The sequence below is a fragment of the Muscardinus avellanarius genome, assembly GCF_963383645.1.
Source record: "Muscardinus avellanarius genome assembly, chromosome: 3".
NCBI lineage: Eukaryota > Metazoa > Chordata > Mammalia > Rodentia > Gliridae > Muscardinus > Muscardinus avellanarius.
In genome coordinates, this window is record NC_137788.1 from 33,121,496 (window position 1) to 33,192,468 (window position 70,973).

Below are 70,973 nucleotides of genomic sequence, written 5' to 3' on the forward strand. Positions count from 1 at the left end.
ATTAAGCAACTGCTTGTGCCACACTGCTGGGAACCGGTACCCATTCAGACCCTGGGCTGAACATTCAGAAAGAAAGACCCTGGGCTGGCTCCCAGGTTGCTCTTCACCCCCACACCTGCAGGCCCCGGCCCCGCTGATGATGCCTATGATTTTTTTGTTTTCTTTTGTTTGCAAGGTACTCACTCATAGCTGGGATCCTCTGGGAGCTGAGCAACCAGCACACACTCAGCTATCTGCTCATCCCCTCTTGGTCTTCTTGGGAGACTGGCAATCTGCGTTTCTGCCCTTCCTCCCAGAGAGCAAGGGCTGCTCAGCAAAAGAGAAGGCTGGCCCCTCAGGTGCTCTGGAAGTGGTGGAGGAGCTGTGGGGGATCCCGAAAGGGTGGAGGAGTCACTGATGTACCTTGGGGTGTCACCATATCTCAGATTCCTTGCACAACATCCCAGTGACGGAGAATTCATTACCTCTGGGACAGTTCTGCCTGGACTTCCCCTGGTGCACATTTGACTCCTTCCTCTTTAAACCATCCCTGCCTTGGTACCTTTGGTCTCAGTTCAGACCTCCTACTTGGACCTGGCAGCAGCTCCCCCTCTGGTTCAGCCTGGACAACCACTCACCTCAGACGCTGCACTTTCTCTGCCTAGAAGCGTGGTAGGCTGTAGTCACTGGAGGACCCTGGGCTGAGCTGTGGGGTTGGCAGGCACAATTGAACTTTGGCTATGAGCTGCAGCAAAGAAAATCCTGGGGAGGAGCCCCTTCCGCTCCTCCCCAGGAAGAGCCTGCAGTGCCCCCTGCTGGCCAGGGGAGAATTTGCATGCAGGTTAAACTACTGGCCTTACTCCTTTCCACAAAGTGCCACCTGGTATCTGACCCCTGACAGCTCAGTTAGAGAATCACAGGGAGCAGGTAGGTCATCTTGCCCAGTGGTTCCCAGACATGGAAAGATGTAGATAGGGCAGCTGTGAAACACTGTGCATTTTGCCCTCTGGCAAAGGCCTCCGGGCTGAGGGGCATGTGGGGCTGAAATCCAGTCTGCATCCTATTAACCAAGCTGTGTAACCCTGCACCAGTGTGGGTCGGGCCAGAGCAAGGGCTGTCTTTGCATAATTCACCCAGACAAGTGTCGTCTTGTACTGTGCATACGCCCATACCTCTCAGCAGCCCTGGCCCAGAGAGCTTCCTCCAAAGGCAGTCTTATGAAACCAAACTTCTCTCTCCAAAGGAGAGTCTTCAGACCACCTAAAAGATGGGGAAACTGAGGTCCATGAAGGGGAGGGACTTAAAGTCATGCAGGTCATCCCAGGGCAGAGCTTAGATGCCAGATCCACCCTCTTCACGGCAGTATTCTTTGCACTACACTGAGCTAGTTTTTGTCCCAAAGGCTTTGAGGCACCCTGGCTTGGCTGACCCTCCCACGCTCAGTCCCACCAATTCCACCCTGAAATCCAGCTACTCCACGCGCTTCTACTGTCCCAGCCAGGACCATGGCACAGTGTTTGCCCAAAAGGAGGCACGGTGAGGGTGGCGGCCCAGTCTGTGTAATTCCCTACAAGTGCCTCACCCCAAGGGAGGAGGGCAGACATGCGAAGGGCAGAACGGCGCGAGGAACCAGATGGATTCACCAGGCAAGGCGTTGAAGGACCACGGGGAGCCTGTGGCAGGCAAGGAGGCTCGGCTACTGTGCAGGTGGAGTTGGCTTTGCAGGTGCAGCCCGCCGGGGCGTCTGTGCCACTCCATAAGGCACGTGGGCAGCCACGGTGCCCATCTCCTGAGCCCCGGCCACATGGAACATCTGGTCATCGAAGAAGATGTGCGGGCGGATCTTCTCGAGGAGGGGACCCTTGGGCGCTCCAGCTAAAAACAAAGCTTCATCTGTTTCCAGGCCCCAGCTGCGCAGGGTCTTCAGAGCCCGGGCCCCAGAACTGGCTGCACTGCGTGCCGTCACCAAGTAGGTGCGAATTGGGCACTCCAGCCGCAGGCCCTTGGAGTAGAACTTCTTCTGCAGCCTTCCCAGTGCCTCCAAAAAGCCCTTCAGGGGGCCCTGTGAGAGTATAAGGGAACACTGTGAGCTCACCCTCCCAAGCCTTTGCCCCTCTTCCTCCCTAAGTCACCAGCACCCTGCTGTTTGGGGTGGGAAAGTGTCTTGGGATCCCTAGATCTCTTGGGTAGCTCTGCAGTGCTGGCCCAGAACTCTGTGTGCAGCAGTGGGGCTGGAGGTCCCTACAGTCTAGGGTTGGTCTCATAGTGACTGGGCCTGCATCAGAATAACTGTACCAGAAACCGGGCGTAGTGGCGCACGCTTGTAATCCCAGTACCTGGGAGGCTGAGACAGGAGGATCGCAGGTTCACTGCCAGCCTCAGCTACTGGGTGAGGTCCTCCACAACTTAGTGAGATCCTGTTTCCAATAAGAAATAAAAAAAATGGGGCTGGGGGTGTAGCTCAAAGGTAAAATGCCTCTGGGTTCACATACACACAAAAGAACTGTATCAGGACCAGGGTTTCTCTGTAAATCCAGGCATGTCCTCATTGCTGGTGTCTGCCCTGAAGCTCTCTAGGTGTGTGTGTAGCCTTCCGTGCCCATCAGCCAATAATTTAAGATATTAAAATGAATAACTACGGCATGGGCATGGAACCCTCCAATCAGAATGGTCTCCAGTTGTAAACAGTCGGGACAAGCCAGGCATGGTGGTGCAGGCTTGTAATCCTAGTACTTGGGAGGCTGAGACAGGAGGATCGCAGGTTCACGGCCAGCCTCAGGAACTTAGTGAGGTCCTCTGCAACTCAGTGAGATCCTGTTTCAAAATTAAAAAAAAAAGAATAAAATAGGACTGGGGGTGTAGCTTGGAAGTAGAATGCCCTTGGATTCCATCCCCAGTACCATAAGTAAACAAACATACGGGACAGATGGGCTGATGTATGGCTGCTGGATACTAACCTGCTTGTGGGCACCCAGCTGGCTCAGAACGTTGGGCTCAAGCTCTTCAGCCTCAGAGAAAGGGTTTAATTTTCTACGGTGCCCAGAACAGTGAAGCTTAACCCAGTAAGTCTCAAGTTTTTAATTCTATATAGAACCGTGGGACATCATGGGTTAATGAGGATGTGTAGGTAAAGAAGTAGATAATGATAAAGACCGCTCATTTCTGCAGTAGTGGAAATAAAGTGGGCTTCTAGGCTTGGAGACCCCTCCGATGCCGGAGCAAGCAGTGGTCTCCTGGGCCTCTGCTGACCACTTAATGGAAGCCATCCTGCTCTGAGGGCCCAGGTTTTCATGGAAAGCCCAAACTGGGGCTCCTAGGAGGCTGGAGAGTCCCACAGCTTCAACCCCAAGGGGTTTCCACCAAGCTCTGGGGTGCGTTGGTGTCAGAGAGCCAAGGTCCCTGAGCCCCTACCCACCATGGCAGGAGGTGACCCCTGCCCTCGCCCCCAGCTGTATCTCCTGCACCAGTGGGGGTCCTCTCCCGCTCTTCGGTCCTCCAGGGAGGGAAACAGAAGCTCCTTCAGATAAGGGAGCTTACTCAGAGTGGTGCAGGATCTCCCAGAGCAAGGGAGGGGTCCAGAGAAAGGTTGGCGGCTTCAGAGAGAAGGGGTGTGGCCTTCAGAAGGGGTGGGGCTTACAGAGGGAAAGAGGGCTTCGGAGAAGACAGGACACCTCAGAAGCGGGTTGGGCTTCAGGGAGGGCGGATACCTCAGAAAGGGGACTGGAGCTGCTAAGAATGCCAAGGGTTCCAGAGGAGGATGGGAGCCAGGCGTGGTGACGCACGCTTGTTATCCCATCGTTTGGGAGGGTGAGACAGGAGGATTCCTGCTCATGGACAGCCTCAGCTACTTAGTGAGGCGCTGTGAAGCTCAGTGAGACCCTGTTTCAAAATAAAGAATAAAAAATAGAGGGTTGGGGTTGTAGCTTGGAGGTAGAATGCCCCTGGGTTCCATCCCACTCCCCCCAAAAAAAGAGGGGTTGGGGGCTTCAAGGAGGGTGTGCCGACTCATTGAGAGGGGCCAGGGCCCAGTGAGAAGAGTGAGGATTGAGGCGTGCGGAGAGACCTGGCTGGAATCTGGGCTGAGCCCGGTTTGATTCTGGCTGGGGATTCAGCCCCAGGGCATTAGGGGAGCCACCTGGTTCCTCCCAGGGCTGCCGGGGCTTGTGGAGCACCTGGGCCAGAGGTTTGTTCTCGTGGGCCTTCTCGTGCTCGAAGAATCTGTCCAGCCCGTGGGCCTTGACGATGCGCTCAGACTCATCGGAGAAGAGCACAGCATCCCCGTCGAAAGCCACGCGCAGCTGGCTCTGCGACACAGCCACGTCTCTGCTGGGGCTGAAGATGGTGGCCGCTGCGATCCCTAGCAGAGAGAGGCAAGCACTGTCTGCCTTCAGGCCAGGCAGGTGGGTCCCCTGGGCAGGACTATCCTGCCCCATCTGCTCCCCCCGGACTCAAGGCAAGGCTAGTGTTAAAGTATTTAAAAACCAGTATCGGGGCCAGGATGTAGCTCAGTAGCAAAGCGCCTGCTTTGCGGGTGTGGTGCTTTGGGTTCGATCCCTGGTTCCAAAAAGACAAAAAAAAAAAAAAAAAAAAAAAAAACTTTAAAAACCAGTAGCACACAGACACTTGCTACAGGAACAGACAGCAACCATAGCTTCAAAATAAGGCTCTGAGGGCCCTATGTGGGCAGGTGGGGAGAGTGGTAGGGCCTTGTTTTCAGAGTTGTTTGCATAATGAAATGTCCCCTTAAAAGCTCATGTGTTGCTGGACATGGTGGTACACACCTATAATCCTAGTGCTTGAGAGGCTGAGACAGGAGGATCACAGGTTTGAGGCCAGCCTCAGCAACTTAGCCAGACCATCAGCAACTTAGTGAGATCCTCTTTCCAAATAACCAAAAAGGCCGGGCATGGTGGCGCACGCTTGTAATCCCCACGCTTGGGAGGCTGAGACAGGAGGATCGCACGGGTTCAAAGCCAGCCTCAGCTACTTAGTGAGGCTTTTAGCAACTTAGTGAGACCCTGTTTCCAAATAAAATATAAAAAAGGTCTGGGAGTATAGCCCGGAGGTAGAAAGCCTCTGGGTTCCACCCCCAGTACCACCAAAAAAAAAAAAAAGGGATGGGGTGCAGCGAATGACCCTGTGCCCAGTCCCCAGTGTCAAGACTAAAGCTCAGGCGAAGGGCCCTGCAGCCTCAGTGTGCGGAGGCGGGGCCTTCGGAGATGACTGGATCCCAAAGGGCTGCGACCGCGTGGATGGGTCAATGCATTGATTGATTCATAGCTTAAAGGCTGTTGGGAGGTGATGGAAACGTGGGAGGTAAGGCCTAGTGGGTCACTGGGAGCAAGCCAGTGACTATCCCTGGGCCCGCCTCTCCCTCTCTCTCTTCCTCTCTCTCTCTCCCTCTTTCTTTCTCTCTTTCTTTCTCTCTCTCTTCTTCGCTGTGAAGTGAGCAGCTTGTTCTTCCACACCCTCTTCACCTGATGTCTGCCTCCACCTCAGGCCCAGAAACAAGTGACCAGGGACTGAAAGAAACCTCTGAAACCAACCATAAGCCAAAATAAATCTTTTTTTTTTTTTTTGGTACTGAGGATTAACCCGGGGGCATTCTATCTCAAGCTCTACCCACCAGCCCTATTTATTTATTTATTTATTTATTTATTTATTTATTTTTGGTGGTACTGGGGTTCCTGGAAGCCCTTCTACCTCCGGCTACACTCCCAGACCTACTTTTACATTTTTATTTGGGAACAGGGTCTCCTAAGCCAGCGCGCGTGGCTGGCCTCGAACCTGCCATCCTGCTGGCTCGCCTCCCAAGTACTGGGATTACAGGCGTGCACCCAGCTACATCTTTCCTCCTTTGTTTATCTCAGTGATAGAAATCCACCGCAGCTTATAAGACAATTAGAGAAATCTGTGCAGGTATCCCAGTTGCCATGGCAACCCCCAAGTTCTTTAGAGCTTCATTTAGAGTTGGCCCTCCCGCCTCTGGGACCTCTTTGCTGAACTTCCCGTGTTCTCTTTCCTCATTGTGACTCACCCTCATCAATGGCTTCTCGCACTTTCTCCGCATCAGCTGACAGGTAGAGGTTGGTGTGGTAGGCCTTGAGGTAGCAGATGGGGCTGTTCCCACCTGTCATGCAGAACCTCTCGATGAACAGGTCTGGGGAGGAGGCAGAGCACCCAGGTGAGGCCAGGGCCACCCCCCTCGCTGCCTAATGAGTGTGGGGGGTGCAGAGCGATCGCTGTGATTTGGGGCAGGCCTTCCCCTCTGAGCCCTTCCATCTTTCATCAATGAAATGGGAATGATTAGATCTCTGGAGTAATTGCCTGGCTCACAGTAAGCCACTCTCGTTTGGGAATCACAGTGCTACAGAAGGTGGGTCCTCCAGCCATGACTGGTGACCCTGCCCTCCTGGCATAGCTGATTGGGTAAGGGGCAGACAGCTGGCCCAACTGAGCCAGGCACTGTCTCTCCCAGCCTGGCTGTCAGGCAGCTCATCTCTTTGGCTGCTGTAGGTTGTAAAATATTTGCTGGTAGCCAAGTGTGTTGGTGCATGCTGGTAATCCCAGTACTTGGGAGGCAGAGACAGGAGGGTCACGGGTTTGATGACAGCTTCGTCAAGTAGTGGGACTCTCATCAACCGCGAGACTCTGTTTCAAAAATAAAAATAAAAAGCGGGCGTGGTGGTGCACACTTGTAATCCCAGCGCTTGGGAGGCTGAGACAGGAGAATCACACAGGTCTGAAGCCATCCTCAGCTACTTAGTAAGGCTCTCAGCAATTTAGTGACACCCTGTTTCCAAAGAAAGCCCCTGGGTTCCATCCCCAGTACCACACACACACAAAAAAATATTAAAAAATAAATAATAATAAAATAAATAATTAATAAATAATTAAAAAGGCCAGATGTGGTGGCACATGCTTGTAATCCCAACATTTGGGAGGCTGAGACAGGAGGAGATCGGTTCAAGGACAGCCTCAACTCCTACTTAGTGAGGCCCTATGCAGCTCAGGGAGATCCTGTTTCAAAATAAAGAATAAGCCGGGCGTGGTGGCACACGCTTGTAATCCCTGTGCTTGGGAGGCAGAGACAGGAGGATCACTCAGGTTCAAAGCCAGCTTTGCTGGCTAAAGAGACCCTGATTCCAAATAAAAATATAAAAAATAGGTGTCTGGGAGTGTAGCCCGGAGGTAGAAAGGTTCCCAGGAACCCCAGTACCACCAAAATAAAGAATAAACAATAGGGCTACAGGCCGGGCGTAGTGGCGCACGCTTGTAATCCCTGCGCTTGGGAGGCGGAGACAGGAGGATCGCGCAGGTTTGAAGCCAGCCATGCTGGCTTAAGAGACGCTGTTTCCAAATAAAAAGTATAAAATATAGGTCTGGGAGTGTAGCCCGGAGGTAGAAGGGCTTCCAAGAACCCCAGTACCACCAAAAAAAAAAAAAAAATAGGGCTAGAGGTGTAGCTTAGAGGTAAAATGCCCCTGGGTTCCATCCCAGTACCTCAAAAAATAAAATAAATAAACTGGGCATGGTGGCACACGCTTGTAATCTAGTACTTGGGAGGCTGAGACAGGAGGATCACAGGTTGGACACTAGCCTTGACAACTTAGCAAGACCCTGTTTCAACATAAAAAACAAAATTGGTCTCTGGAGTCAATCTCCAGTACCATAAATAAATACATAAATACATAAATAAGGGGCTGGGGTGTAGCTCATAGGTAGAATGTCCCTGGGTTCAATCTCCAGTAACACACACACACACACACACACACACACACACACACACTTGCTGGTTGATAAGTGGCTGCTGTTCTGAGTTACTGAGTTACCCGTCATGCCCAGCCCCTCACCCCTGTTCTCTACAACAGAAGGGGAGGGCAGGCCTGGCTCCGCAGGGTCCTTCAGGATCCAGCCCCAGCACTACACTTGGTGTGTTCTGGCCACCAGCATCACATTCATACAGGTGGTTAAATCTTTTTAGTATCACTCCTGCTCCCCAAAACTTGAAACTAGTATTTTAGGGTTCTAGGGGCATAGCTCAGTGGTAGAACACATGCTTAGCACATAAAAAGCCCTGGGTTCAATCCCCAGCACCCAAAACAAATAAATAAACAACAAAATATTAAACAAAGCCAACTTGGTTCTCTTGGTTCTTAAAACAAGGTCTTGCAAACCTATAAAGACAGGTTTATTTTTTTTCTGTCTGTCTCTCTTTCTCACCCTCCCTCCTTATCTCTCCCAAATTGGATTTCTCTGCTTCTCCTGGTTTTATTTATTTATTTGTTTGTTTGTTTATTTATTTTGGTGGGTCTGGGGATGGAACCCAGGGGAATTTGACCTCCAAGCTAAACCCCCTGCCCTAATTTTTTATTCTTTATTTTGAAACAGGGTCTCACTAAGTTGCAGAGGGCCTCACTAAGTAGCTGAGGCTGCCTGCGAACTGCAGATCCTCCGGTCTCAGCCTCCCAATGCTGGGATTACAAGTGTGCGCCACCACGCCCAGCTCTTTTCTTGGTTTTATATTCAGAAAAATAGAGAAATCCATTTTGGAGGGGGAGAGAGAGAGAGAGAGAGAGAGAGAGAGAGAGAGAGAGAGAGAGAGAGAGAGAGAGAGAGAGAGAGAGAGAGAAAGGGTTGGGGAGTAAACTTGTTAGAAAAGCGTAGTAAGAGCCTACATGGTCTGGAAAGAAGAAGAGCCCAGAGGAGATTTCCAGTGCTGTTGGCCCAATTTTACTTCCTGCCTTGTGGTTCTGCGCCCTGGATCCTACTATGAAATGTTTCTCTTCAGCTAAAACCAGTTCTGGAGGGACAAGTCCTGCCAGTCGCAGTCTGGATTAAGACAAAGAGCCCTTTCACTCCAACAACTGCCCTTGATTCTCCCAGCAGCGTTGTGAGGCCCGATAGCCCTGTCACAGGTAGGGAAACTGAGGCACACAGGCAGTAAGTGCCCTGCTCAGTCACGTAGGGAGTGGGGCCTGTGAGTGTGTGCTGGGGTTGGCTTATGACGACTTGGAAAAGCAGCCTGTTAAATATTCATAGATTTTGTGAATTGTGTTGTTCATTCATTGGTAGATTACAATCAGCCATGGTAGGAATATTTACCCCTAAAAATTAGCCACATTTCAAATCCAAGGGTTTTATTTTTTAATTATTATTTTTTTGGGGGGATACTGGAGGTTGAACCCAGGAGTGTTCTACCTCTGAGCTATACTTCCATCCCTATTTTATTTTTTTATTTTGAAACAGGGTCTCGATAAGTTGCTAAGGGCCTCACTAGGTTGCTGAGGCTGGCCTTGAAGATCCCAAGTACTGGGAATACAGGCACGTGCCACCACACCTGGCACACATTTATTATTATTATTATTATTATTATTATTATTATTAATTATTATTTGTGTGTGTGTGTGTTTGTGGTACTAGGGATTGAACCCAGGTACATTCTACTTCCAAGCTATACCCCCAGCCCGATTTTATATTCTTTATTTTGAAACAGAGTCTCACTAAGTTGGGGAAGGCCTCACTGAATTAGCTGAGATTGGCCACAAACCTGTGATCCTCCTGTCTCAGCCTCCCATGTACTGAGATTATAAGCATGCACCACCACACCTGGCTCACATATATTATATTATTATTAATTATTATTATTATTATTATTATTATCATCATCATCATCATCATTATTATTTTGGTGCTAGAGATTAAACTCAGGGACATTCTAGCTCCTAGCGACGGCTCCAGCCCTTTTTTAATTTTTTAATTTTAACAGGGTCTCACTGAGTTGCTAAGGCTGGTCTGGAACCTTGATCCTACTGTTTCACCCTCCCAAGAACTGGGTTTACAGGCGTGTGCCACCATGCCTGGCTCACATTTGTTTCTGTAAAGAGCGAGTTTTGGGGCATACCTCTTAGAGGCCAGCCAGTACACAAAGCCCCTGGAGCCCGCGGGCTGCTGCCAGCCAGCAGAAGTGGTGGGTGTCCCCTTGGGAACCCCTCCTGCTCACCATAGTGATTGATACTGTTGATGAGGCGGACTCCTACTTGTGCATGGTTGTTGGTCATGAGGACAATGTCGAAGACATCCTCACTGTCGGGGTACAGCTCCCGAAGCCGCCTGTTCACAGCCTCCAGGGCCTGGAAGGGAGAAGGCACCGTGGAGCTCAGACCCCAGGGACTGATACCTGGAGTTGGTGGCAAGGGGTTCAATGGAAGGGGCGAGAGGAGGTCAGGGGCCCGGCCAGGGACCAGATCGACGCCACGGACTAGCTCCTAGTGCCAGGCGTTACCATGGCTTCCTGGCTGTCAAGCACATGCTACCAAAGAGGTGAATGGAGGTTACCTGGTTACTTGTTACTGGGCTACATCAGTCCAGAGGAGAGGTGGCCTCTTCCCACAGTCTCTGTCCCCCGGCCTCGCCGTGCCTCTGTGGGGTTGCACTGCCCAGAGGGGGCGCCTTTTCCTTACTGGGACCCTGGGCTCTTCTCTGATCTCACCCTGTGGGCGGCGGCAGGAACCGCCCCTCACCTTCACGAAGGGGAAGGCTGGCCCCGGGCTGAAGGGCTCATTCTCATGCTCCAGCTGGTAGCGCACATAATCCTCCACGCCCTGCTCGGTGTAGATCCGCTGCTCCTCGTCCATGCGGAACAAGGCCCGGGAGGACACCGCAATGGTGACGGCATTCTGAGGCTTGGGCTGCAGAGGAGCAGGAGAGGCGTTGTCACTCGGACTCGCCCTGCGCCAGGCGCTCATATGCCAGCCCTTCTAGGAGCTGGGGACCCGGAGGAGACCCAGGCCCAGCTCAGCGACCCTGTCTATGCAGGACCCAGCTGGGGATGGAGGCAGGAGACGCCCCTCACCTATGAGTGTGATCTGAGGGAGGGCATGCCCTCAGGGAGTCGGCCATCCAGCTGGCCATCTGGACGAAATAGGCAAAATGAATAGCGTATGTGGTCAAAGTCTGAAGGATGCTTGAGATGATCTCCATTTGGTTGCCATTGTGAAAAGAGAGCCACACGCCCTTAGGAAGAAATGGGTACTCACAGACAGGCAATCACATCCAGCCTCAATCTGTCTCCTGAGCTCCAGGTTCCCATATCTAACTGTCCTCGTGGACTAACAGACACCCCAACTTACCTGCCCCAGAGCTGGATTCTAGCACTTTCTCCACCCCCCCCCAACAACCCCTCCGTTTTCTCTGTATCTCAAGTGCTCAGTACCACCATCCACTCCAATTCCACCGGATGTGGACAGCACCACTATCCACACAAGCAGAAGCTGGAAGTCAGCCTCCACACTTCCCTCTATTTCCTTCCCCATCAATCAACCGAGCAATCACCCCGACCAGTCAACACAACCACAATCTACCCACTTTTTTCTGTTTCCCCTACCATAGTCCCGGCCATCATCACTTCTTACCCACTGCAATCCATCAATACAGGGGACCCCTGCCCGGTGGAGCTTATGCTCCGTCCTCCAGCAGAGATTCATGCTATCCTTTGGAAGAAGACTGTCCAGCAGAACTTTCTGTGGCAATGGAAATATCCCATCATTTGTACTGCCCACGAAGCTATGGGACAACTTGAAGTGTGTCTGGTGAGACGGAAGACCTGAATCTTCAGGTTAAATAGCTACCTAAGGCTACTGGCTGGTGCAGCTTTAGAGCCTTTAACTAGAAAACCAAGGAATTTCCCCAAGGTCACGTGGCTGACCTCACTTTGTAACTGGTTTTTAACCTCAAACAAGATGATGTATGTGGCCCTCAGGATCAGCGTAAGGCAAGGGTGGAGTGGGTGTCCCTCTTCTGAGGCTCATCAGGTGCCTCTCCCAGTTGCTGACCATGACTGTGTGTCCTTAGGTTGGGTACCTCCTAACCCCATCAGCACCTGCTTTGCATAGCCAAAAAGCTAAGAGAAATAGCTAAGCCAGAAGTCCTAAAAAAGAAAAATGAGGGTGGGGGTGCTGGGGCGATGGTCAGAGATGGTAAGCATAGGTTTAGAGAAGGTGGGGAAATGAAAGCTCCTGCGTTGTTCTGACCCAATTCCCTGTCTGCAATCTGGGCTTCTTCTGATTTTAGTTCACTCTCATGAACTCAGGAAGCCTCTAGGCCTTTTTTTTTTTTTTTTTTTTTTTTTTTTTTTTTTTTTTTGTACTAGGATTGAATCCAGGGGCATTCTGCCTTTGAGCTACACCCCAGCCCTATTTTATTTTTATTTTGAAACAGGGTCTCACTAGGTTGATGAGAATATCATTACTTGCTGAGGCTGTCCTTGAACCTGCAATTCTTCTATCTCAGCCTCCCAAGTACAGCCTCCCAAGTACTGGGATTACAGGCGAGCACCACCATGCCTGGCTGCCTCTAGACCTCTGAGATAGGGCTGAGCTTGCCCTATCCCCTTGGGCAGGGACGGGCCCATCTTCTCTTCAAGGACAGAAAGCCAGTTGCTCCTTAGCCCCTTCAGGCAGGCTCCCAAGCCTGCAGCTCCAGCCCAGGCAGCTAGCCAAGGTCTCACTCCCCACTTTCTGTCCCATAGTCTCTGCCAGACTACAGAGTCCTGGGTTTCCTCTGGTTGAGCTACCTAGACCTCATCTCATCCCATCCCTGAACATTACAAGAAAAATGTCCTGGCTGCCCTAGCCCCAGGAGTCTTCTCTTTTACAGATGGGAAAATAGGCCCAGAGAGGGACAGAGTATTACACTGGGTCACATAGCAAAGTCAAGCATGGCCAAGTGAGACTCCAAGTTTCTAGCCTCTGTCCTAGCCTCTAGTCACACAGTAATCCCCTAGATATGGCCCTTCTCCATGGCTTCTAGAAGACCACAACCTCCATTACTTTAGGGGCTTCCCTTGAACAGACCTTTTTCTAGATTTGGGAGAAATGGTGAGAGGCATCATTCTCTCAGACTACAGTGTCTCTGAGCAGAGCATTCTTTCCCTTAGAATGTCTCTCCACCCCAGGGTGCTCTAATAGCTCAAGGGAGATAGGGTTGAAGGGCCTGGAGGAAATGCAGATCCAGCTGGGAAAGATGACTGTCTGCCCAGGCTCCCAGGAGGATCTGAAGGAGCAGGTGAGAGACCAGAGCCAAAGAAGCCCAGTGTGCAGAGACCGCCCGACCACTGGGTTGTCAGGTGCACTGAAATCAGGAGAAGCCCAGATTGCAGACTGGGAATTGGGTCAGAACAACACAGGAGTTCAGCTGGGAGCTCTGGGCTCCAGGGAGCCAGGGTCCTGCCAGCTCCTGGTATCCACTGAGGAGAGGCACGGGCCCATTGCTCTGGCCTGGGGTTTGGGGAGGGAAGAATAATAGAAGGCGGCCCAGCCCACCCAGGCTGCCTGAGGAGTTCCTAGCCAGCTCCACATAATTCTGCCTATTGCTCCCAAGATAGGAACATAGCCAACAAGCTATGCTGGAAGGAGAGAGAGAGAGGGAGGGAGGGAGGGAGGGAAAGAGAGAGAGAGAGAAAGAGAGAGGGGGGGAGCACAGGCTGTTGGAGGAGAGAAGGACAAGATAGCTCTGGATTGAGGAAGTCCTCTGACCTCATAAGGTGAGGGCCTCCAGTGGACCTTTATGCAGTTAAATAGTTCACTTGGGCTCCTGGGAATGAAAATAAGCCCAGGCCAGACCCTGATGGGGCCCAGGAGGCTTAGAGCCCCCAAAATAGCCTGTGGGAAGAGGGGCTACTGCAGGAAGGAATGGCAGCTGGTAAGTCTCAGGTTCCTTGCCTCCCAGAAAACCATGCGAGTCAGAGGCTGATGGAGTCATGAATGACCACTGTGTCTGGGTCCCCGGGTTCCTTGGTGCTCAGGAAGAATAGGATTTCCAACACTGAAGCCACTCCAGGCCTCTCCTCTCCATCCTGCAGGCCATGCCATCAGTCTAGTTTTGCCTTCTCACTGCTGTGCAGCCTGCAGACCCACCCTTTCCAATCCATCACAGAGACAGCCCCAAAGTGATTGTCTACAATGAAAATGGGACTGAATTAATCCCCGCTGAAAAATCCTGCAATCACTCCATAATGGTTCTCATTTTTTAAGAAATGTAAGCTGACCTTTTATTCCAATGAACTCTTAGCAGAACCCCAATATGTAAACCAGATATTACCATATGTAATTGGTATGGGCCTATTTTATAAATTCAAATACATTACACATAAATTAATGTGTTTATTGTGAAGTCAACCAATGAAAGCTGTGTAGCTGCTTGGATGACACATTTGGAACCAGGGGTTGGAATGCCAGGGCAGAAACACGCTCCCACATCCAGCCAATTTCTTTCTGTGTCTGTTTTTGCACAGTATTGTGACAGTCCTGACTCACACTGATAAGTGGTCACAAATGGGAAGAGGTTTTGTTTTGTTTTAAACTGCAGGCGTTGTAACTCTCTGGATGCTCTTCTATTAAACATATCACAGAGCCAGGTGCGGTGGTGCACATATATCCCAGTAGTTGGAAGCTGAGAAATGAAAATCATAGGTTCAAGGACAGCCTCAGCAGGTAGTGAGACGCTCATCAACCTAGTGAGATCCTATTTCCAAAAATAAAAAAAATAAATAAAATAGGGCTGGGAATGTAGCTCAGAGGTAGAATGTCCCTGGGTTCAATCCCCAGTACCATTTAAAAAAAAAAAAGATCACAGGAAAAGCTTTAAAATTTTTGGTGGGGTAGGGGATAAAAAATAACCTTGTAGCAAAGCTAATGTTAGTGGTCTCCAAGGTGCTGAAATATCCAAGTGACAGAGCTGAGCTGGGTTTTATTGCATATTTTTAATTGTTTAAAATATTGAAGGAAAAAGGAAATAAATTGGATGCATGTGTCTGCACACCCCCTGAAACATGGGATTCCACAGAACCTAGTTTGAAAACCTCAAGCCCACTGAATAAGCCCCCGGGCCCTGTTCACAAGCCACAAGCCCCCTGGGCAGCATTCCTCCAACTCTCCTACCCCGAATCCTGCATTCTCTTACTGTGTACTGATTCTAGACCACAGTCCTCAGTTTCAAAGACATCTCTCTGTCTTTTGCCCTCCAGTTTCCCTCTGCCTGGGCGCAGAACAGGGGTCTCGGGGCTCTGGGCAAGCAGCCCTCTTTTCTTTAGGGTGCAGGGAGCCTTCTTTAGGGTGCAGGGAGTCGCAGGGCCCAGAGCCGTAGCCCCTACGCCGGAAGCTTGGGTCCTGAGCCCAGTGCCCAGACCGTGCTGGGGCCGGGTTTCTGGAGTCGGGTTACCCAAGCCAGGGCCGAGGCTGACCCGCTTCGCCAACAAGTGCTGCTGGCACGCCCTAGCTGCCGGCGCCCAGAGGGGCGATGGGGCTGAGGCCGTGGCTGTGAACTGAGTCCCGATGACACCATGGGGGAGGGGGATTCTGGCGTGGGACCAGAGCGCTGGAAAGAAAACACCACCAGCAGCGCAGAGCTCCCAAAATAAACCCGAGCCTGCGCCAACTGCGGGGCGCGTTCTGGAGCAGAGGAGCCGCGTCCTCTCCCGGATGGGCGCTACGGTCCCTTCCCAGGGGGCTTGCGACCCCTCCCTCGGAATGACTTTCTTCCACCCCGTACCCACGCCCTGCTTTTACCGATTTGGGTTTCTTCTTGGGCGCGAGGTTGTCGTATAAAGTCTTGACCTCCTCCCAGCGTGGGGTCGCGGCGGTCTCTGCCCCGGGCCCGGGCTGGCGGGCCTCGCGGGGCTCCCCCCGGTCCATGCTCGGGCTCTGACCCGGTTCGGCCGAGCAGGCGGCGGTGGAGACGCGGAGCTAGCGCGCGGGGCTGCAGGAGGAGGCGCGGCCCGGGCGTGAGAAGGGGGCGGGCGGCCCGGGGGGTGTGCGCGCTCGCTCCGCGCCCCGCCCGCCCGCCGCGGGTGGGGGACCCGGGACGCGGGGCTCGCCCTCTCCGTCGCCGGGCGCAGCTACTGCTGCTGAATGTGTTTGGGGGAACAGCTGACGCCTCTTTTCCCGACAGATACACGCCTGGAGCAAATTGGGGGGGGGTGCAGGTTTCCGGAGGAGGGGACTGCAGCACAGTTTCAAGGGCATGGACAATTTTTTCTCCCCAGGATGGTGATCTCCAAAAGAGAAAATGAAAAGCTACGCTCACCTCCTTCCAAAAGCTAATCGCCCCGCTGAACCCGCTGATGCCAGGATCCTGGTACCCTGGGACCCTGCGCACTCCCCTTCTCTCAGTCCCAGCAGGAGCCTGCTCCCTAGCAGGGGGCAAGTTCAGGATCCAGCCGGGCAGCTCTTCTACACCAAGATGGAGTGGGCGGGGATGCGCTAGAAGCCGGTGAAGACACTGTGCTAGTACCCTAGTCGTCCTCGCAGGAGACGACACCGAAGAGACTGCCGGGGACTACGAACCGAGTTTCTTGCCGGCCCCTGTTGGCCAGCAGAGGGCGCGCGTCCCCAGGTCCCATATACCGAGCGCGGGTGCTTATTATTTACAGGTTGAGAAGGGGCTCGAGGGAGAGGGGGGGGGGGAAGTAGCGCCTTGGAACTGAAGAATATTAGACCACTGTTTTGGAATTACAGGGTATTGTCTCATTCAGCACAAAAAGCCCTGTATTATGAATGCCGACCATCCCAAGGCACGGGATGGGAAGCAGACAAACAGCACCTTTCCGAGGTGTGCAGGGCGGACGGGAGAAGCAGGAAGAACACTGGCTTAGCCAAGGAGGCCTCCGCCTGGGAGTGGGCAGGGACGGGAGCGGTCGGCCCAGCCTCCACTGTGTCGGGAGCAGCCAAACCGTACATGGGAGGAAGGGGAAATAATAACAAAAAGTTTTAGGACTAGAGTGTGTGGGGGTGTCTAGTTTGACACCCTCTTCTCGGTTTAGTAGACAATTCCTGGTCCTGCCCCCTAAACATTTTCCATTCTTCTTGATGCCCTCTCTCCAGAGGTATCGTGTGAGCCGGCCCCGAGACTTGCTTTGATGAGTGGAGCACAGCAGTGATCCTATGTTTCCCAAGCTTAAGAGGCCACGCAGATTCCGTTTTGGCCTCTCGGGAGCCAGCTACTATCTATAGAAGTGTGGGCTACCCTTCTGGAAAGGCCACATGGTGAAAGAAGCTAGTAGAGGGGTTGGGGATGTATCTCCCATGCTTAGCATGTGTGGCCCAGGATTCAATCTCTAGCATCAAAAACAGACAAACAGGCCGGGTGTGGTGGTGCATACTTGTAATCCCAGCATTTGGGAGGCTGAGATTGGAGGATCGCGGTTCACTGACAGCCTCAGCTGCTACTTAGGCCTTTTACCACTCAGTGAGACTCTGTTTCAAAATAAAGAATAAAAAATAGGGATAGGGGTGTAGCTTGGAGGTAGGATATCCCTGGGTTCCATCTCCAGTACAGAAAAAACAAACAAACAAATGAAAACAGCAAGGAGGAGCAGCAGCACTGGGTGGAGAACTGAGCCCCCCACCCGCCAGGTGACTGTCAGTACAACTGCCAGGCATTTGAGGGAGGCCATCTTGGTTGGCTGTTCCAGCCTCAGCCTCAGCCTCATGCCCAGTAGAACACAGCCGTGTAACCAACTCCAGCCAACCCCAAGCAGTAGAACCTTCTAGGCGATCCTAGCCAACTCACTGAATTAGGAAAATAATAAACTGCTGGGGGGTTTTTTTGATTTTTTTTTTTTTTTTTTTTTGCGGGTCTGGGGATGGAACCCAGGGGCATTCGACCTCCGAGCTACACCCGCTGCCCTATTTTTGATTCTTTATTTTGAAACCGGGTCTCACTGAGTTGCAGAGGGCCTCACTAAGTAGCTGAGGCTGTCCGCGAAGAGCGATCCTCTGGTCTCAGCCTCCCGAATGCTGGGATTACAAGCGTGCGCCACCACGCCCAGCCTATTGCTGTTGTTTTAAGCACTAAACTTTGGGAAGCTTGTATCAAGGCAAGAAATAATTGTTAGTTTAGGAAGAAGTGCCTCATAGAGAAGGATCAGCTACTTAGCAAGGAGTGTGTAGAGTGGTTATTTGGTTGGGGCGAACCCTTGATGATAGGAAAATCAACCATCTTCGACGGGCATGGTGATGCATGCTTGTAATCCCAGTCCTTGGAAGGCCAAGACAAGAGGACTGGAGGTTAGAGGCCAGTCTCGGCAACTTAGCGAGACCTTCAGCAATTTAGCAAGACCTTAGTTCAAAATAATAATAAAAGTACCAGGTGTGGTGGTGCACGCTGGTAATCCCTGCGCTCGGGAGGCTGAGACTGGAGGATTGCGCAGGTTCGAAGCCAGCCTCAGCAACTTAGTGAGACCCTGTTTCTAAATAAAATATAAAATAGGTCTGGGAGTATAGCCTGGAGGAAGAAAGCCTCTGGGTTCCACCCCCAGTACCACACACACACCAAAAAATAAAAAATATAAAAATAAAAAAAAGCCTGGTGTGACTCAGAGGTAGAACACTTCTGAATTCAGTCCCTAGTAACATGCAAACCACCCCCTTGCTGCCCAGCGACTTTGACCTGCATGGCTGACTTGAAGAGATGACCTGTGTCAATCAATTCCTCTTTCTGAGGAATTTGGAATCGGGAAACAGGGCCCGGGTCGGCAACCTCAGGACTGACTGAGGATGCTGTGACTCTCGGGCACACCTCAGCAGGATGCGGCGTGAAGCAGAGGGGGTGGGGCAGGAAGTCTGTGTGAGCAAAGTGGGTGGAGCCTCAGGAAAAGATGGGAAAAGATGCTAGGAGGGCGGCCATGGGGGACCGCTACCCTGAGAGCACGCTGCCTCTGGTGCTGACAGTTTCCCAAGTCCCAGTTCAGGTCTGGCTACAGTGCCTATCTCCAAATTTCAAGGGATTCTCCACAATACTTCAACAAATGCCCCAAGAGAGGGAAGTTGGTGACTACAGATTGGGTTTGACTACGCCACCTTTCTCCATCTCTTCTTATTTATTTATTTATTTATTTTGGTGGCACTGGGGGTGGAGCCCAGAGGCTTTCTACCTATGGGATACACTCCCAGACCTATTTTATATTTTATTTGGAAACAGGGTTTCACTAAATTGCTGAGGCTGGCTTCGAACCTGCGCAATCCTCCTGTCTCAGCCTCCCAAGCGCTGGGATTACAAGCGTGCGCCACCACGCCCAGCTCCCATCTCTTCTTTTAATAGCAGCCTTGCCTCTCTACTCCGTGGTCAAGAAACAGCATGCACCCAAGACCTGACCAGTGTTTCCCTGGACACAGTGGCTGATCCAGGGATGATCCTGTGACCCCTTTGGGGTCACTCAGATATGGATGTTGGGAGATTTGGCTCTTTTTCTGAGTTTATTAATTTGGGAAGTCATGAGCTGGGGCCCCATCTCCCCGTGGGAGGTGAAAGAACATGGAAGAGGCCCATCTGGAGGGACACGGGGCTCACAGGAAGAGAGAGAGACAGAAACAGGAAGGTAAAGAGGGGCCAGCCCTGAGCCAGCTCTGGACCCAGCAGGGCCAGAACTTCCCAATGGCATGAGTGATAAGCCTCCCCTTTTGAGTAAGTTTATTTGAATTGGGGTTTGTTCCCTTGGAACCAAATGTCCCCATTAATGCCTTAGGCTTCATTCATGCTGACATCAGCAGGCCTCTGGTCCTTGCCACCAAAGTATCCCACCCAGACTCCTGGTTCAGACCCTTTAAGAAATTGCTTGTAATCCCAGCATTTGGGAGGCTGAGACAGGAGGATTGCAGTTCAGGGACAGCCTCAGCTACTTAGTGAGGCCCTTTGCAACTTAGACCCTGTTTCATAATAAATAATAAAAAATAGGGCTGGGGGTATAGCTCGGAGGTTGAATGCCCCTGGGTTCTATCTCCAGTGCCAAAAACAAAAACAAAAACTTTCCCTAGAGCCTCTTTGGAAGTTACAGAACTTGCTCCTCAGCTGCCCTTCCCACCCCTCTGGGGTCCTGGCCAGCCTCTGGCTTGCCTGTCACTCTCTGATACAGCTGGCTGAGTACAGAGATCCCCTGGTTCCGTGTCCCTGGGCTCCAGCCAGTACTTTCCCCCTGGGTCCAGCGCTTCTTCAGATGAAAGGAGGCAGGAGCAGACCCCTTGGGCGTGCCCACACCTCCACGTCTCCCTTGGGCAGTGGTGCCCAGCAAGCCTGCTCCTGTGTGCAGCAAGGTACTGGGCAGATACCACCCCCTCCACGGAGCCATCCTGTCTGCAAGACCCGCCCTCCTCCGACCTCAGCACTGTGGTGGGTGGTTCCAGTCTCACTTTTCACATTCTGATTCAGGTTCACTCCCATGGCTAGGAAAGCTCAGTAAGCATCAGCCTTCATGTTAGGAGACCGGAGTTCCAGTCCCAGGTTTACCCTCCTCTGAGCCTTCCTTTTCATGTTTTGTTTTCTCCGTCTTTGTGGTACTGGAGTTTGAACCCAGGAGCATCCTACCTCCAAGCCACCCTCCTGGCCCTATTTTATTTTTATTTTGACACAGGGTCTCTAGGATGATGAGAGTCTCATTACTTGCTGAGGCGGTCCTTGAACCCGCGATCCTTCCGTCTCAGCCTCCCAAGTGCTTAGATTACAAGTGTGCACCACTGTGCCTGGCTCCTTGTTTTGTTTTTTTTAAATGGAGACTTAAGTGTTGTGGGGGGATAAATGGAGACTTAAATGTACTTGGCTCAGCTGACCAGGAATCACAGGGGAAGGTTTGTTGGTTATGATGGAGAGTGTGAACTGGATGTGGTAGCGCACACTTGTAATCCCAGTACTTGGGAGGCTGAGACAAGAAGATCGCAGGTTCCAAGTCAGCCTTGGCAACTCAGCGAGGCTTAATGAAACCCTGTTTGTTTCCAAATAAGGAATAAAATGGGGCTGGGGGTGTGCAGCTCAGAGGTAGAATGCCCATGGTTCAATCCCCAGTACCAAAAATAAATAAGTAGCCGGGCGTGGTGGCGCACACTTGTAATCCCCGCACTTGGGAGGCTGAGACAGGAGGATCAAAGCCAGCCTCAGCTACTTAGTGAGGCTCTCAGCAACTTAGTGAGACCCTGTCTCCAAATAAAATATAAAATAGGTCTGAGAGTATAGCCCAGAGGTAGAAAGCCTCTGGGTTCCACCCCCAGTACCACCATAAATAAATAAATAAATAAATAAATAAATAAATAAATAAAATAACGGGCAGTGTACACAGGGGCTCCATAGAGGCGGACATCATTGAGGCAGGGGAACAGGTGGTGGGGAGAGGGGCAATGGCTTGTGACAAGCGCAGCAGCCTTAACAGATCCCCTAGGATAGGAAGATTGGGGTGGGGCACAGTTCAGGATGGCTCAAGTGCAGGAAGGAGCAGGATGGTGATGTAAAGCAAAAGGCAAGACTTTTGCAGCCAGTGGTGATGTAGAGCTGTAATACCAGCACTTGAGAAGCAGATACCAGCCCCTGAAATGAAGACATTTCTCTGCAAGACCAGCCCTCCTCTGACTTCAGATATCCTCTGAGATCCTCTTCTGATCCACTGAGACAGGAGGATTGCAGTTTTGAGGCCAGTCTCAAAACCCTGTTTCAAAATTTAAAAATTAAAAATGCTAGGGGTACAGGTCAGAGGTAGAATGTCCCGGGGCTCAATCCCCAGGTCAAGAAGGCAGGCAGGCAGACTGGCTGGCTTCTGAGATCAGCTGGTGCCAGACCATGCAGGTCCTTGAGGGTACAGATCACACCTAGGGGAGAGGGGTGCCCTTGTAGAGCTGACATGGCTGATGTGTGCTTTAGGAAAGTCACTCTGGCTCCTTGGTGGCTAGATGAGGCACCGGGCAAGACCGAAAGTAGGAGGTGGACCAACCTGGCTGGGCCAGATATTGTGAGGGCTGTAGGGAGAAGGCAGCCCAGGACCTTTGCACCCCAAGACTGGCAGGCAGGCAATAGGACTTCCCATCCCCCCAGCATGGTTTCGACTGGAAATAGCAGCCCCAAGCTCTCAGGCTTCTGAGTCACCTCCTCAGGTTCATGGCTCCCCTGAGGCCAGGTCAGCCTCCTTCCTCCGTCCTAATTGCTTCCTGCCGAGGGAGTTGTCCCCTCCAAGTGACCTTCAGGAAACCCTCATAAAAGCAACTGAGCGTTTCAGAAAGAGCAGGTACCTCTGGCTGCCACTGCCCCAGACCCGCTGCCGGGGGCAGTGCCTCCCTGTCTGTTAGGGGGAGAGTGTTCTGAGAGGGGCACTTCACTGCCACTTTCAGTGCAGGGGGCTCAGGGATCTTGTGGCTTGGTGGGACAGGTTTGCACTCCACAATGACCCTTGACCAGCAGGGCAGGTGGAGACTCTGCTTGCCGAACTGAATACCCTGGCACACTAGGGCTGTATTGTGAGAAACAGGGCTTTATTTTCAAATTAGCCCAAAGATGCCATCCACTGTCCAGGGTCATGTTTATGGGGCTGCTCCCACCAGGAGAGGGTCCCTTTTCTTATTTTGTACAAATGATCACATATGTACTAATTGTCACCCTGGCTCTGAGCCTTCTTCCCACTGGCCACTACCCATGTGCCTTCCACTGGACATGAGAGGGAGTCCCGGCACTGGCTGCCATTAGCTTCCTTCTGGGGAAAGTGCTCTGCTCAGGGGTCTCATGCATCAAGGTCTGGTCCAGCCTAGATGACTGGATCAAGGGAAGGCACCTGACTTTACCGGGTCCAGCCCAAAGCCGAGCTGAACTAAATAGGTCATTTGGCTTGAGGATAGGAACTGAGACACAAGGAAAGATGTCAGTCACTAGTAAGTCTTTTTGTGTATGTGTGTGGTACTGGGGATTGAAGCCAGAAGCATTTTACCTCTGGGATATACCCTCAGCCTTATTTTTATTATGTATTTATTTATTTATTGCAGTACTGGGAATAGAACCCAGGGGCATTCTACCTCCAAGCTACACCCCCAGCCCAATTTTTTATTCTTTATTTTGAAACAGGGTCTCACTGAGTTGCAAAGAGCCTCACTAAGTAGCTGAGGCTGTCCTGATAACCGTGATACTCCTGTCTCGCCCTCCCAAATGCTAGGATTATAAGGGCGTGCTACCACGCCTGGCTCTATTTTCATTTTTATTTTGAAACAGATTCTCACTAGGTTGATGAGAGCATCACTACTTGCCGAGGCTGTCCTTGACCCTGCTATCCTCCTGTCTCAGCCTCCCAAGTACTGGGATTATAAGCATGTGCACCACGCCCGGCTAAAGGCAGACACTTTGAACAGTGCCTAGCAAGCAGTGGACTCTCCGTACTTATTTGGTGAAGGAATGAAGGAGTTAAGAGCTTTTTTTATACAGAGTTGGAGATGCAGCTACTCTGTGCAGGGAGACCAAGGAAGTCTGAAGAGAAAGGAGCACAGATGCAAGTACTGCCCAGGAAGTGAGGGCCCAGGAGGGCAGAGACAGAGGGAGAGGCCCGGTCACTCTTGATTTTCCATATTCCGGCTCCTTTGTGATCTTTCCCCCTCTTGCTTTGAACTAGCTCAAGTGGGTTCCTGTGCCATGTGACCAGAAACCCAGGCAGAACAAGGAGCTTGGCCCCAGGAGCTTCCCGAGGTGCCCCGACTGCATGAGGGGACCCCGAGCCCAGCTTAGGGAAGAGCAGGAGTCCTCAGCACAGTCACACCTTTTATTCATTGTTAGTGGGGAAAAAGAACACACCACACAGCACAGGACTGAGCAGTGAGGGCGGCCACCGTGGGCCCAGCCAGGAGCAGCGCATCCGTAGACGGGGCCACGCTGGGGAGCCTGGGTGAGCAGGGGCCCCCTGTGCCCCTCCATTCCCCAGACCTCTGCTGCTTACAAGGCCCTGGGCCTGCCCGGCCTCCACCAAGAAGAAAGGGCCAAACACCCCGGAGGCCCCATCCTGTCTACACTTCGGCAAAGGTAAAAAGAAAACCCTGAAAATTTCAGAAAAAAAATCCCATGTTTTTCTGGGACTTTTGAACTCAGGACTTGTCCCATCTCCTTTTTCAAGAGCAATGAACAAAATATGTAAGACATGTATTCTTGCCCCCGCTGTGATTGCTAAAGCCTCACCCAGGGTGGGTCTTTAGGAAATATTTGTTGCTTTAATAAATTTTTGTGCAAAACTATTTACAGTGTCAGCTTACTACCCTGCCTAGAAACACCAGCTTCTTCCCTTTCCTCTTTTTTTTCTCTTTCTGCCCCTCCCCCTCTCTGTAGCAGGATGGATTTCTACCTCTGGGGACTCTGCCATTGCCAGGAAAAGAAAGGCTTTAGTACCTTTGCTTGTGAACTTCCATTTTCTTAAATTTGATTTGAAGGTAAGTGAAATAATCCGAACTGTAGCTCTGAGGACTGGAGTGGCCCTCTGAAGTATCCTGTGTGATGATTCTTACAGATAAGAAAGAAGAGGCTCACCAGTTGGCTCAAAAGGAAGAATAAGGACAGGAGACATGAGAAGGCAGATTCTGAAACCTTGCAATTCTCAGAGTTGTTGGAAGAAGATACTGATGTTCAAAGAAGAGTTTGGCTATATGAATGTTTTAGGCATCAGTGTATCTGTGTGTCTCTGCAAGTCGTATGTAAATCTCTGCCAATGTCGTGCTTGGTGGCAAGTCCTTCTCAAGCTGAGGTGGGAATGGGATGTCTGCCTCTTTTCTTAAGGCAGGGCTAGTGCTCTACCACCTGAGCTCCTGGCACACCTAGGAGAATGTGGGAGCAGGGATTGGCCTGCCTGTGACTCTACCCATCAGCGAGATGGTGGTCCCAATTCCTGGCCTGGCATTATGGGTTCACTCTGTCAGGCTGTTTGAAAATCCTTGGCCTGACCAGCAGACATCATCCATGGGTGTGCATCCAAAAACTTGAAGTGATCAAACCTGATTATCATGTGTAGGACTCGCCTACCAGCATGAAAAAAACAAAAATAGTTCTGGTAGGAAGGAAGACAATGCAAGATGCTTCCAGGGTTCTGGGTCAGAGGCTTCCCAAGACAGCACTGGCCTGTTGGCAGAGCTGCCCCCAAACAGAAAATTAGGTGTTTGGAAGTGTAGGTACTTCAACCAAGCTTCTGTCGCTTTTTGGAAGACTATAGCCTAAGACACTTCTTAGCAGGAAGCTCATAAAGGACAAAAGCCATCTTGGCTTGCCCAACAGTCAACCTCTGCACAAATCAGACACTGGAGTAAACAGGGAGGAGAGGAGTCTCTCTTCTCTTAGATGGCCTTGGGTTTGAGTCTTGATATTGGGACCCCTCCATCTCTGAACCTCAGCATCCAAGTCTAGAGAAAGGGAATAAAAATTCCTACCTCCCTGGGCTGCAAGGATAAGATGGATGGGGGCATCTGGCAAACCTTTGAAAGCCATGGAATCCTGTGCGATGGTGAGTTAGGCTAGAATCAACATTTGCTGGGGAAGGAAACCCATTTAGTGAAAAACCTCCCACCAGAAGCTTCAGGCTGCAGCTGAGCCAGCCTGTTGAGCATGTATGTGTCTGTTGTGCTGACTGACAGCACATGGCATACCTAAAAGCCAGCTCCTGAGAGCAAAGAAAAGTCCCTCAAGGCATTATAGGATAGACACCTGCTAGATACAGCCCGAAAATGTGCATTCCCCAGCCTCACCACGTGGCTTGGTCATAGGCAGGGGAGAAAGAGGGAGGCACCCCAGTGGCCTTGCTACCTCCAAAGGCCACGGGCAGGAAGGTCCAGTAGAGCTTAGGACCACAGGTCAGCAGCCCTGAGAGTCTTCACCTGCAGCAAGGCAGGACACTCAGAAGTGAGGCGCAACCTGCACCTCTTTCCTGCAGATGCAATCCCTGCCGCCGCACGCCCCAGCTTCACATTCTTTCCTCCCATCCCGGGCTGACAGCATCTGTATACTAGACTGTTTTCACCAGCAGTTCAAGAGGAAGTCAGCTGTCACTGCACATCAAAGCTAATTTCTGCTCACAAGTATAGGAGAAAGTAAAGTGAACAACTAGATGAAGAAGCAAGAGGAATTCTTCTGGCAGTCGAAGCATGCAGCTGCAAAGCTCACGGATCCAAAACCAGAAAGCAAAGCCTGTGCACTTGGAAGGTGACGAACTAACCTGGCAGATCGAGGGTAGGGGTTAGAAAATGCCTTTCAAATGAGGGCATGCCCAGCACATCTTCAGGCATGTGGTCCATAAATGCAGCCTGGGAGCCTAAACAACAGCCAGGTGGTCCTTTACTTCTAGCTCCTTCTGCATCTGAGGCAGAGAATAAGCAAGCCCATCCCCAAAACTAAGCCTAATTCAAAACGAACCACAAGATGTAGAATATATGCTTGTCTCGCTCGTGGCAAGCCCTGTCTCTGAAACCAGCACCTAACCAGAGTCAGTGCAAGAGTCACTGCTGAATTGAAAAAGGTCATAAAAAAGGAAGCAGCAAAACCTGCTAATGGTGACAGCTCGGGACTCAGCCCGATAAGAAGAAGGGGCATCTGTTAAATCTGGTGGGATTTTCCTCCTTTGAACATAGGATGTTTTTCCCCCTGAAAATTAGCATGTTTGCTATTCATGTAATCATTTTTATAAGAAACAAGTAATATAGAGTATATTTAATATCCTAACCTAATAAAATGACTTTAGTTCTTTTGAAGGGTACTAAAAAAATAAGTATTATATAAATTTCTCGTCTTTCTTAAAACTTCCACTCACATGGCTCCTAAACTTCAAAGAGCTTTTCCTTTCATCCATCTGCAGCTCTGAGTGGAGCCAGCTGGAAGATGCTATGGCTCCTCTAAAACTAGCCAGCCAGTTGCACCCCCTTCCCAGATGCGCTGACATCTCTGTCCGAGACCCTGACCACTGGAAGTTGCTCCATTACCCATGAGCTTCCAAAAGACATAGAATGCATCTTGTAAACTACCATATTCTTAGCACCCAAAGGTGCCTGGCATTGAACAAGTGCTCAATAAACATTAGCTGAAGAACGGGCTGAATTAACAAAGGCGAGGCCAGAGGGTAGAGTCAAGGGGACAGGATGGAGACCACTGTTAAGAGATCTGGGTCCTTTGGAAAAGACAGACCCAATTTGGCTCTTATGACTGGGGCCTGTGGGACCACGTTTTATAAAATATATTCCCAGGAACAATAAAACTTCAAAGCAGGACCCCAGCTCTACTCCTTAACCTTGCCTCTTAGGGCGAAAACCAACTCCCCAGGGCCCAGTAGGATGTTGGTTCTGGACCAAGGCTGGGAGTGAGGCTCGGGACAACAAGATACCTCAGGACCTGACTCTTCTGTGGGGTGAGGTGGTCCCTCAAGGAACTTGACTGAAGGGAGGAAAGGCTTGGGCAGAGGAGTAGGTGGGCCAGAGAGTGAGGCTGGAGTGCCCCTCTCTGTGGGTAAGGGCCAGCTAGAGAGGTCATCAGGTTGGAAGGTGGCCATGGCCCTCCTGGCCAGGGGCCCTGCCCCTCACCACCCTCTACTTCTGCATGTCACATTGCAGCAGCAACACAATGGACGGGTCACTCTTGGCGGCTTCCTTAAACTCCTCCAGAGTAATCTGGTCATCCTTGTCCTGGTCCATCTTCTTGAAGATCTTGTCCACACGCTGCTGGGGCGTGAGCCCGTCCTGATTCATGCGCATCATGATCACGGTCCCCACCATTTTGTAGATAGCCTGGTGGGATGAGGAGGGAGGTGTGAACACCCACAGGGGCAGAGAGGATCAAGAGTGAATGAAAGGATCTAGGTGTGGGCAGGAAGGATGCTGGGGGAGGAGGAGGATACCAGGAGGTGATGGATGGTCATTAAGACCACATATTTAGCTGCACCTAGTGGCACACGCCTGCAATCCCAGCAGCTCAGGAGACGGAGGCAGGAGGATCATCAAGGACATCTTGGGCAACTTAGTAAAACCTTGTCCCTCCCCAAAATAAAAAGGGCTGGAGATGTAGCTCAGTGGTACAGTGCCCCTGGGTTTGATCCCCAGAACCACAAGCAAAAGACTAAAACACAAAACAAAGACATTTTAACAAACATCTCAAATTAAGCATGTCTCGAATCCAACTGTTCACTCCAGCTCTTCCTATAGCACCACCCCATCAGCAAGCAGCAACGTCATTCTGCCGGTTGTTCAGACCAAAGCCCCTGGTGCCATCCTTAACGCCTTTCCTTCTCATGGCCCACATCCGATCCTTCAGGGAGCCTGCTGGCCCTCATTCTATAGATTTGCCTATTTCCTACCGCTTCAGTAGCTCGCCTGTGATTGCGGCCTCTGGGCTGTGCATGTCTCCTCAGTGGTCTCCCTGCTTTTTCTGTTCCCCTACCCCCTGTTTGTTTGTTTGTTTGTTTGTTTGTTTGTTTGTTTGTTTGTTTTTGCAGTACTGGAGATGGAACCTAGGGGCATTCTACCTTGGAGCCAGACCTCAGCCCTATTTTTTTTTTTTTTATTATTCTTTATTTTGAAGCCTTTGGAGGTAGCAAGGCCACTGGGGTGCCTCCCTCTTTCTCCCCTGCCTATGACCAAGCCACGTGGTGAGGCTGGGGAATGCACATTCTCGGGCTGTATCTAGCAGGTGCCTATCCTATAATGCCTTGAGGGACTTTTCTTTGCTCTCAGGAGCTGGCTTTTAGGTATGCCGTGTGCTGTCAGTCAGCACAACAGACACATACATGCTCAACAGGCTGGCTCAGCTGCAGCCTGAAGCTTCTGGTGGGAGGTTTTTCACTAAATGGGTTTCCTTCCCCAGCAAATGTTGATTCTAGCCTAACTCACCATCGCACAGGATTCCATTATTTATTTATTTTTTATTCTTTATTTTGAAACTTTATTTTTTATTTTTTATTTTATTATTATTATTATTATTTTTTGGTGGTACTGGGGTTCCTGGAAGCCCTTCTACCTCCGGGCTACACTCCCAGACCTATTTTTTTTTATATTTTTTTGAAACAGGGTCTCATAAGCCAGCGTGGCTGGCTTCAAACCTGCGCGATCCTCCTGTCTCCACCTCCCAAGCGCGGGGATTACAAGCGTGCGCCACCACGCCCAGCCCTATTTTTTTATTCTTTACTTTGAAAAAATTCTTTATTCTCTATTTTATTCTTTATTTTTTATTCTTTATTCCTTCTCGCTGAGTTGCAAAGGGCCTCACTAAGTAGCTGAGGCTGTCCGCGAATTTCAAGCCTCCTGTCTCAGCCTCCTAAATGCTGGGATTACAAGCATGCACCACCACGCCCGGCCTCCCCACTGTCTATTCTGTGCACTCAGGATAAACGCAAAGCCTCTACCACAGTCCGGGGGGGCGAGTGACTGTCCTCCTGACTAATGATCAGGCCACTTTCCTCTCTCTCTCCGTCCTCCCTCCTCTCCTCTCCTACCACTTGGGTCCCGCCAGTCCTTTGAACCTTGCTTCTTTCTTCTACACAGGCATCTAGGGTTAGCTTCTCCTTATTCAAGTTCTGCTCATTTTCTATATAAAGCCTAATATAAAAACTAATATAAAATCACTTTTCCTGCTGGGTGTGGTGGCACATGTCTGTAATCCCAGTACTTGGGAGGCTGAGAAAGGAAGATCTCGGGTTTGAGGCAGCCTCAGCAACTTAGCAAGATGCTGTTTCAAAATAAAAATCTTCACTAACACACACACACACACACACACACACACACACACACCAATAATGAAATAAAACAGAGCTGGGTTGTACCTCAGAAGTAGAAGGCCCCTGGGTTTAACTTCAGTAGCCCCCAACACACAAAGACAACAGTTTTCCTTCTTTTCTTCATAGTACTCATAGTACTCACTGCTGGGCATTGGCATAGGTTTATTCACTTTAAAAGAGATCCCCTCTGAAAGCAGACACTTTTTTTTTTTTCAGTACTAGGGATGGAACCCAGGGGAATTCCACTTTCAAGGTGTTCAGACCAAAGCCCCTCATGCCATCCTTAACCCCTTTCCTTCTCATGGCCCACATCCGATCCTTCAGGGAGCCTGCTGGCCCTCATTCTATAGATTTGCCCATTTCAGCCCTACTTTTTATTTTTTTGAAACAGGGCCTCACTAAGTAGCTGAGGCAAGGGCCAAACCTGCCATCCTCCTGTCTCAGCCTCCCAAGTCCTGGGATTACAGGCGTGCACCACCATGCCTGGCTAAAGGCAGACACTTTGAACAGTGCCTAGCAAGCAGTGGACTCTCCGTACTTATTTGGTGAACGAATGAAGGAGTTAAGAATTTAGGCCCTGGAGTCAGGCTCTCTTTGCCTGAATCAGGAAATGCCTCTTGCTACCCTTTCCTCCTCTGCAAAATGGGATTTCTGACAGTATCCACTGAGTACCAGGCCTGTAGTTGCCAAGGCACCTGGGAGGCGGGGTGAGGTAGACCCAGGGATCAGCGAGGAGGATCCCAAGGCCCCAGAGGAGGGTGGCACGAGACGCCCAGGCATGGGGTCCGTCTGCCTGCCCGCCCGCCCGGCCTCGCCATTCCCGACACACCTCAATGATCTCCAGCATCTCGAGGCGCGTGATGCGCCCGTCGCCATCCAGGTCGTACATCTCAAAGGCCCAGTTGAGCTTCTGCTCGAAGCTGCCACGGGAGGTGACGGAGAGGGCGCAGATGAACTCCCGAAAGTCGATGGTACCATCGCCATTCTTGTCAAAGGTGCGGAAGGCATGCTGAGCGAACTTGGAGGCGTCGCCATAGGGAAAGAACTGTGGCCGGGCGGGGTGTTGAAGGGCGACAGACTGGCGCTCCCCACCCGCCTTCCACCCTCCTGCCCCGCGGTGCCTGCCCTGGCCCCGCCGCCCACCTTGATGTAGAGCTGCTGGAACTCCTCCAGGTTGAGGATGCCGCTGGGGCAGTCCTTCAGGAAACCCTTGTACCACTGCTTCAGCTCCTGCTCGCTGAACTCCGTGTTCTGAACCAGGTCCTCCAGCACCTCAGGGGCCAGCTTGCTGTTGGTCTTCCCCATGGCGGGGCCTGGGGGGACAGGCAGCTCCCTCAGCGGTGCTCCCCAAGTCCTCTTCTCCATCTCTCTCCATCACAACCCCTCCCACAGTGAGCCGACCTGCCCACGTCCCGGATCCATCCTTCCGAAAAAGGGTCCCCTCCTCTGGCCACCTACTCCAACAAGCCCCACCTTGGTAAAACAGAGGTGTGCACCCCCATCATCCTGAGGGTCCCCTTCCCTTCAGGACCCTCCCTCCTAAAAAACAGGACCTCCTCTCCCCTCCCACCCTGCATCCCAGGGAATCTCCAGCCTTCCGGGTCGTGCAGGTTCATCAGTGACCATGCCACCGCACGCCACACCACCCTCTCCTCTTTCACCTCCCATAGCCTCCCCACACCCAGAGCATGGAGCCTTAACTCCTCTCCTCCATACTAAGGGCTTTCTCAGCTGGCTTGCCCCCCTCCCTCCAGGGCAGGCTCCTCCCCTACCCGGGAGCTGAGGCAGATTCTTCCAGTGTCCCCTGGCCCTGTCTCCCAAATTCTTTCCCCAGGCCTTCTTGGACCACCCCAGCAGGAAGCTTCTCCCCTCCTGCCTGTGTGCAAATGGAAATCCTAGCCTGGAGCACTGATGAGCCTGATTACATTCTGCTTTTCATTAACCCATTCATTCCCTTAGCCTCACTGAGGCTCACTGTGCTAGGCTTGTGCTAGGGATGGAGATAAAGCCAATGCCAGCCAACCTTCAATAACTCAGAATTGGAGGCCGGGCGTGGTGGCACGCGCTTGTAATCCCCGCGCTTGGGAGTCGGAGACAGGAGGATCGCACAGGTTCAAAGCCAGCCACTCTGGTTTAAGAGACCCTTGTTTCCAAATAAAGTATAAAAATAGGTCTGGGAGTATAGCCTGGAGGTAGAAGGGTTTCCAGGAACCCCAGTACCACCAAATAAATAAATAAGTAACATAACTCAGAATTGGGCCAAAGGGGTAGATAACTGACTACAAAAGACTCAGTCCTTGCCAAGGAGTCTGGACTTCACCTATAGGGGAAAGACAGAGCCTGGGAATTTTAAAACGACATCCAATCCCCAACACTTACAGGGTGCTTACAACATGTGAGGTCCTGATTTAGGTTCCGGGGACCCAGAGAGAATATGTGTTTTGTAGTTTTTCCTTTGGCTAGGTAGTGTAAAATGACTTGGGGTGGGAGGTGGGTGGAGCAGAGAGGAGCCTGCTGCACAGTGCAGGTGACAGGATGGTGCTGAGACAGGGGCTGTGGAGACTTGTGGATGGACCAGGAGGTGTTTGGAGGGGCATGGGCAGGGCCTGGGGCTGCTGGGATGTGAGGGCGAGAGGGGCAGAGGCATTGAGAGCTCACCTTTGGGGCTGATGGATGGCGGTGTTGCTGAGAAGCAGGCTTAGAGAGAATCAAATTGGCCCCCAGAAGAACGAGAGCCCCTCCAGGGGCCTGTGCCAGGGGAAATGTTTGCAGAGGGCAACCAGGCCCTGAAGTCTGAGTAGACACTCTTGGCTGACCCGCGTGGGAGGAATGTCCAAAACTACCAAATTTAAGCTTGGTCAGTTTCATGTTCTGCCAGTCCCTTTGCTGGGCATCCTTAAGCTAGTTCCAGGGTATCTCTGAGCCTCTGCTTCCTCCACTGGGCCATGAGAGAGATCAGGAAGCAATAAGAGTGGCAACATCCTTTCCACCTACCACTCCCAGAAGATTGAGGAATCTTACCCCCTCCAGAGAAGCCTGGGAGGGGAGGCACAGCACTTTCAGGAACTTGAAGCTGTGGCCTTTAAAAGAGCTGCGCAGGGGCTGGAGTCAAGGGCACCTCTGCAACATGGAGGGAGGAGGAAGCAGGAACCATCCCCATCTGTCCCTTCCCCAAGCCTAAGGATTCTGCAGTCTTGGAGTATCGGCAAGGAAGCTGGAGGATCCAGAGGCAGGGGTGATTGCTGGGGGAGGCAGAGCCTCTCCCTCTTGTCTCTTGTGGGATGTGCCTGAGTGTCTGCGTGAGGGGCTGTGTGTGTGTGTGTGTGTGTGTGTGTGTGTGTGTGTGTGGGCGTCATTGTATGAGGCTGCAAATCTGTCAGCGCACACATGGCTTCGTGTGTGTCCCAGTTTCTGTGTGGCCCTCACCTTCTACCCTTTTTCCTATGCCTTCCCTGCAGTTCTGTCTCCTGAGGCCTTCCTTACCTGCTCCTTGCCCCCACTTTTTCCCAGACCCAGTAAAAACCAGGCCTCCTTCAATCCTCCTCAACCCCTCTACTGCTCTTTGTCAGAAGATCAAAGCTAGCAATGCCTTTTGAGGTCCCCTTATTTAGTGAAAACAGAAATGGAGAGAGAAGACCACTGGCTCGGGGTTAACCAGCAGGTAGGTCTGCAGAAGGGTCCAGATGAGCTCTGAGACACCTGCCGGGGCCACGCTCTGTACATCAGGGCTACTCTTGTTCAGCACAGACCTTCTCCTTCCCCACCTGCCTTCCAGGAAAATCAGCTCTGATCTCCCTTTTGCAGCAGAGGGATCATCTGGGCTGAGCTCCAAGTCAGGGTCTCAATCCCAAGAAAAATTCACCCTGGTGTCCCCCAGTCCCCACCTCGAGTCAGCATGTCTACAGACTCACCCTAAACCTGAGATGACGCGTCTCTCACCATTCCCCTTCCCTGACCCCTGGGTTAGAGAAACATGGTTTGTAAATAACTTCAGATGTCTCTTCTCCTTTTCAAACCTAGGTTCAACGTGCCATCAGGCCCTGTGGTTTCTTCCCTTTTTAATGGCAGTACTGAAGATGGAAGCCAGGGCTTTGAGAAAGATAGACAAGCAATGAATTACATCCCCAGCCCGTTATTTCTTTTATTTTACAACAGGGTCTCTCTAAGCTGCCCAGGCTGGCCTTGAACTTATGATCCTCCTATCTCAGCCTTTCTGAGTAGCTGAGATCATAGGCATGCTCCACCGCACCCAACTCTATGGTTTCTTCTTTGGAAGCACTCCTGGACCCTTCTCTATGTCCACGGCCAGGGCCACAGCTGACAGATCTGAAATCCAGCTGGGGCTCTGCTTGCCAAGTCAGACCCATGCCCACAGGGCTCGCTTGCCTCACAGGAAGTGCCTTTTTTCAGAGCACTTCTTTCTCAGATTCCTCTCTTCTGAGGGAATACACACACACACACACACACGCGCATGCACACACACACACACACACACACACACACGCACACACAGGTTAAAAATATAGGGTAGAAGTGGCCACACGCCTGGTCCTGTAGAACTCCAGAAATTTCTAGCATCTGGTTTCAAGGTGCCAACCTGTCTGGGGTCTCACCTTCACTGCCCCCTACTCCTCATAAGCCCGGCTCCTCATAGCCAGCACTACCTCGCCTATCTGCTTGGCTAATTTCTTCTCCTTACCATCCTTTCTCTCTTCTGGGCTGATACAAGCTTAATCAGCCTTTAGGGCCCTGGCTGAAGAACACTTCCTCATGCTTAACTTCTTCCAACTGAGCAGTGGCTAGGCAGCATTATAGGCTCAGCACTTTGGACACAAGGAGACCGTGTAAGACCACAGAACCCCCCCCACACACACACACACACAACTACGCAGCCCTCTGACCCTCACCTGGTGCACAAGGAATCCAGGAGAGGCCTTGACATGAAAACCCTGCCTGAGGCCAGAAGTTCCCCGGGCCTTTTTGCCCAATGGTAAGGAACTTATCCGCACCCAGTGGAACCCAGACCACTGTGAATAGCTAGACAGTGAGAAAAGCGTTTTCCCATCGCTCCTCAGTCTGCCCTCTAATTGTACTCAGCCATGTTCAGTGAGTATGTCTTAGCAGATTACGAGGGGAGCAGAGCCCCCTTCTTCCTTAGAACGATGTCACGCTATTTTGTTTATCTCTGCTCTCCTTTTATCGTACCCACTTTAGGGACAATGGAACTCAGAGCTAGGAAAAGGAAGAGTTCACCCAAGGTCAACTAAAGCCCATCAGCAGCAAAGCAAAGGCCAGATCTAGCTGGGGGCATGTTCTGTTGGAGCTGTGGCCTCTGGAGGGCTGTCCTCCAGCTGAGATGGAGCTGGCACTGCCCTGTGGACAAAACCACTGCTCCGCTGCACTCAGAGGCTGCTTCTAGAGGGCTTGAGGTTGTGGGCTTCAAGAGGAGAGGTGGTAGTGAGGGTGGGAGGGACCGAAGGAGGCAATAATCCCACACCCTCGCCCAGCTTCAGAGGAGCTGGTGCTGAGGCAGTTGCCATGGTGACAACAGCTCCCTGGTCAGGAGATTTTCTCTTTCCTCTCCTCCCTTTGCTGTTCTCCAAGCAGTAGCAATAGCAGCAGCAGCAGCAGCAGCAGCCAGGTCTTCTCCCTCTCCTTCTTAAGGAGATGCAAGGGTGACAAAGAGTGAGCCCCTTCTGGCTACCACCAAATTGGAGCTGTCTATGCCAGGGTGGACAGGTGGTCAAGTAAAGATGCCTCAAGGAAAAAGGCCTGGAGGGTGTGTAGGAAGGAGTGACCTGTATCTAGGCTGGGACAAGAAGCAATGTTCCTTCATTGAAGGCTGAGGCTCCTCAGGCCTCCTCTCTGAAATGTTCTAATGGTTCAGGGCTCTATTTCCCCATAATACATCGAGCCAGTGGGTCAGTGCTGGAGAGCTACCCAGGATCATCTCATCTAGGCCATCCTCTGTTCTGTTCCCTTCCCCATTTCAAGAAAGAGCCGAAAGGGAAATGACTTGGCCAAAGTCAGCCACTGGGGCAAAGCCAGGATTCGCACCAGCTCCTCTGCCTGCCAGTTCAGGCCAGCTTAGGGAGGGAGTGGACACAGGCCAAGTGGGGCTCTGGAGTCCAGATCTCCCTGCTGTTACCTGCAAAACAGCATGAAGACAGAAGAGGGGGAGTGACCAGGCACGAGAAGGCCAGAGAGGTATAAATTGGAAAGAATGAGAGGACTGGTGCGCTGGTGGCAAAAGGTGAGAGGAGGAGGTGGTGTAGAGGCTGGAGCCCTGGCAGCCAATGACCCTGGGGGTTGGTGTCCCTGGTTCATCCTCCAGCCAAAACAAAAAGAGGCCAAATATGGGGTCTCCACCTAGTACAGGGGGCCACTGGAGGGCGCTGTTGCAAGTGTGTGCAAATAGGAAATTGGGGTGGGGGGCTTCCTCCCTCCCTCAGCTATGCTATGAGCTGTTAGCTTGAGGGGTGAGGAGTGGGGGCAATGTAAGCAGGGAGTGTGCTCCCTGCGGAGGTGGGGGCTGTCTTTGGAGAGAGACACCCCTGGTGTGAAGAAGAGTGAGATGCTGGCGTGGGTGGGGGCTATCTGGAGGTGGGGAGTTGCCATGGGGCTGGGCACACTACTGAGCTCCAAAGGCAACAGGAGTGAGGATGACTGTTGGCTTCTCTAGGGCCATCTACACTACATCCCCAGGTGTGCGTGTGTGTGTGTGTGTGTGTGTGTGTGTGTGTGTGTGTGTGTGTGTGTGTTGGGAGCCGGAGCAATGGTTGTTCTTACCTGAGCTAGGGCTAAGGAGGAGGCTTTACCTCTTTCCTTGTTCTCGCGGGACCCAGTCTGGGGTGGAGGTCCCCTGCCCAGGAACCCGCTCTCCAGATGCTACCACCTAGGGCGGACCCAGGGTCAGGGAGATGAATCAGGGGGCCCGAAGGCGAGGATGGGGTCGGAGGGTGGAGGGGAAGGGCCCTGGGTGGTTACCTGAGGCCGCTCGCCGGGTCGCTGGGTGGCTCTGAGCCCCGGCGGGCCGTGGGGACGAGGCTGGCTAGCAGGCGGGCTGCGGGGCTCTCGAGGTCCGCGCCGGAGCCGCCTCCCAGCTCCTGTATCACTATGTGACTCTTGGAGGCGGCACGATTTGCATAAGGCCCGCCCCACCCCGGCATCTTTGGGCGTCGATTGGCTTCGCTGGGGCCGAGTGGCAGGCGGGGTTTCAGGTGGGGATGGGGTGGCCAGTGAGGCCCGGCCACTGGAGCCCACCCCGCCCGCCCGCGCTGCCCTCTGAGTCTCCAGGATGGGGGAGGGATGTACCCCCATCTGTACCCCGTTCCTGAGGCTCAAGCCCCGGGCTGAAGTCTGAGGTGAAAAGTACCGACGATTGAAGTGGATTCACAAAAACAACCGCACCGTTGCTATGGAAACGAGAGAACCACAGCCGAATCTCTGAGCCTTCTCTTCCTGGGCCCCAGCAAGGGTGGGGGTGGAAGAGGGGATGACTCACAAGACGAGACCCCCTCCCATATCCCACTCAAATTTGGAGGAAGACAATGAGGAGCTGCCGAGTGGGGGAGGGGGAGGGAGGAGATGGGGTGGTCAGCAGCTCACGCCTGTGCATCGCCTGCCCCCCCACTCTCCTCACGCCGCGAAACCGAGAGGAGGGTGGATGTGCGCAGAGCGCGGAATGAACGGCGAACCCCTCTACTTACCCCCAGGCTAAGCGTGGTCTCCTTGCAGTTGCCCCTACAGCCCTTAATTCCGATCCCTTCTCAGGTAATCCCTATCCTTATTTCTCTAGGACTCGGGAGCTTCTTGGATTCTCCCCTCGCAGGACCTCCCCCTCTACCTACCCCACGGACCCCTTCATTCCCCACCCTCTCGCGTTCCCATCCTGTAGATGGAGCCGGTCCCCGCCGCCGCCAGTCTCTGGCTTCGGATGTTGACACAAACCCGAGGCGGTTTACACTGAGCAGGTCTGGAAGGTTTCAGGGCCCGGGAACATCTCCTCCCCGCACTTGGGGTCTCCCCAAAGCCCGGTATGGCTCTCCGGGCTGCACTGGTGTCTGAGAGCTCCAGATCAAGGTTATGGAAAGGAACTCTTTTATGCCAAACTGGGGGCAAAAGGGGAGCAGACATCCCTGGGCTTGGCCATGTGTGGGAGAGGGACTTGTAGGAATCAAGAGTGGAGGCGGAGTGCCTGGAGATTGGTCAGATGCAGCGGCGAGGAGGCCGCAAAAGTAGGCGTGGAGCCGGACGTGGTGGCACACGATTGTAATCCCAGCATTTGAGAGGCTGAGACAGGAGGATTCCGGTTCGTGGCCAGCCTCAGCTACTACTTAGTGAGGCCCTCTGCAATTCAGTGAGACCCTTTAAAAAAAAAAAAAAAAGGATAAAAAATAGGGCTGGGGGTGAAGCTTGGAGGTAGAATGCCCCTGGTTTCCATCCCCAGTACCTAAAAAGAAATAGTGATGGGCTGGGCGATAGGGGAGGGGCACAGGCCTGCCACCGCAGAGGCGAGGCTGGGGGATGGGGGAGCTGGTCCCAGAAATCCTTGGCCAGGGTCGCTGGGGAGGAACCATGGACCCTCTTTTTAAAAAGAACCATTCCAGTCTCCCTTCAAACGACTTTATGGGTCTACTCTACAGGCTGCAGGATCTGCCTCTCTGAGGTCCTAGCAGGGGCTAGGGACTCCATGGGACCTGCCCCTCCAGGTAGAAGGCACATCCCTGGTGCCTTTGTTTGGTGACTTCTAAGGCACAGGTGTTTGAAAGCCCCAATTGGTTCAAAGTGTGTCTTATTTGATCTGGGCACTGGAGACCCAGAGATGGGCAGGAACTGTCCTGCTTACAGGTGATGATAACCCAGGGGACAAGGGAGTGGGGAGAGGCAGCAAGGGTCTCTAGAAATGGTATCTGAAACCCTGATATGGAGTCACACTTTTGCCAGTGATTCCATTTATGAGCAAGACCTTTCTCACTCTGGGCCCACCAGTCTGTAGAATGGAGGAGCTGGTACAGGAGACCTGGTGGAACGGGGGAAGAATTTCAAATAGGAGGATAAAGACAGTGAGTGTCTTGCTGGCCAGAATTATGTGTGCACGAATCTCTATGAGACAGGTGCAGTTTTTAGCTCTTAGACTGCTGAGCCCCTGACAACAGCTAAGATACACTGAGCACTTATTTGATACCCGTGCTATCCTAAAACTCTACAGTAGTCCTCTTTTCCTTGTGGGTTCGTTTTCCATGATTTAAGCTACCTACAGTCAATCACAGTCTGAAAGTATTAAATGGAAAGCCCCAGAAATAAAATTCATACATTTTAAACTGTGCTATTCTGAGTAACATGATGAAACTTCATGCTGTCCCTCTCTCTCCATCATGTCTTGGACATGAACCATTCTTTCATCCAGCGTACCCATGCTGAACAGAGGACCTGCCATTGCAGCCACGTAGATGGCCATCCTTGTGCTTGTGCTCAAGTCATCTGTATCTTACTCAGTAATAGTCACAGCCAGAGTAGTGATGCTGGTGGTTTGGATATGCCAAAGAGAAGCTGTAAAAGGCTTCCTTGAAGCCAAAAGGTGAAAGTTCTTCACCTGATAAAAAAAAAAATATATATGCTAATTGTTAGACTCTACAGTAGGAACGAATCTTCTAACCAAAATGAAGAAGGAAAAATAAAAGTATAATGTATGCTAGTTCTGCTTTTGCAACTGCAAAAGTTACGGTTTTAGTTAAAAGGAAACAGTTCTTGTGTTAACGGATTCTGTTTTCTCAGTGGGTCAGGCATCTTCTGGGGTCTTGGAACATATCTCTGTGGATCAAGGAAAACTACTATTATGTATTACCTGACAATTTACTCATCAGAACTCTATGAGGCAGGTGCTGTCATCTCCCAGGTAACCAATAAGGAACTGAAAGTACAGAGTAACTGGGTGACAGGCCCAAGTTCACATAGCGAATAAACTTACACGATCTGGGATTTGAACCCCACAAAGTCTGGCTCCAGAGCTCTCCCTCCTTGCCAGCACACAAAACTGTGTGCCTGTCCTTATGGTTCTTCAATTCCCTATGAGGAATGATCTTGAATTGGAAAAACTATTTTCTCCAAGACATTAGAAAGACAAAGTCCAGCCTTCTGGTGCAGCTCCTCCATCTCAGGCCAACAAGGTGTAGGAGTCGGCTTTCAGCAGCTCAGTGGGGCTGGAACAAGGATAGGACCTCCTGAGCATCAAGGGTACAGTTTGTGGCTCTGCTGACCATCCCCGTCCTCTGGGCAGGACTATCTGTGCCATCTCACCTATGAATCACCTTGGGCCCTGGGACCCTTCCCGAACTGCCAGTCAACCCATCTGTACCTGCTCTTGAAGCTCAACTGAGACCCTGGTCTGCTTAGGTTTGATGTTCGAAGCAGTAACAGCTGACAGCGACTGAGTTGCCTCACCGTGTGCCAGGCCTTCTGCCATGTCCTTTATCTACATCACCCCATTTTATCCCAAAGATGACCGCTCTCAGGGGTGGTATTAAAAATAACAAGCCATTCAAGCTCTAGTGATACCAATCAGAATAGATGCCGGCCTTAGTGCTAGACCAAGGCGTTAGCAGTCTGTGTTCTGCCAAAAGTTAACACTTAGCTGGGTGCAGTGGCACATGCCTGTAATCCCAGTACTGGGAAGGCTGAGACAGGAGGATCGCAGGTTCAAGACCAGCCTCAGCAATTTAGCAAGGCAACTTAAGGAGACCTTCTTTCAAAAAAAAATAAATAAATAAATAAGCCAGATGTGGTGGCCCATGCTTGTAATCCCAGCATTTGGGAGGCTGAGACAGGAGGTTCACAGACAGCCTCAGTTACTTAGTGAGACCCTTAACAACTCAGTGAGACCCTGTTTCAAAATAAAGAATAAAAATAAAATAGGGCCAGGCGTGGTGGCACATGCTTGTAATCCCCGCGCTTGGGAGGCTGAGACAAGAGGATCGCACAGGTTTGAAGCCAGCCTCAGCTACTTAGTGAGGCTCTCAGCAACTTAGTGAGACCCTGTTTCCAAATAAAATATAAAATAGGTCTGGGAGTATAGCCCGGAGGTAGAAAGCCTCTGGGTTCCACCCCCAGTACCACCAAAAATAAATAAATAAATAAATAAATAAATAAATAATAGGGCTTGGAGATAGAATGGCCTTGGGTTCAATCCCCATTACTGCAAAAGAAAATTGTACAAATTAAAAAAAAAAAAGGTCTGGGGGTTTAACTCAGAGGTAGAATGCCCCTGGGTTCAATTTCCAGTAAGACACACATGCGCGCGCGCACACACACACACACACACACACACACACACGAGTTAACACTATTGGATCAAGCAGGTCAGGCAGGGGAGTAGTTACAGTGCCTGGGCTTAAAGTCTGTGGCTATCTATTTGCCAGTCAATCTGGAAGTGTTCTGATGTTTTCACCATCAGCTTAGCTGTCCTGGTGCGTGAAGACAGAAGTCTAGCCCTGGTATCATTCCTTTATTTCATGGCAATGGATGGAGCCTCAGAGGGGTTTGACAACCTGTCTATCGTGACATAGCTCATTGGCAGCAGAGCTGGGACCCCAGCCCAGGTCTGACTCCAGAACCCCTCCTCCTACCCCCGGCTGTCCTGTGTGGCCGGGAGAGGAGCAGTCATGCTGGGTCTGGGTTCCCATTGCTTTGCGTCTGAGCGCTGAACCAGAGGCTCGTGGTTTAGGCTCTGGGGCTCCTGGTGCTCCTGCTGCTCTCACTAGGTCTACAAAGAACGAGGAAGGCAAAGCTAGCTGCGTGGAAGGACAGCGTGGCTGTGCGAGAGGCTCCGAAGGGCCCTTGGGGGGAATGGAGCCCAGCAGGTCTTGGTGAGGAAAGAGTGGCCACTTGAATTGACTTCTCCAAATGCCTAGCATTCCTCTGCGCCCAGGTCCCCACAGCGCCCTTGTGATGGACGACAGCAGCTCTCATTCCCTGGGTTTTCTCCACCAGGGCTGGTGAGGCCTGGTGACAGCTGGAATTCCCCTGGGTCCTAGATACTTCACTGTCTCCTTTGTGGTCGGGAGATAGAGGGATCACCAGAGTCAAGTTCCTTCCCTTTCCCCTAGAGCAAGCATGGCTTTTTTGTTTTTTAATTTCCAAAATAAAAATCAATCATTCTGTCTCTCTGTTTCTCTGCGTGTGTGACTGTCTGTCTTCTTCCCCCCTCCCCTGTTTCTTTGCTCTTTAGTTACATGGTAACTAAAGCAATGATACAAAGAGTGGAAGCTGTCACCAGGCGGTGGTACACACCTGTAATCCTAGTACCTGGGAGGCTGAGACAGGAAGATCACAGGTTCAAGACCGGCCTCAGCAATGTACCAAGACTCTCAGCAACCTGACAAAATCCTACTTAAAAACAAAACAAAACAAAACAACAAAATAAATACATAAATACATAAATAAATAAAAAGAACCAGGGGTGTAGCTTGAGGTAGAAGGGCCCCTGAGTTCTATCCCCAGTACCATACACACAAAAAAAGAGTAGAGGTTCTCCATAGCACCTTGGTGATAACTGCAGGGAGCCTGTGCGTTGCCCACCCTGCACCTCTCCCCCTCCCCCTGGGGAAGCCAAATGCTGGGTTGAGGGCCACTGGAGCCAGGCTGATTGCGTTCGCGTCCCAGCCCACTCACTTACCGGCTGGGCTGTGTGAGTTGCTTTGCTTTCCTGTGTAGGGATAACAATCGCAGTACTTATTTCACAGGACCACTCTGAGAACACATCTTCCTTTGTGGAATGCCCTAGTCTCTGCCGTGTACAATCTGGATAGGAATGATCAGTCCACACATCCTGCCTTTCCTTTTCTTGGACAAGGGTTGGACATACGATTGAACACAAGTGCGCTCTCTCTTCCAGACTGGGGTAGATGGTGAGCATTCATTTATTCCAGGGCAGTTCCCTGAGGTGACTGTCCACTCATTCCTGCTATTTGAATTCCCAGAGGCCTCTCAGGTACACATCCTCCCTAAGACCGACCTCCCTTTCTTTCTTTCTTTCTTTCTTTCTTTCTTTCTTTCTTTCTTTCTTTCTTTCTTTCTTTCCTTCTTTTTTTCCTTCCTTCTTTTTTTTTCTTTTTTGGTGGTGCTGAGGATGGAACCCAGGGAACTTCTACCTCCAGGCTATACCCCTAGACCTATTTTTAAAATATTTTATTTGGAAACAGGGTCTCACTAATTTGTGGAGGGCCTCCCTAAGCTGCTGAGGCTGGCTTTGAACCTGTGATTCTCAGCCTCTCAAGTACTGGGATGACAAGAGTGCACCACCACATCCAACTTTCTTCTCTCTTTCCTGGTACTGAGAATTGAACCCAGGGGCATTTTATCTCTGAGTTACACCCTCATTCCTGTTTTATTTTTTATTTTGAAACAGGGTCTCACTAGGTTGTTGAGGGCCTTGCTAAATTACTGAGGCTGACCTCAAACCGCGATCCTCCTATCTCAGCTTCCCAAGGACTGGGATCACAGGCCTGCACCCTCATATCATGTCCTGCTTCTACTTTTCTTAGCTTTTATACATCCCTTCCCAAGTTTATTTCACTTCCCCTCCCTTTTAGGTTATCTAGAGGTGATATTTGTTTACCTGCAAAGAACATATGTGAGCCGGGCAGGGTGGCGCGCTTGTAATCCCCGCGCTTGGGAGGCTGAGATAGGAGGATCGCACAGGTTCGAAGCCAGCCTCAGCTACTTAGTGAGGCTCTCAGCAACTTAGTGAGACCTTGTTTCCAAATAAAGTATATAATAGGTCTGGGAGTATAGCCCAGAGGTAGAAAACCCACTGGGTTCCACTCCCACTACCACCAAAAAAAAAAAAAAAGAACATATGTGAATTTATTTCTCTATAGCTATCACAATGTGACGGAGAATCCAGCCCATAATGGATTAGGCCAAAAGAGACTGCAATGGCTCAAGGGAGGAAAAAATCCAGGAGTAGGTTGGACTTTAGAGAAGGCTAGATTCAAGGGCTTAGCCAGTGTGATTAATGTCTGACCTCTTTCTGAGGCTTGGCTTTGCTCCCCTGAATGTTGGCTTCTTTCTTAGGATCCACATAAACTGTCAGCACACTCAGCAGGACATGGCAGCACACACTTGTAATCCTAGTACTTGGGAAGCTGAGGCAGGAGGATCACAGGTTCAAGGCCAGCCTCAGCAAGTTAGTGAGGCCCTCTGTAACTTAGTAAGACTCTGTTTCAAAATAAAAATAAAATAGGACTGGGGGATATGGCTCAGGGGTAGAATGCCCCTGGGTTCCATGGCCAGGAATACCCGTACACACACACACACACACACACACACACGCGCGCGCGCGCGCGCGCACACACAGGCACACCCTCAGGTTTTGGTCACAAAGTAAAGAAGAGCGCTTCTCTTTCCTGCTCCAGCCACTCAAAGCTTTGGGCTGGTTCTCACTGGCCTGAATTGAGACCCATGCTAACCGTAGAATCCATTCCTGAAGACAGGGAAATGAGTGTTGCTCCGAGTGGCCAGGGCTGAGTCTCTTCTACTCCTAGAACTTGGAATAAAGATCAGTTCCTCTCCAAAACACCTGAACCCAGAATAGGGAAGATGAGCATTCTACAGATGCTGGGTAGCAAAAAGATGTGCCTAAAGTTTATAAAAACCATTGTGCTGGCTGCAAACAGCCCTCACAGCATGGTTGAAGATAGTCAAAGAGGGAACTGTGTACACAGGTACAGGCAGAATTGAGAGAAATCAACAAGGTATTGTCAAGCTCCCTGGAGCTGGACTGTGGAGAGCCATTACTGCCCACTGGCCTCAGGGCAGGCAGGGAACTGAGCAGCTGCAGACAGCGCCCCCTGGCCTGCCTGTGGCCTTTGGTAAACACAGCCAGCACCAACAAGGAGCCTGGTAGAGAGACGGACACACAGAAAAACAACACCTTGACTCCTTCTGTTCCCAACTGCCAGTATCTGTGTCTCCCTCTGGTCAAACCCAAGGAGAAGCCAGGGGACAAAGAAGCCCTGTGGATGCAGTTTACACGCAGCCTCCTGAACCCATGGCAGAATAAACTAGGGTAAACTGGGCGCTAGGTGTGGTGGTACACACCTGGAATCCCAGTACTTGGGAGGCTGGGGTAGGAGGCCAGCCCTCACAACTTAGGGAGGCTCAGCAATTTAGTGAGACTGTTAAAAAAAAAAAAAACAGTAGGTGGGGTGTGATAAGTTGGGTCCTGCACTCATGTGACTTTGTGTCACATGACCTCTGCAGGGCAAGGGAGGGGCTGAAACCCCCGTGAGAATTGTGCTTTCCCGCGAGTAAACCCTCCTCTCGCGAGATGCATACCTTGAAAAGGAGAGCCCGCGTCCTCAAGCTTTGGACAGGCGCGCGGGCCCCATGGTGCCTCGCCCTGATCCCCGGGAGAGCCGTGCCATTAAAACTTTACATGCCATGTGTACCGGACCTCTCTCGTGTTTTTCACACTCCGCCGTACTCACATTATTTTTTATTTTACTCGCATTAATTTTTTATTTTACTTATCATTTGGTGCCGAACCGGGAGAACTCTTGGGTCCCTCCCCATTTTTTTCTTCTGTTTTCTCTTTTTATTTTTACTCTCTTTTTGAGCCCCGGACTCTCCGACCCGCCAGCAGCTCGACTGTGAGGTCCCACACCAGCGCTCCGCTTGCAGGCGTTGCTCCCGCCACTGCCGCCGCTGCCACCCCGTGCCTGCCCGGACCGTAAGCCTTCTTCCCCAGCCCCGCGCTCTCCGGGAGAGCCGGCGGCCTTCTTCCCGCCCCGGGCTCTGCTGAGAGTCCGCGGCCATCTTTCCAGCCCCGAGCTCTGCTGAGAGCTCGCGGCCATCTTTCCGGCCCCGCGCTCTGCTGAGAGCCGGTGGCCATCTTTCCAGCTCTGAGCTCTGCTGAGAGCTCGCGGCCATCTTTTTGGCCCCACGCTCTGCTGAGAGCCGGTGGCCATCTTTCCGGCCCCACGCTCTGCTGAGAGCCGGTGGCCATCTTTCTGATCCCGCACTCTGCTGAGAGTCTGCGGCCATCATTCCAGCCCTGCGCTCTGCTGAGAGCCAGTGGCCATCTTTTCCTGCCCACGTGCTCTCTTCTGGAGCGCCGATGGCAATCTTCCACTGCCACTGCGGCTGCAGCCACCACTGCCGGGGCGTGCAGGCTCCGCCGGCCGCCAGGCTGCCAGTTCTACCCGCCCGGAGCCAGGCTCCTTGGGTGATGCTGGCACCTGCTCTGCTTGCTGACCTCCTGCACGGGCCAGGACCTCTGCCTGCTGCTTGGACCTCCTAAAACCGCCGTTCCAGCTCGGCGCTCCAGTCACCACCGGGACCTCTGGCCGATTTGCCCCGCCCGCCCCGAGCCAGGCTCATTGGGCAGCGCATAGCCGGCTTTGGTGTCCGCCACAGTCACCCGCGCCAGGCATAGCTCTACTCGCTGCTGTTGCTCCGTTTCGCCCGCCCAAGCCAGGCTCACTGGAGGTGCTCCTCGGGGCCCAGCCTCAGCGACTGCTGCATGCCTGGAAGCCATTTTGTCTCCATGCCGCAAACTGGGCAAGCCATGCCACCTGCGTGCCACCATTTGATCCCGCCTGCGCCAGCCGTCAGTGCCGTCCACACCAGCCACCAGCATCTGCGTGCCCCAGCTCCACCGCGCCCCCAGCAGCTTCTCAGCGCTTCTGTCGCAGCCAGCGCTGGCTGGCAACACTTCACTCCGGTAAACTGCCTCCTTCCCTTGGTTAGCGAGTTCCGGACTTGGGTCTTCCGGTCCACTGGGACCCCAAAATCCAAGCGCTTGGTGACCCATTGTCCCCTGGTCCACTGGGACCACCCTGCGGATGACCAGGTCATCCTCCGGTTTTGAGAAGGAATGAAGACGTTCTTCCCTATCTCTTAACCTCCGTTTCCGAATGATTGAGCAGGGAAATCGGGGACGCCCATTTCCTGTTCTTCGTTTCCGCCCGTGAACCAATTATGGGAAGTCGAACCTTTATACTAGCAGATGCCCTGAGAGCCTGTCTGCCTTGATACAAGTTGGGAAATGGGTTGTGGTGGCCCAGGAATAGTTAGGAACTTTTATAAGCAGTCTGGTATCCCTCCAAATGCTCTCCCCTATCAGCTGCCATTTATTTTCCCGCCAGCTGCCATTTTGTGATGGCGCATAGTCGCTGCCTGGTGATGTCACAGTCACCATCTTGGCCCGCGCCAGACTGCAATTTTGCTGGGCGGCCTGCGTGGGCGTGCCCTAGGTGCTGTGGGAAACGCCGGGCCGGGGCTGGGGCGACACCCTCTGCCCATGGGGAGTCTGCGTTGCCATTCTTGCCAGACACCAGCCCCGAGACGCGCTCTTTGTGAGTATAGGTCCGTCGCAGCTGACAGAACCTTAACATGGCATCTTAAGTTTTAATTCCAGAGAGAAACAGGCGGAAATGGAGTGTACACTCCGACTTTGCCAAAAAGCAGATCCCTGGTAGCTGCCCTTCAGCTGGTGGTGGCGGCTCAGCCCTCTGGAGCGCCACCTAGATGTGGAGGACTGCAACAACAACTACCTCCAGGAGCCTGCCTGAAGTGGGGCGAAGCCACGCCCACCAATCAGACTGTGCCCGGCGTGCGGCCAGGAGGGCCACTGGAACAGTGCCCTTGGAAAAGGGTGAGCCCCAGGTGCCTCAACACAGGGGGAGCACCTTTCCAGACCCGGCCCCGCCTCTGGCCCTACTCAGCCTGGCTGAAGACTGACGGCTCCTGGATCCCTCAACCTCCATCCTCTTTGCCAGCTCAGGGTAGCTCTCCAGGTACTTAGTAAGCCAGTCTCCTTTTTGGTCGCCTGCTCAATCTCATGATTTGTTTTTTCTTTAATAGCCCTTGCCTGTTCAAGCCTCCTCAAGCGCACATCACTAAGCTGTTCAGGGTAACCTCCAATTCGCACTGCAGCTATGCACCCACCTGCACCCCCTTCTGGGGGACTGGACTCCTGACTCCTCCCGGCCTGGGGCCCCTGACGACGCCCCTTGACAGCAGGAAGAAGCTAGAGGGTCCAATCGTCATCCTTTATCCCTACCATCAAAAGGCCGGGATGATAAGTTGGGTCCTGCACTCATGTGACTTTGTGTCACATGACCTCTGCAGGGCAAGGGAGGGGCTGAAACCCCCGTGAGAATTGGGCATTCCTGCGAGTAAACCCCCATCTCGCGAGATGCATACCTTGAAAAGGAGAGCCCGCGTCCTCAAGCTTCGGACAGGAGCGCGGGCTCCATGGTGCCTCGCCCTGATCCCCGGGAGAGCCGTGCCATTAAAACTTTGCATGCCATGTGTACCGGACCTCTCTCGTGTTTTTCACACTCCGCCGTACTCACATTATTTTTTATTTTACTCGCATTAATTTTTTATTTTACTTATCAGGGTGTAGCTTGGAGGTAGAATGCCTATGGGTTCAATTCCCAGTACAAAAAATATATTTTTTAATTTTTTTTATAAAAGCAAGTCAGGTGTGGTGACACACACACCTATAGTCTCAGTACTGGGGAGGCTGAGACAGGAGGACCATAGGTTCGGGGACAGCCTCAGCAAGTAGTGAGACTCTCAGCAACCTAGTGAGACCTTGTTTGAAAATAAAAATAAATTTGGGCTTGGAGAGTATCTCAGAGGCAGAATACCTCTGGGTTCAAATAAATAAATAAATAGATAATCTTTTTTTTTTTTTTTTGCGGTACTGGGGATGGAACCCAGGGGCATTCTACCTCTGAGCTATATCTCCAGCCCTATTTTTTTATTCTTCATTTTTTAAAACAGAGTCTCACTGAGTTGCAGAGGGCCTCACTAAGTAGCTGAGGCTGTCTGCAAACTGCCTGGCTATAAATAGATAATCTTAAAATGATTTTTAAGGCCGGGCGTGGTGGCACACGCTTGTAATCCCAGCATTTGGGGGGCTGAGACAGGAGGATCATGGTTTGCGGACAGCCTCAGCTACTTAGTGAGGCCCTTTGCAATTCAGTGAGACCCTGTTTCAAAAAATAAAGAATAAAAAATAGGGCTAGGGGTGTAGCTTAGAGGTAGAATGCCCCTGGGTTCCATCCTAGTACCGCAAAAAAAAAAAAAAAAAAAAAAAAAGATGATTTTTAAAGAATAAACTAATGCCGGGCGTGGTGGCTCACGCTTGTAATCCCAGCATTCAGGAGGCTGAGACCGGAGGATCGCAGTTCGTGAACAGCCTCAGCTACTTAGTGAGGCCCTTTGCAACTCAGTGAGACCCAGTTTCAAAATAAAGAATAAAAAATAGGGCTGGAGGTACAGCTCAGAAGTAGAATGCCTCTGGGTTCCATCTCTAATACCTCAAAAGAAGGAAAGAAAGAAAGAAAGAAAGAAAGAAAGAAAGAAAGAAAGAAGCTAGATTATAGAAAAGACAAGCAAAACCCACAACCTCTAAGTGCATAGGCTTTCAAGCCAGACTTGGACAAGTTACTTAACCTCTCTGTAATTCCATTTCATCATCTGCAAATGGTAATAATAATAGAACTACTTGTTGGGTGAGCATTCAGTGAGTATAAAGGATTAAGAGTAGCTGGCATGAGTCAGCACTGTAGTCCTACAAATATCTAGGTCACGGTTGTGAAGGTGCTTTATGCACTGGGGCGAAGGCTAAGCTGCTATAACAAATAGATCCAGAAGTACAATGATTCAAACGTAGCAGACATTTATTTCTTGTTTTCACACAGTCTGGGGTCAGTGTCAGGTTGATGACGGTTCTCCTCCTCAAGGTGTTTTAGGGATGTAGGATCCTTCTCCTGTGTGGTTCTGCCAAATCCTGGGGTCTCCAGCTGGTGAAAAGGGAAAGAAACACACGTGTTTCTAGAAACTTTGCTCTCCACATGGCACATAGCACTTCCTCTTACATTAGGGTGAGGGGCATTCTGATATTCAGAGAAGGGGTTTACTACAAGAGACTGGATACAAAGGCGTTTGGAGGGCTGGAGGAGCAAGACACAGATGGGGAAGTTACCCAGAGAGTTCTAATTTGCTACTTGTAGGGATCTACTACCACTCCTAGGCTGAAGGGGCAAAGGAAAATTGATGCTATTTAGAGCCCAGGTGCATTGCATCCTTTATTTTATTTTATTTTTTGTACTGAGAATTGAACCCAGAAGGATTCTACCTTTCTACCTCCAAGCTATACCCCCAGTCCTTTTTATTTATTTATTTTTTTGAAACAGGGTCTTGCTAAGTTGCTGAGGCTGGTCTTGAGGTTTTGATCCTCCTGTTTCAGCCTCCTAGGTGCTGGGTTTACAGACGTGCACCACCACACCCAGCTGCTTGCATTCTCTGCTTCCATTGCCATAAAACAGAAAAACCATGTCGACCTCAGCAAAGCTAGAATGGAAGGGTAGGAGAGAAAGAAGGCTGAGATTGATTAATGGAGGAGCTACATCCGAAAATGTGTAAAAGTATGAATGTAGCCTGGTTAACCTGGACACTCATGGCTGGGAGGGGAGAAGGGAAAGTGGAGGGGGAGAGGGTACCAAGAACAGTCGGAATGTATGCCATTTTCAATATGATCCACATAAAAATAAAAAATAATAAAATAAAATAAAAAAATTAAAAGTTGTTAATCTAAAAAAAGAAAAGAAAAACCATGTCGAAACCATGGCTACTAGAAACCATGGCTACCGCACTGCAGGAAACCAGGATCTCACACTCTTGCTGATGTTACAGTCTAGAGGTCTGAAGTTACCAGCTGTTGCTGCTGTCAGTACTAGTATAGTTCACGCGTGCCATGAAGAATGCATTCTGCTAGCATACAGGCCACCAGTGTTCCTGAAAGAGTGCTAGGAGCCTGCATATGCTGCTGTAGCAGCTTCTGGAGAGAGGAAAAAAGGTTTCCGCCTTCTGCCTTCCAAACTCCTACCAGCAACACTCATTGGCAAACGTAACGGGGAGTCTGTTGATAAAGGAATTTGAGAAATGTAGTTCACAGGCTTCCAGCCCCTTGCTCTACAGAGGGGAGCACAGGATGAATAGCAGTGGGGTGAATAACAAGTGACTGGCACTGCAACTTCAGAGTATTGAAATGGAAGGTTCAACTGCCTTCCTGCAGCGCTTCAGAACTAGCCTGACAGTCTCCCTACCCACACTGCTAGATTCCTGTGAAGGGGGCAGAGGCAGGAGGAGTACCACAATTGTACAGGGAGACAGGCTATCCTCCCCCTCATTCCTTGTGGCTGTATTCAAATGGCTCTCTTCCCTAAAGCCCTGGGAAGAGGTTGCCAAAAAACTGGTTCATGAAATTTTGGAGTAACCCCAGGAAGAGGAGTGTAAATTGTTTCTCAGTTATATCTCAGCTGACCTGTAAGGTTTGTTGCTATGTCTCAGGGGGCGGATGAGGTGGGAAGAAATGTTGGGATAGAAGATGTGGTGACAGTGTCAACTAGAGGGAAGATGATGACTGTGTCCTTGAATGGTTGATTTCCAGGAGTTCCAGAAGATAGATCTGGGAGCCCAAGCACTGGCACTGATAAAACATCCTCTATCTATTCTATTAGTATGGCAGCACTAGTCATGTGTGGTCATTGAGCCTTTGAAATGGGGCTGGTGCAGGTGAAAAACTAAATTTAAAATGTCTATTTAATTCAAATAATCATAATTTAAACAATATAGCTGTGCAGCTATAGACCTTAGAGCTGGGGAAGGAGACTGGATAAGATTGGGAGCTGTGGGCTTACTGGGACTCTTGCTAAAGAACACAGAGTGTTGCCCACTAGGGATGAGCAGGAAAATGCAGTTATGTTCCCAGGGACCATCGATACCTGAGAGAATGGCTTGGGGTTGAGCATTGCAGCAGCAGGGCCTGCAGAAATCTCACTGCTGGCTCGAGTGTACAGACAGTGAAACTGGATTCGTGGTAATGAGGCTGAAATTCAGCTGGACACATCAGCTCAGCCACACGGATTGTTAAAATATTGCTGCACTTCTATACCACTTGGCAAGCACCTGCTTCTTGGCATGTCTCCTGCCACCCCATGCTCGTAGGACTCCCTGGACTTTTGAGCTACCGTGGGGCCTCTACTGCCCCCTCCCTCTGGCTGGGCACTGCACAGAATTTTCAGGATCCTGGTCAGGGGATTGGCTGGTGATTTCTGATGGGTTGGTGCCATTGCCTTTCTGGTTGTTAAATGTCATCAGCTCTGGTCTTGGGCACTGATGCATGGTTACTGGTGTAGAAGAACAGTGTTGTGACCCACAGGAAGCTACTCACCCCAACTTGCCAAGGGCAGACACATAAGCAACTCTTTCTCATTTCCTCCTCCCTAAACCTCACACTAGAGAGGCAATCAAAAGAAAAGAGACAAATGCACAAGAGCTGCTACCCCCAGCCACTGGAGCCATGTCTGTCCTTCATGGGATAGTGCCGGGAAAGAGCTTTGAGTCAAATGTGAAATTAGAAACTAACTTCAAGCCAGGCGTTGTGGTGCACACCTATAGATAGGCTGAGATAGGAGAACCTCAAGTTTGAGGCCAGCCTGGATAACTTAGTGATACACTATTGCAAAATAAAATAGGTGTGGTGGTACACGCTTGTAATCCCAGCATCTGGGAGGCTGAGACCTGAGGATCATGGTTCATTGACAGCCTCAGCTACTTAGTGAGGCCCTCCGCAACTCAGTGAGGCACTGTTTCAAAATAAACAATAAAAAAAAATAGGGCAAGGGGTGTATCTTGGAGGTCGAATGCCCCTGGATTCCATCCCCAGACCCGCAAAAATAAATAAATAAAAATAATAAAAAGTACTGGGGATGTAGCTTAGTGGTAGAGTACCCTTGGGTTTAGTCCCCTGTATAGCAAGAAAAAAACCTGATTTGAATGGAATTTCAGTAACTAAAAGTGATTGAAATTATGAACTCTGGATTAGGATGGGAACCGTGGGTTTGAGGGGATTTAGCACGCCTGGTTCTAGTGTTGACTTTCTTTTTTTTTCTTTTTTCTTTTTTTGGTGGTACTGGGGATGGAACCCTTCTGCCTCCAGGCTACACTCCCAGGCCTATTTTATGTTTTATTTGGAAACAGGCTCTTTTAAGCCAGCCAGGCTTTGAAGCTGCATGATCCTCCTGTCTCTGCCTCCCATGTGCCGCCGGGATTACAAGCGTGCGCCACCTGGCCCAATTAGGTATTGTGTCCTGGGAACATGGAACTTTGCATGGGGAGGTACAGAAGCCTGATTAGAGCTGCATCCAAAAGGATGGCGGCGCTCTAGGAAGAAAGTCCCGTGATCTCTTGCTGTGGGGGCTCACATCCTGCCCTTCCCTCTTTGTGACAATTTCTTGGCTGTTCAACCCTTTTCTGGAGTCCCTGAGATACCCCACAGCCCTTCTAACATGTCATCCTTTGGACTCTCCACCTCCCACCCCTGTCTTCATCCCCCAGCCTCCCCCCTTTTTCTCTTAAGTTAGCCAGAGCTGGTTTAATGGCACCCAGCCAGAGGCATCTCAACTAATAAAGGCCATTCAAGGTCAGAGACAGAAGGCGCAGTAGGAGACAGATGCCAGCAGAGGGGGCTGTGTGCTTACATTGAAGGGGCCTCAGAGTGGCCCAAAGGCCTTTGACAGGAAGGGTGGGGAGCCAAGCAGTGGTTCAAAGGTACTTCCTGGGAGTTTGTGATGTCCTGGAAATGGAAAGTTCTAGTAACTAGGACATGAGGATAACCCAGGAAATGGAAGCCATTTCTGATGCCTAGGATGGTGGCAGTAGAGCCAGGCTATGGAGGGGGTGGGACGTGAGAGGTATCTTGGTGAGGGCATCCACCTGTGGGCACGAGTAGCCTCCAGCAATGGCCACAAGGACACAGTGATGGCGTGGGGGGCTCACAGGCACTGGGGGCCACTCACGGTGCTTAGGTGCACGTGTTAGTGGCCGAGGGACAGTAAGGCAGTTTACCCAATCAGGAGAACTGCTCTTCACACCTGGCTTTTTGGGTGCCATGGCCACGTGGAGAGTTGGGGTTGGCTTGTGTCGTGGGTCTGGGAGATTAGAATAATGGTTAAAGTAAAGGATCCAGGATGCAGAAAGATTAGGCTCTATGCCCACCAGCATGCGACCTTGGATAATTCACTTAACCTCTTTGAGTTTATATATATATATATATATATATATATATATATATATATATATATATATATTTTTTTTTTTTTTACCTTAAAACTAGTTTGATTAAGAACCAGGTGTGGTGGCGCACGCTTGTAATCCCTGTACTTGGGAAGCTGAGACAGGAGGATCTTGCAGGTTCAAAGCCAGCCTCAGCTACTTAGTGAGGCTCTCAGCAACTTAGTGAGACCCTGCTTACAAATAAAACACAAAATAGGCCTGGGAGTGTAGCCCGGAGATAGAAAGCCCCTGGGTTCCACTCCTAGTACCAAAAACCAACCAACCAAACAAACAAACAAAAAAACTAGTTCAATTATAAACTGAGTGTGGTGACACACACCTCTTTCCCAGTACTTGGGAGGCTGAGACAGGAGGATTTCAGATCCAAGGCCAACCTCAGCAACTTAGTGAGACCATGTTTCAAAATAAAAAATCAAAAGGGCTGGAGGTGTAGCTTATAGGTAGAATGCCCCTGGGTTCAATCTCTAACACCACAAAACAAACAAACTAGTACATTTCCTTATTGTAAGGTGTGTGTGTGTGTGTGTGTGTGTGTGATTCCGGAGACTGAATACAGGGGCATTCTACCTCTGAGCTTCATCCCCAGCCTTTTATTTATTTATTTTTTATTTGGAAATAGGGCTTCGCTTTGTTGCTGAGGCTGGCATTGAACCTGCAATCCTGTCTCAGCCTCCAAGTACTGGGATTAGAGGCGGATACCACCATGCCTCGCTATTGTAAGGATTTTAAAGCATTTTCACATAGCTCAGTTAGAATCTGGCACATGGTCAGTATTCAGCAAGTGCTAGCTGCCACACTCGTCACCGCTGTCAGACCTATGTGACTGCAGCTGGGACACCTGCACATGTTCAAGATGGAGAACTGATGCACTGGGGCCTGGGTGGGGCAAGCGGTCCAGAGCTCAGCCTCCTTCCTTCCACTGCACCAGAGCTGAAATCTCCTGTCTTCCACACTGCCACAGCCGCCCCAGCCCTGATCAGGCTGGCTTCTCACAGGGCCCCACCTTCGGTGATGCTCAGCTGTCTCCACCTTGAAATTCCTAACGATTTTAAACAGTGGCCCCACATTTGCATTTTGCACTGGGCTAGTGTAGCTAGGGAACTTTTCCCATTCTCCGTCCAACTTGAGATTACTTTTCTATCTGACCAGTTTCTTCAACAAATTATCCACTTTAATTTCCAACACTTTTAATTTCTGTCCTTTGGATCTTTTTTTTTTTTTTTTTTGGTGGTACTGGGTGTGGAACTCAGAGGCTTTCTACCTACGGGCTGCACTCCCAGACCTATTTTCTCTTTTTATTTGGAGACAGGGTCTCACTAAGTTGCTGAGAGCCTCACTAAGTAGCTGAGGCTGGCTTCGAACCTGTGCGATCCTCCTGTCTCAGCCTCCCAAGCGCGGGGATTACAAGTGTGTGCCACCACGCCCAGCTTGTCCTTTGGATCTTTAACTCTTAGAGGCGCTTGTTTACCATGCTTCTTTTTTTAAATATATTTTTGCTACTTAAAACAACAACAGCCGGGCGTGGTGGCGCATGCTTGTAAACCCCGCGTTTGGGAGGCAGAGACAGGAGGATCCCGCAGGTTCGAAGCCAGCCACGCGCGCTGGCTTAAGAGACCCTGTTTCCAAATAAAAATGTAAAAATAGGTCTGGGAGTGTAGCCCGGAGGTAGAAGGGCTTCCAGGAACCCCAGTACCACCAAAAACAACAACAACAACAACAACAACAACAACCAACTTTGGTGTAGATTCTGAATGTATCTATACTCAAATGCTACAATTTTATGTCTTAGTAGGAGATTCTTGGGCTGCTGTATTTTGATCAATGGGTGAAATACATTAGACAAGAGCTAAGAAATTGTTCTCTTAAGGCAATGCCTGTCAGATGGAAGCAGATATTTTTAAAGTAATACAATTGAACTTTATGAGAAATGCTATTTAAAAGGCTAAAAAGGAACTGGGTGTGTACCTGCAATCCCAGTACTTGGGGGGCTGAGATAGGAAGATTACAGGTTCAAGAACAGCCTCAGCAACTTAGTGAGACTCTCATTAACCTAGAGAGACTCTGTTTCAAAACAAAAATAAAATAAGGCTGGTGTAGCTTGGAGGTAGGATGCCCTGGGTTCAATTCCCAGTACCTTCCCCTGGTAACTAATAATACCTACCAGTCATTAGGAACATCTTTAAAGTTATTGACATATGACTACATACTGTGGCACACATGTAACCCGAGTACTTGGGAGGCTGAGACAGGAGGACTGCAGGTTTGCAGCCAATCTCAATTACTCAGTGAGGCCCTCTGCAACTTTGTGAGATCCTATTTCAAGAATAATAAATAAAAATAGGGCTGGGGCTGTAGCTTGGAGGTAGAATGACCCTGGGTTCAATTCCCAGTACCTCAATAAACAAAAACAAATAACAAAGAAGAATATAGAATATGAAGTAGAAGTCCTTCCCTCTCACTCAATTCCAATCTTGTTGCCTCCATAAGCTTAGAATCTTTCCTTCCTTTCAGACCATTTTTTCACATGCAAACACACACATACACACCACCACCACCACCACCACCACCACCCGCCATAACCTTGCTCCTAATTCATTTAATTATTCCCCTTTTAATGGATATTTTCTTGGTTTGAGTGTGTCCCCAAGGGCTCATGTGTTGAAATTGAATCCTTATTGTGAGCTATTAGGAGGGTGAAGACTGAGCCCTGATGTTTCGAGGTAGAGTGGTTTTTTTTTTTTTCGGTACTGGGGATGGAACCCAGGGGCATTCTACCTATGAGCTACACCCCCAGCTCTATTTTTTATTCTTATTTTAAAACAGGGTCTCACTGAGTTGCAAAGGATCTCACTAAGTAGCTGAGGGTGTCCACAAACTGCAATCTTCCTGACTCAGCCTTCCAAATGCTGGAATTATAAGCGTGAGCCACCGCACCCAGCTTAGATGTGGAGTATTGAGAGTTTATTAGGGTCACATAAGGTCATTAGGATGGAGTCCCCATGACTGAATCCTGGTGGCTTTATAAGAAGATGGAAGGAGACCCAGAAGACCCCCACACATGAACAGCATACTTTCTGTCTCTTGCCTGTGGTGCCCTGCAGCCTGAGGACTCTGCCAGCAAGACCACTATCAGGTGTGGGCCCTTGATGTTGACCAGAACTGTGGGTCAAAATAAGCCTCTTTTCTTTATAAGTTACCCAGTATCAGATATTTGGTTATACTAACATAAAACGGGCTAATACAGATATTTATGATTATCTTCTATATTTTACTGTGAGAAACGTTGCTTTAGTAAACTTGCACATATGCTAAATCTCTTCTGACAGGTAAGTTCCTAATATTGCTCTCTACCAACTAACACTCCTACTGTGTAGATTACATTAGTTATTTCCCCTACCTTAGCCCAAATTGGGGATTATCTATATCTTTAAAAACTGCCAATTTATTGAAAATGTATATCTTCTTGTTGTTTCAACTTGTTTCCTGGTTATTACTGAGATTGAATATCTTTTTGCATAATTTTTTATTTCTATTTATTCATGACTAGTCTTTTTGTATCTTTGAGCCAGTTTTCTTTACATGCTATAAATAACATCTTTCTCCTATCATGTAAACAGTAAGTATTTTTCTCAGTCTGTGTCTTTTAGCTTTGTTTAGGATGCTTTTGGCATACAGAAATTTCTTATTTTACATAGTAAAGTCTCTCATCCATTTCATATCCTTCTGGTATTTTTGCAGTTTAATTCTGCATGTTCAGATCTTTGCTCAGTCTGAAATTTATTCTGACACATATTGTGAGGTAGATATTCAATGTCTTTTTCCCCTCTTTTTTATTCAAATTTTTTCTTTTCTTTTCTTTCTTTCTTTCTTTCTTTCTTTCTTTCTTTCTTTCTTTCTTTCTTCCTTTCTTTGTGGTACTAAGGATTAAACTCAGGGGCATTCTATCTCTGAGCTACCCCCCCCCAGCTCAATTTTATTCTTTTATTTTAAAACAGGGTCTTGCTGAGGCTGGCTGTGAACCTACGATCCTCCTCAGTCTCCCAATTAGACATGCGTGCACCACTATGCCTGGCTTAAAATTTATTTCTAAATGGCTTTAAGTAATTTTGTGGCATCTAGGTGAAAATAGCAAGATGGAAATCCCCTAGGAGAGGATTCTGGGAGTTTCACAGAGCCATGGTAGGATAATGGTCCTTTCAATATTATTTTGGCCATATTCTGTTGCCAAAAATTCTGAGTGTTAGCTTGTGGATATCTATGACTGCCTTTTCAAAGAGGGCTGTGACCAAGTTTCAGAGAAAATGGAGACCAAGGGGGGTTGGGGGGAGAAAGGTAATTGACGAGCTTGGGTTTGGTGTGGAGAATATTGGTTGGAAAAAGGCCCAAAATAAAATAAATGTTAACAGGACAAAAATACAGGGTTTGACTGCACAGTGGAATTCCTTCCTGTTTAAAAAGAACAAACGAATTTGAATTTTGAAGGGAAAATTTTCAGGTGGGGAGAGAAGTCTAGCTAAATAATTAACCAATTCTGCCTGTCCCCCATTCCCCACTGTGGCCAATTCTGCCTGTCCCCCATTCCCCACTGTGGCAGGCACCACGCTAAGGCAGGCTGGACGCATACCCTTGATCAAGGTGACCACTGATAAAATACCAAAATACTAACGTACCTGTTGGTAAGTGGTAAATAGTCATTGCAATAAATAGTGAAATTAATTGTTAAGTGAAAGTTATAATATAAATTCATTAGGATGCCATCACGACCATTGATTAGTGAGCATCCCTAAATAGCCACTTTGGAGCAGCGTTTGCAGCACGATCTGTCACCTCGCCCACATCCGGGCAGACGGCACCGCGACTGCTCTTTCTTCACCAGGAACTCAACACTTGAGAGAATCAGCAGTTTATCTTTATCCTAAATGACTCACTTGTTAGTGCTTTGAAAGAATTTGGCCTTTACTTTGGCTTTATTGTTTGTGCATTACGATTCCTGTAGTAAGTGTGCAGGGTTTGGTTTTCTTCAAAGACCCAGAATCTACAGAAACACTTGAAAGATGAATGCCCAGGATAAAGACACAATAGCTGTTATATCTCTAGTTCCACCCGCCATCGCCTCGCACCTGGGTAACCGAGTGCCTTGGAATGCCTTGCCCCCCTCCATTCTGGTTCCTTGACAAGAGGTTTGTTCTCTCGCGGCGTGATCTTTCCAACGCACTGCTCTTGCAGGGCACCTCATATCCCTCTTCTAGTCCTGTTGCCCACCTTCTTCTGCCACCCGGGGCTGCCTCAGCATGCCCTAGAGGGTCAGAAGCAAGGGGATGTACGTGGTATACCCAGAGAGACAGCTGCAGTCTAGGGAATTGGCTCTGATTTAGAGACAGGCAAGTTTGAAATATCTGCAGGGCAGGCTGATTGCTGGAAAGGCGCTGATTTTGCAGAGAGATCTCAGTCTTTGCTCTTAGGGCCTTCAACTGAGTGAATGAGGCCCACTCACATTATGGAAGGTAACCTCCTTTACTCAAAGTAGTGGTGCTTCAAAGCTGGGCTTGGTGGCAGACCCCTGTAATCCCTGCGCTTGAGAGGCTGAGGCAGAAGGGTTGCAGGTTCAAGGCCAGCATGGAGTAACTTAGCGAGATCCTGTTTCAAAGTAAGAAATAAAACAGGGTGGGGATATAGTTCAGAGGTTGAATGCCCCAGGTTCAATCCCTAGTACCATTCAATAAATAAATAAATGCTTATTTAGATCTCAAAAAGTACCTTTAGAGCAATAGCTAGACTAGGCTTTGACTAAACAACTGGACATCATAGACTGACTATGTTGACACATAAAATTAACATCACATGGCATTAAGTCCTATCTCAGGGCCTTTATGCTCGATCTTTTCTCGGCCCAAAGGCTCTGCTCCCTATATTCCCCTGGCTTCAAGAGAGGGGCACAGCTGGCTCCCTCACCTCCTTTGAATTCTGCTGGGTGCGGCTGCAGCGCAGCCCCCTGGCAAGCCTCCAGCCCCAGCACCCCCGCCCCTCTGCTGGCTTCCGTGTGTCTCCGGTGTGGCCTGCCTCTAGGTGCATTTTCTACTCTGTTAAACATTCTGCACATAAACAATTTTGTCCTGGACCATAAGCTTCTTAATAGTTTGGGCCTCATTTAACTTGTACACCATGCCAGTGATTAAACTGTTATCCCCCCGGCTCCCAACCCTCCCTCGATAATCTGCTTTGTGAGGCTGGGGCTGGGGCTCAGGAACCCGCACTGCTGTTCTACTGGCTGGCTCCCCTACGCTGTCATGACGGCACCCATGGGTGTTTTAAGGGCACCTGGGAATTGTTTTAATCAAATATGATAAGACACGCAGACACTAAAATGACTGTCACAAGGGCAGAAGCGTCTTACTGTTCCCTGGAAACAGGAGCCAGGCCACTTTGTGGCGGGGGAGGGACAGGCAAGCAATACCAGGATCAGTTAGAAGGAGAAGGAGCGAGGGAAAAGGAAGGCAAGGGCTTCATATTAGGGTTTTCTCTGTAAGGAATGGGTGAGACAGGGTAAGCAGCCTTAGGATTGGCTATTTTGAGTAATTCCAGCAGACTCTGGGGTCCAGCAGCTGCCCTTAGTTGTCTGGTCTCTGGCCTTGGTGATTAGGGCAGTGGTAGGGGCCCAGTTCCAAAGTCTACTACATTTTTTTTTTTTTTATACTGGGGTTGAACCCAGGGCAGTCTACCTCTGAACTACACCCCCAGCCCTGTTTTATTTTTATTTTTTTATTTTGTCGCAGGATCTCACTAAGTTGCTGAGCGGTTTGCCAAGTTGCCAAGGCTGACCTTGAACCTGCGATCCTCCTGTCTCAACCTCCCAAGTACTGGGATGGCAAGTGTGTGCCACCACACCCAACTTTACATTTTAGTAATTTAAGCTTTTTTTCCTTGTTACTTCAGCCATAGAGGTGGTAGCTGCTTCCCCAAGTTTCTACCTCTGCGACTTGTTGGAGTGGTTTTTTTCCTCCCTGCCCTTTTAGTTACTGTGTTAACAACATTATAGGAAGTTAGCGATTATTGATATTCATTTCTCTCTGTTCAAACTACTGGGGACTCTCAGTCTCCCGACTGGGTCCTGGATGATTGAGAAATCAATGCCGGGCGGGGTCTCAGGAGCCTGATCCTCGAAGATGGGATTTCTTTGGGCGTTACTTGGGTTGTGTTCTTGGGCCTGAACTCAGGCTGAGCTCCTTGCCGGTGAAAAACGAAAGCTAGCAAAAACAGAAAGCATGGCGTGTAGTGACATCACAGTCAACCAAATTATCAGCAGTGGTTGATTGTAATGAACTGTCTTTTTTTTTTTTCTGCTCAGCAAGGCAAAATTTTTTTCTTTTTGCAAAAAGGGTGTACCAGAAACAAAAGTCTAATAAGCAAGCACACTGCGCAGGAAATCTGCCCAGTGTATGAAGTGTCTACGGAAAGTTCCTTGGGAGACAAAGTGGCTGTTACGTTTGGTTGTTATGACAGTCGTGACTACTAGGATTATGGTAAGAGAGATTGTTTTGAATGCACTTGATTGCTTATAGAAGGAAAATGTATATTCGACTGAACATTCAGTTGGGATTATGGCCAAATTTGAAGAGTAATTAACATATCTTAGAAATGGATGATATGAATGTTCCCCCAAGAAGGCTCCAATGATTTCTGCAACTTTGCATTTTTTTTTGAAGAGAGGATTAGACATCTTTGTTTGTATGAAGGATAGTGATATTTTGCCAGACAGAAAGATGTTGTTTTTATTGTTCTATGGAAGTTCAACTATGTGAAGAAAGGTACAGATGAATGTTAAGTACCGAAGTGATGGCTTGTGCCAGTCATTAAGCTTCTGTTTATTAGCTCCCACCCACCCTCTGTGCCCTGCAGGGTGAAGACTCTGGAAACCACATCTCTGCTTTGCCAAAGCAAACTCTCTATGAGGCTCTGACAAAGGGTAGTAGGAGAGAAAGCCGCAAAGACTGGAGGAGGAAGAAGGGCCCGGTTTCTTCCCTTGGGCTTCCTGAGCTGGTGAGCATCACCTAGCTATCCTTCCTCACCTGGGCCACAGAACTTCCTTCCTGTGGAGGTTGCTCAATTAATTTTGCAGTTTTCCCAGGACCCACAGACCAGCCTCCTTGCAGTTTGTTCAGAAACTCCGGCAACTGCCGAGTAGCAGCCCTCCTCAAAGCCAAAGATCTGCGTTTCTGCTCTGCAGGGCCCCTCAGCTAAGCTTGAGTTTTAATAATTTAAATACCTTTTCTTTGTTCTCCCAGCCCAAGGAGTGGTGGTTGCTTCCTATAATTCCTGCCTCCTAGATATTTTAAGCTCTTTTTTCTTGCCTGCATTTTATCACCTATCAAGGCTCAGAGCCAGGCAGTGGGTAAGTCTGTCTGTATATGCTTAAGGCTTAGCAAAATTTTGCTTTATAATTCCATTTGTATGGATGAGGAACCTGGGCTACAGGGCAATTAAGCAACCTTCCCTTGGTCACACAGCTGGTGGTAAATGGTAGAGCCAGGCTTCGGCAGGCAGGGTAGACCTACTCTTCCTTTCTTTCGTGTGTGTGTGTGTGTGTGTGTGTGTGTGTGTGTGTGTGTGTGTGTATGCAGAATACTAGGTATTAAACCTAAGGGTGTTCTACCACTGACCTATAACCCCAGACATTTTACATATATACATATATATTTGGGGGAGATACGGAGAATTGAACCCATTGGCATTTACCACTGAGCTGCACCCTAGCCCTATTTTATCTTTTATTTTGAAATGTGGTCTCGTTGCCGGGCGTGGTGGCGCATGCTTGTAATCCCAGCATTCGAGAGGCTGAGACCGGAGGATCGCGGTTCACGGAGCCTCAGCTACTTAGTGAGGCCCTCTGCAACTTAGTGAGACCCAGTTTCAAATTAAAGAATTAAAAAACTAGGGCAGGGGGTGTAGGTCGGAGGTCAAATGCCCCCGGATTCCACCCCCAGACCCGCAAAAAAAAAAAAAAAAGAAATGTGGTCTCACTAAATCATGGAGGGCCTTGCTAAGTTCCTGAGGCTGGCCTTGAACCTGTGATCCTCCTATCTTGGCCTTCCAAGTACTGGCATTACAGGCATGTGCCACCATGCCCACTTCATATATATAATATATAATAAAAATATATATTTTTTTATTTTGAGACAAGATCTCACTAAGTTACAGAGGCCTTGAAATGATCCTCCTACCTCAGCCTTCCCAGTCGCTACGATTACAGGTGTGCACTACAGGACCAACTGATAATTTGTTTTTTATATTAATCAATTTCTTGACACCATGTCACCCTGCAGATACCCATATGGACCATGCCTTCCTGGTCAAGCTCACTGACTTCAGAGTTGGCGCATTTCACCACTTTGGTATACTGCTTTTATGGGAAGAAAGAGAGAATATGAATATCTGTGTATTGTTAAGAGTGTGGACTTTGGAGGTAAATAGATCTAGGTTAAAATCCCAGTTCTGTATTTTGCTGCTTATAACTTACATGAACTAAGCAAGTGATTTAGCTTTTCTAAGGCTGTTTCTTTATCTACAAATGTGAAAAATAAATAATATATACCTAAAGGGGCACTCAGTATAATGCATTCTAAGTTAGAAAAAAAAACTCATACAATTAAAAAAAAGTAAAAAGGGCTGCAGGTGTAGCTCAGTGGTAGACGTGCTCCACTAGTCTCAATACCAACTACAGAAAAAAGCAGCCCCACCTCCATGCCAGTTTATGGTCCATGACTGCCCCCTGGAGGTAAGATTTAAATATTCACTATTGCAGCTGGATGCAATAGCTGACCTTTAAAAAAAAAAAAAAATACAGCCTAAAAGCCAGGAGTTTCTGCAAGTTAAATGGCCTGTTAACAGCTAGAGATTAGTGTTTTCCTTCTCTGTACATTGCAAGATCAATCTTCCTAGGGACTCAGGAAGGGGGGCCACGCTGGGAAGTGCAAGGCAGAAGGGCATCAAAGAATCAACTCCCAAGAAAAGTAAGTTCTTCACCAAGAACAAAACACACACACACACACACACACACACACACACACACACACACACACAGCCCACAGCTTTACAAACAAGTTTCCAAGACCTTATAAAGAACCAAATTATGAGCCGGGCGTGGTAGCGCACGCCTGCAATCCCAGCGCTTGGGAGACAGAGACAGGAGGATCACGCAGGTTCGAAGCCAGCCGCGCTGGCTTAGGAGACCCTGTTTCCAAATATATATAAAAATAAGTATAAAATAGGTCTGGGAGTGTAGCCTGGAGGTAGAAAGGCTCCCAGGAACCCCAGTACCAACAACCCCCCCAAAAAAATTATGTCTATTTTACACAAACTATCAAATAACCAACTAAAAAGACAAAAAAATAAAATTAAAAATTGAAATCCAACCACCGCCACCAAGGGGCCAATTCGTTTTCTTAGGCTAACATAGACCCGCATACCTTTATTTTACATTTTGAGGGTTTGGGATTTAGAAGACAATGCAGTGTGTACGTGATACCCCTCAGCACAGTCTGGACCAGTTCCTCGCCATCAAATATTTCCGTGGTGAAACATTCTAAGCGAAACAAAGAAAAACTAAACAATGTTAGATTAGTGTAGACCAAGTTTTGCTGCCAGGGTTTGCTGAAAACCTGTCCACGCCCTCCCCCCAAAAAATATACATCTCTGCTAGTTTTCAGAATTGTTTGAATAGCAGATAACGACTATGGACCTATATAAACGATACCAAACCAAACCAACCAAGGGTAGTGTGAGAAGAAAAATTAGCTCAAACTCAATCCTGAATATATTAGCAAAAACCCTAAAACCAACTGCCGGCAAACTGAATCTGTAAGTATATAAAAATAATATATTCTGCCCCTTGGAACGGAGATGCAGCGGCACGCCGTGTTTATGGGTTCCAGCTGACGACAGGACCTGTGAGACACGGTAGATAATAACACGGAGGAGGTGTGGAGGTGTGGGTAATGCTATGCCTTCACCTCACCGTGAGGCCAAGCACACTAGCCCCGACACCACTCACAGGGCAGGGACAGCCGCTGCACGAAAGCCAACAGATGTGGCCGTCACCTTGGTCCACAGGACCTGCAGCCTCTGTTCCCACCAATCCTTCCCATTGCCGCGTGCCCACTGCCAGCACCTCCAAACCCACACAACAGATGCTGTATACACAAGAGCCCCCGTTTATCTGAACTCTATGGTTTCCAAGGAAACATTATTGTGGAAGACCAAGGCCAGGGTCAGGCAGGCGTATATCAGCCCTGCCTGATATTAATTTCCGTTTACTAGCAATAGAATGTTTTAACATTAGGGAATCTGATACTGTGCCAACTAACTGATAAGGGGGAAATCACATGATGTTTTCAAAGATTCAGGAAAATCATTCAACGAATCTAAATACGGATTCACAATTTAAAAAAAAAAACCCAGGAAATTAGGAATGAGAGGAATCTTTTTTAATCTATTAAAAAGTACCTACCCACGGTGATTTCATTTGAAGCACCCCCTCATGTTACCCATGGGCAATATGAGGCTGCAACTGTCTTCTGTATTTCTATCTTTTTTGTGTGTGGGGGGGTCTGGGGGTGGAACCCAGGGCATTCGACCTCCGAGCTACACCCCCTGCCCTATTTTTTATTCTCTATTTTGAAATTGGGTCTCACTGAGTTGCCGAGGTCTCACTAAGTAGCTGAGGCTGTCCACGAACCGCGATCCTCCTGTCTCAGCCTCCCGAATGCTGGGATTACAAGCGTGCGCCACCACGCCCGGCTTGTATTTCTATCTTTTTAATAACTTTTTAAAATCTTCAAAAAAAAAAAAAGTACCTACCCACCTGGGTGTGGTGGCGCACGCTTGTAATCCCCACGCTTGGGAGGCAGAGACAGGAGGATCGCGCAGGTTAGAAGCCAGCCTCACTGGGTTAAAAGACCCTGTTTAAAAAAAAAAAAAGGTCTGGGAGTGTAGCCCAGTGGTAGAAGGGTTTCCAGGAACCCCAGTACCACCAAAAAAAAAAAAAAAAAAAAGTACCTACCTAGCCTGGCACTCGCTTGTAATCCCAGCATTTGGGAGGCTGAGACAGGAGGATCATGGTTCGTAGACAGCCTGGGCTACTTAGTGAGGCACTTTGCAACTCGGTGAGACCTTGTTTCAAAATAAAGAATAAAAAATAGGGCTGGGGGCGTAGCTCAGAGGTAGAATGCCCCTGGGTTCCATCCTCAGTACCGCAAAAAAAAAAAAAAAAAAAAAAAAGTACCTACCCCTAGCACTTACCCCCTAAACTTTATGCTTAAGATAAAAGTTTAAGCCAGGCATGGTGGCGCAGGCTTGTAATCCCCGCGCTTGGGAGGCGGAGACAGGAGGATATCGCAGGTTCGAAGCCAGATTCGTTGGCTTAAGAGACCCTGTTTCAAAAAAAAAAAAAAAAAAAGTGTAAAATAGGTCTGGGAGTGTAGCCTGGAGGTAGAAGTGTTTCCAGGAACCTCAATACCACCACAAACAAACAAAAGATAAAAGTTTAAAACAAGGTTGTATTGCTCTTCTCAGCACTACTACACTGAAATTTCTAGCTAGTGTAATAAGATAAATAAGTAAAAGGTATGAGAATTTGGCAGAGCTGCAAGGTCCAAGATCAACACACAAAAATTAATATTTTGTTACATACAGGTAAGAAACTAGAAGATGTAATAGGCAAAAGAGTATTTATATTGTCAGTAAAAGTTATAAAGCCTCTAGGGATATATCTTATAAAAATTGTTAGACCTCTGTAGAAAATGAACAGGAGGCGGAGGCAGGAGGATCACAAAATTGAGGTTGACCCTGTCTCAAAATAAAAAGGGCTGGGGATCTAGTTCAGTGGTAGAGCACCTTGGGTTTAATCCCCATGCCACTATATATTTTGGGATGTTGCTGTTAAGTGCATGTATATTTATAATTGTTACATCTTCCCGATGTCTTGACCTTTTATCATTCTGAAATGTTGATAATACAGCCACACAGAGTTGCATGAAGCTCTCTTAGAGTTCTGTTCCCATGGCCTCTCTTTCCCATCCTTTCCAGCCGGCCTGTGTCATTGAATCTGATATGCATCTCTGATGGACAGCATATGATTTAATTTTTTGATACTGGGGACGGAAGCTAGGGGATTTCTCCCTTCAGGATACACCCCAACCCTTTTTATTTTTATTTATTTATTTATTTATTTTTGTTTTGAAACAGGGTCTCACTAGGTTGCTGAGAGTCTCAATAAATTTCCGAGGCTGATCTTGAACCTGCGACCCTCCTATCTCACCTTCCCAAGCACTGGGATTTCAGGCGTGCGCCACCATGCCTGGCTTCACCTTCATCTCTGAAGGATCCTTTTTCTGAATGTTTGTGTGTTGTTGCTGTTTTTGTGGTAATGGGGATTGAATCTAGGGGCATTCTACCTCTGAACTATACTCTCAACCCTTTTTAACTTTTTATTTTGAAATAGAGTCTTACTAAGTTACTTAAATTTCTTTGAGTTTCTTCAATCAGTAGAGGAATGTCTTTTCCTTCCTTATATCTGGGGAGTTTAGGGGTGTGGGTTCTTCACATATTTTTTCTTCCCTTTTCCTTATCTTTTATCTTTCTGGGACTCCTGCTGTACATATGTTGGCATGGTTGATGTTATACCACCGATCACTGAGGCTCTGTTCCTATTATCTATTTTTTTTCTTTCTGTTCTTCAAGTTAGATTACTTTTGTTCAATGATCCACAAGTTCACTGACTTTTTTCCTTGACTATCTCAGATCTGTTGTTGAGCCCATCTAGTGAACTTTTCATTTGTTATTGTATTTAACTCTGAAATTTTCATTTGATTGTTTTTATAAGTTTCTAGATCTTTCTTGAGCTTTCTATTTGTTGAGTCATTGTCATTTAGATTTTCTAAATATAGGTATTTAAAATTACTTGAACTTTATAAGAGCTGCTTTGATATCTTGCTAAATGTAACATCTGTATCTACGTAGTTATAGTTTATTGACAGCTTTTTTTCTGAATATGAGTCACATCTTACTGCTTCTTTACACGTTTCATATATTTTTGTTGGTAGACATTTAAAATAATATATTGAACTGGGCATGGTGGTACCTGCTTGTAATCCCAGTGCTTGACAGGCTGAGACAGGAGAATCACAGGTTCTCCACCAGCCTCAGCAACTTACTGAGCCTTCTGAAACTTAGACCCTGTTTCAAAATAAAGAATAAAAACTAGGGCTGGGGGTGTACTTAGAGGTAAAATGTCCCTGGGTTCAATCCCTATTATCACACACACACACACACACACACACACACACACACACACACACTAATATATGAGCCAGATGTGGTAGCGCAGGCTTGTAATCTCAATACTTGGGAGGATGAGACAGGAGGACCACAGGATTGAGGACAGCCTCAGTAAGTAGAGAGATTCTCATCAACCTAGTGAGATGCTGTTTTAAAATAAAAAATAAAATAGGGGTGAGGGTGTAACTTGAGGGTAGAATGCCCCTGGGTGCAATCCCTAGTACCAAAAAATAAAATAAAATAAGATATTGAGCCAGGCATGGTGGTGTATAGTTGGGAGGCAGAGACAGGAGGATTGCAAGTTAGAGGACAGCTTCAACAATATAGCGAGATTCTCAGCAACCTAGCAAAACTCTGTTTCAAAACAAGAACAAAAAGAGCTCGAGGTTTAGTTCAGAGATAGAATGCCTCTGAGTTCAATCCCAAGTACCACTAAAATAAATAAATAAATAAATAACTGTAGCAACTCTAGAATCTGATCCCTCCCCAGGGTTATGTTTCTGTCTAATTGCTCTTTTGTTAATATTTTTCTAGTAATGGCATGGATTAAATCTACGGAAGCCGTTCCTCCAGCAGTCATTCTAGTGCTGTGCTTCTCAAGTTTTGTTGGTTTATAGGGGCCTTCTACCCTGGACTCCACTCTCAGCCGTCTTCATTCTCAGACAGGGTCTTGCTGCATTGCCCAGGTTGGCCTTGAACCTGTTGACCCCCTTCTTAGCCCCTAGCACTGGGATTCCAGTGGACCCATGGACCACCACTCCCAGCTCAGCTGTTATTTTTATATTCTTATTTTTATTATTTATCTTGGCTTCGGAGCCATCCTTGCGTCTGAATATTTTAGTGGTAAACCAATGATTAGTCAGAGGTTTTGCCCACATATTTAGTGCCAGTAACGTTTCCAGTCTTTGCCATGAATCTGTATGTGGGTTGTGGAGTGTGTCCAAAGTTCAGGCCCCTGAAGGCCTCCCAGTGCTTCCTTTTCCAGTGGGCATCCTGGTACTTGCCTGTGCTTGTGCGCCATCCCCGAGTCCAAGCCAACAATACTGCTTGCTATGTATTTTTTACCCTCCCTTCTTCTCCTTCTCTTTCTCTTCTTCTTCTCCTCCTCCTCCTCCTCCTCCTCCTCTTCCTCCTCCTCCTCCTCCTCCTCCTCCTCCTCCTCCTCTTCTTCTTCTTCTTCTTCTTCTTCTTCTTCTTCTTCTTCTTCCTCTCTCTCTCTCTCCTCTCTCTCTCTCTCTCTCTCTCTCTCTCTCTCTCTCTCTCTCTCTCTCTCTCTCTTTCCTAGGATTTGAACCCAAAGGCATTCTACCTCCCAGCTACACTCTCAGCCCTTTCTTTCCTTTTTTCTTTTAAACAAGGTCTGGCTAGGTTGCTGATTGTCTCACTAAATTGCTGAGGCTGGTCTTGAACCTGTAATCCTTCTGTCTCAGCCTCTCAAGTACTGGGATTACAGGCATGCTAGTTTTATTCCTTATAATGGCTATATAATATTCTATTGTATTGGCATGCCACATTTAAAAAATCTATTTATTTGTTGATGGATGTTGGTTGGTGTTATAGTTAGATCTGAAATAACCCCCAAAAGCTCATATGTTGACGGACTGGTCCCCAATGTAGCAGTGTGCAGAGGTGGGGCTTTGGGGAAGGGATTGGATCTCAAGGGCTCTAACCCCATTGGTGGGTTAGTCTGTTGATGGGTTTGGATTCCTAGGAGGTGGTGGGGACGGTAGGCGGTGGGAATGGCTGAAGGGAATGGGCCCTCGGGGGCTCTGTCTTGTGTCTGGCCTCATCCGCTCCCTCCCTTCCTCTCTGCTTCTTGGCTGTCATGAGCCGAGCAGCTTCCTTCTGCCACGAGGTTCAGCCTCAGCTAAGGCCTCAGACATGAAGCCAAGCAACCATGGACTGAAACCTCTGCAACTACGAGCCAAAGCAAATCTTTCCTGCTGGATGTAAGCTGATTTTCTCAGGTCACAGCAACAAAAAGCGGACTGACACACCTGAGTTGTTTCCACCTGTGACTATCATGAATAGCACTACCATGAACACTCACAGGTTATACACAGGTTACTCACACACACACACACACACACACACACACACACACACACACACTAGAAATGCCAGATAACATGGTAATTCTATGTTTAATATTTTGAGAACCAGCGACACTACTTTCCCCAGAGACCACACCATTTTACATTTCTACCATTTCTACCATGTATGAGGGTTCCAGTTTCTTCACATCCTTTGCTAACACTTGCTGTTTTAATTTTTCTTTCTTTTTTTTTTTTTTTTGCTACAGGCATCCTAATGGGTGGGAAATGGTAATGATGGCTGCTGAGCTTGTCATGCACGGGTTCGTCTGTCCACCATCTTTGAGAGCTGTGTATTCTAGTACTTTGCTCATTTATTAACAGGACTTATAAGAGTTTATATATTCTGGAGAGGAGACTCTCATCAGCTATTATTTTCAGGCATTTAAACCCTTGTTAGTATTCTTTACACGTATCTGGATTTTTTCTTCTTTTTTTCCATGGTACTGGGTATTGAACCCAGAGACATTATATCTCTCTGATCTACACCCCCGGCCCTATTATATTTTATTTTTTAATTTTGAAACAGGGTCTCACTGAGTTGTTGAGACTTGCTAAGTTACTGTGGCTGGCTTCAAACCTGTGAGCCTCTTGTCTTAGCCTCCCAAGTACTGGACTACAGGAGTACGCTACAGTTTTGTTTTGCTTTTGTTTTTGTTTTCCAGTACCGGGAGTGGAACCCAGGGGCATTCGAGCTACACCCCCAGCCCTATTCTTTTTATTCCTTATTTTGAAACAGGATCTCGCTGAATCGCAAAGGGCCTCACTAAGTGGCTGAGGCTGCCCGTGAACCGCGATCCTCCTGTCTCAGACTCTCACTGCTGGGATTACAAGTTACGCCACCACACCAGCTACAATTTTTAATTTAAATGAAGTATAATTTGTTCTTTCCTCGT

General features: G+C 49.3%; 2 protein-coding genes across 3 annotated transcripts; both read right to left on the minus strand.

The window, feature by feature from the left end:
• Positions 1-1,675: 1,675 nt before the first annotated feature.
• On the minus strand, positions 1,676-15,677 carry NT5C1A (5'-nucleotidase, cytosolic IA; the record flags this gene model as incomplete). Its single annotated transcript, XM_080692652.1, has 6 exons — positions 15,546-15,677; positions 10,503-10,670; positions 9,983-10,112; positions 6,017-6,139; positions 4,152-4,336; positions 1,676-2,041 (listed from the first exon to the last, which is right to left on the minus strand). Exons 1-6 carry the CDS (start codon positions 15,669-15,671, stop codon positions 1,676-1,678), a joined length of 1,098 nt encoding a protein of 365 aa, XP_080548778.1. The 5' UTR covers positions 15,672-15,677.
• Positions 15,678-27,317: 11,640 nt separating this feature from the next.
• On the minus strand, positions 27,318-30,802 carry HPCAL4 (hippocalcin like 4; the record flags this gene model as incomplete). 2 transcript variants are annotated; one of them, XM_080692339.1, is made up of 3 exons in its annotated part: positions 27,318-27,515; positions 30,327-30,542; positions 30,641-30,802. In XM_080692339.1, 3 exons carry the CDS (start codon positions 30,800-30,802, stop codon positions 27,318-27,320), a joined length of 576 nt encoding a protein of 191 aa, XP_080548465.1. The 2 variants fall into 2 exon arrangements, with proteins under 2 accessions (XP_080548465.1, XP_080548466.1); XM_080692340.1 differs by lacking the exon at positions 30,327-30,542.
• Between the last annotated feature and the right edge of the window lie 40,171 nt (positions 30,803-70,973).